This window comes from Dipodomys spectabilis, unplaced genomic scaffold (assembly GCF_019054845.1).
Source record: "Dipodomys spectabilis isolate Male_0828 unplaced genomic scaffold, ASM1905484v1 ptg000032l, whole genome shotgun sequence".
In the NCBI taxonomy this organism is placed as follows: Eukaryota; Metazoa; Chordata; class Mammalia; order Rodentia; family Heteromyidae; genus Dipodomys; species Dipodomys spectabilis.
This window is the reverse complement of record NW_024870709.1, coordinates 27,305,059-27,377,147: the sequence shown is the minus strand read 5'-3', so window position 1 is coordinate 27,377,147 and position 72,089 is coordinate 27,305,059. Positions and strand designations below refer to the sequence as shown.

Below are 72,089 nucleotides of genomic sequence, written 5' to 3'. Positions count from 1 at the left end.
ATGGGGCAAGCTTGACAATTCACTTCACACAAAACTGAAAGTAGACATTTTACAGACTTTAGAGGTAGACACCTGATTTGCAGTGCACAGTGTAATGAAAATCCCAAATCATTTTTTTTAATGGCTAGAATTTTCAAGACAGCGAAAGTAGAACTTTGGAACAGTGACAGGGTCACTCTGAACATGAAATGCTGCATGAATTCACAGATTTTACAGCATGAAGCTGGCCTCACAAGACACTTCCTTCATCTCTGCAGCCTCCCAGACATCAAACAGAACTGTCCAAAGAGTAGAATAATATGAGTGGCAGTGATTGACCCATAGATTCACTGTGCATTAGAATGAAGATGGAATCTGAGGTAGCTTGGACCTTGGATGGTGAGATGGTAATTGAGAAGCTGGTGTTCAGAACATCCCAGGCACTTACATATGTTTTGGTTGTCTAGTGCTTTTTTTTTGTTTTTTTGTTTTTTGTTTTTTTTGTCTCAGAGAAGGGGCTACACCATCATGTCTGCATGAAACTATTCTATAGTATGGCTGTGGATGCACCAACATTAGAATTTTTTCTGGCTTAAAAGTTACATATTTATTTAGGATTCTGTTGCAAGGAATCTTTTCCTACTTGATTCTCTTACTTGGGACCTATGAACACAGGTTAACAAGAGTATATAAAACCTGATATTGTGAATTCCTATTCAGAAGGCAGTGATGACAGTGACCCTTATTAAGGAAACAACCCCCCTTCGTTGCTTTTTTGGTTTCCTAAATATATAGCTATGTTTTTCTTCACATAACAATGCATAACGTTAGAAGTTCCTGGCATTAGATAATGCTACAATGTTTTATTTAAAGGAAAATTACCCAGATATTCTTTTTGAATATCTGTGTTCTTATGTGAGACCCCTCAGCAGGGGAAGTTGTGCTGGAAGGATATTAAGTACCTACAACAGACCTTTTCTGTAATGGAATCCTACCCATACCACCAACCAACACCATAACCATGGATAGTATCAGACTGACTATATTGATTTTGTTTTCTCCCATACATACACACTTACATATGTACATGCATACATATACATATATATACATACATATAAAGTACAATAAATACATTTGTCACTGTAAGATATTAGCAACATTAACTAAAACTAGACTAGATTACTAATTTATTGTATTAAAATTATGTGAAAAACATCTCTCCTCACAAATGTCTTTCCATACTTATACTCTTCAGTTAGAGAAGCATGTATAGCTTCTCTTTGGAATATCTGAAGTGCCAGCATTAGTAGTTTCTTTCTTTTTATATATTGATCAATGAAATAAGGTTTGCTTGAACACTGACACTGTTCCACCATGACAATCTTTATCTGACAATTGAGACAGTTACTTGGTATGACTTGGGACAATGGAGTAAATCCCAGGCAGTATGGAGAAGGATGGAGTGAGAGTTCACCATGCTACTCAGAGTAATATGTAATCTTTAAAAAGTAATAAATTGCTTATCTGGAATTTTCCATCTAATATTTTTAAGAGTAGCTGACCATGAGTAACTTACATGGGGGAAGTGCCCACCCCTACAGATAAGGAACATATGCTATATTTAATGTCCTGCTGATCACAGCACTAATGGTTATGTCTCAGGCAGTAAGTAGAACAGCAGTTAGATTTTAGAAAGGTAACAGGACTATTTTCTTGAGCTTTTTAACATGATCTGGAGGTTGTCTGATTGATTCCTGTGTTATTTCTCTTTTGTTAGAATTAATTGACTCTATTATATTTTCATAGTTTAGTGCTTTATCTTTTTTCCCAACTTTGTATTAGGCTTTTTGTTGTTGCTGTTTAGGGAATTGTTTCAAGAAGTAACCCAAGGAACTAGCTTCTGTCTAACTAGTAATGCTTGAATTTGACAGTCAAGAATTTTTTCCAACTTCTTGCCTGGTGTTTGGATACTCTCTCCTTCTCTTATGACACAAGAGTTTATACTGCAACAAATTCATGCCAACACTAGACTCACTGGTACACCAAGTGAAAATACATTGAGAAGAAAGCCAAAAGGGAACAGAAGGGCAGAAGTGTATCACATATATCAAGCTCACAGTCTGATTTTCATTTTGCTATCTGCCTGTTTTCAATCTGGCAAGTACACATTCCTTCTCATACCTAAGCAGACTTCAGAGATTTATTTTTATGGATAAGGGATGGCTTTGGAGAGTATGTAGAGACTTCCCCAGAAAGCGCTCAGATTTCTTGTTTGGGTTCTTGTGGCTCCAAGTCATTTATATCTCCCTCAGATTTCTAGATCAAATGTGTATTGAAAATTAGAATATATTGATTGTTTCAACAATTCTTACAGTAATATTGCAAGGCAAATTCCAGGAGGAATAGACACCTCATCTGTCATGGTTATCCAGGATGTAGTGCTGTGACATTCAAAGTGCTGGAGTGGCCAGTGTGTCTGTCAGTGTGGAGGCTTTTAATCTCCATTCCTGAACACTTACAGTGATGCTAGGCGAATCCCACAGCGCCACGCCTTGTCGGCTGCTGATGTGCCATCTGCTCTGCTTCACACTGAATGCGATCAGATGTGAACTTCAAAGACCTTTCTGAGGATAAGCCTGATTCGAATCCTGAATCATTAACTTTCACCCAGACTCATCATATTTTGCCTTCTGCCCACAGAAGTTTAAGAAGGAAGTCACTGACTTGAGGCAGATAGGAAACAAACATGAAGGGAAAGAAATTTGAAGTCAAGTGTACATTCCTGCAGGGTCATAGAATTGTGATAGAGATATCTAGCATTTCATTCCTTAGCATGTATCTAAAATTTATCTGCCTTTATTTTTGAAAGATGCTTGTGAGTTATTTGGATTTTAATTGTTTCTCCTGCTAGTAATAGAAATGGAGACTCTTTTGTGGTAGAATACTGAACAGTAAGGAGAGGCATAAATGGATGTCTTGCCAGAGCTGACCTCAAGAGAAAGCACAACAGGATCCTGTCGATGTTTCAGGAGCTGATGAAATTTCACTATTGTACTACAATGAGCTCTATCAACTTGTCATTTTTCTGTTGCAAATTCTCTGCTTTGATGTGATTTCTTTTTGTCTTCAAACATGCAACTATTGAATTGCAACGGAGTTTAAAAATATTGTGTGATATCTAATATCTGCTAACTCTCCAGGTAAAAGTTAATGCGGTATTGTAGCCTATAAATAGAGGGCATAATTTGAGTCTTAGGGTGGTGAGAGTTAAAAATACAGAAATCCAGAACTCAAGGGCTCTGTCATGATTTATTTAGATTAGATTTATGTGGTGGTGGTGGTGGTGGTGGTGGTGGTGTGTGTGTGTGTGTGTGTGTGTGTGTGTGCGTGTTGGTACTGGAATTCAAGTTAAGGGTCATGAACTCTCACTTCCCTTTTTTTCACACATCTACTTCCATCTTTTTGCTGATTAATTGCAAGTAAAATCCTCAAGGAATTTTCTGCCCCAGTTAGTTTGGGTCCTGCTTCTCAGGTCTCAGGGCTAGGATTATTAGGTGTGAGCCACCAGTGCATGACCTAAATTGTATTGTGAACTGTGGAGCTTCAGATCAGAACTGACCAACAACAGTTGGTCAGTTTAGCTACAAATGGGTGATTGCAGAATGTCTAATGCTACTCTTATTGAATCTTAAGTAAAATAAATACATTTTGAAAGTACTCGGACAGCTCACTCTGAAAGGGCAATGTACACAACCCTTTCACTATCACCATTTTTTAAAAAAAATTTCATTGTAACCTTGAATGGTATAGACATCTGTTACTATCATTATCATTTCTGGTGGAATCATTGGCATTGTACACAGCACTATACATGAGCATATGGCTCTGCCAATGATAATACGCTTTGTTCTCAAAAGAACTGAGTTACAGTGAGGCACACACCTTATCCAAAGTTGTACTAGAAATGCTCTGTGGATGGTGAATTTTTATTTGCTTAGCTTATATTGATTACAACATGTGAGTAATTTGTGGCATGTTCATCACCATGACTATATTTGGAGCATATATTTTAATTTTATTTCCCACATTTGAAGCAATCTGTTTGGATTCACTTTTCTATTCAATATATGTCAATAATGAGGCAGGAAATATGACAATGTAACTGTTTAAACATAGAAATAACTCATGTAATTTCTTTTTGGTGTTCTATTCTTCATGATTCTGCAGTTCAGAATATATTTCTAAACAGAAGAATAGTCGTAATCCTCCTTACGTTTTGAGAGTGTACTCTATGTGCTTTTCTTTTTAATTTTCTAAATGGTTTACTTAGACAAAAAGGAAATATTCAAGATTCAACATTATTGAGTCAGAAATGACATTGTGTAACCTGACATGAAACCTGTTATTATTATATCCATGGGGTGGAACCTGTTCTTTAGAGAAAGTATATCATCTATTCTGAAGAAAACATCTATTTCTATAATGAAACTACACCATATTTAATTTTATATTTAAGGAGTCTTATTTGCAAAGAGAAAAATAAAAATATTGGGTCTGTACAAGAATATTTAGGACAAACCACTGCCACTGATAATATTTGGAATTTTAGAAAGCTGGAAGAAGTTAAGATGAAAGAAATAAAAGTAACAATATGATGTTAATCTTTTCTATATTATTTTCTAAGCCAATGAAACATGTTTGAATGTAATCATACAGCACAGGCTCACAAGGTACTCAATAATAAACTTTTTAAAGATATTTTCATGGTTATGTAGATACAATTTATCTAAAGCTGTTGCTTTGATTATCATCCATTCATTACAGAATTTGGGCTATTAAAATCACAGATATTTCAATGTATATAACATAAAATTCTTAGAAATTTACTTCAAGAATTTTGCCTCAAAATTTTATGTTAAAGACTAAACAGGTTTCATTCTTACCTGCCTTTTGGCCTTACAAGGCCTCATGAAGGATTCCTTACATGAAGGAATTTTAAAATACGTTGCAGACAAGGATGAAAATCACCAATTAATTGGACTTAAATTTTCATGTGCTGGTGCTAATGCATTTGACTGTTCTTTTGAATAATTGAGAACTTAGAGAATGTAGAAGTAAGAAAAATGTACAAATTGCTTATTTTAGGTGGTTGTTAGTGCAAAAGAATATGTCTGTTTTCCATCAGAAAAGCATTTTAAGTTACTAGAGAAAAGTTGTAATATTTATGGTGTCAGTCACTGTACAAGGTATTACCATGTCTGGAAAATGTATCCAGAAAAACATAGTTTTCTAAGTATATACTTATTAGAGAGATTGATTAGACTGCTTCGAATTCCCTCTCTTCCTCCCTCCCTTTCTTTCTTTCTTTCTTTCTTTCTTTCTTTCTTTCTTTCTTTCTTTCTTTCTTTCTTTCTTTCTTTCTTTCTTTCTTTCTTCCTCCCTCCCTCCCTCCCTCCCTCCCTCCCTCCCTCCCTCCCTCCCTCCCTCCCTTCCTTCCTTCCTTCCTTCCTTCCTTCCTTCCTTCCTTTCTTTCTCTTTCTTTCTTTCTTTCTTCCTTTCTTTCTTCTTCTTTCTCTCTCTCTCTCTCTCTTTCTTTCTTTCTTTCCTCCCACCCACACTTCCTCCCTCTCATTTCTTTCACCGCTTTCCCACTCTTTATTTATTCCTCCCTCTCTTTTTCTCCTTCCCTCTCTTAAGACAAAATGGTAGAATATGAAATATTTGTATAGGAATGTTAATGGGTTTAAGAGTCTCTGGTACTTAGATGATGAGGGTTGAATTCTATTCTTCATTTTACAAATGTGTTTCTAGCAATAGATAATGTCTCTAACATTATTTTTCCTAAAATTTGTCCTTTTGTTACTCAGACAAAATCCATATTTAAGTTCAAGAACATACAGGAATTCTGATCCCTCACGACTGAGAACCTGTCTCAGTTATCTGTTGCTGCCTAATAGCAATACCACCCAAATTAGGTGGGTTGGCTGGTTTTCTACTGCTTGATCATTTTGTTTCAAAGTTCTTAAGCCTAAAGTTGGAAGTCTTACAATGTCCTTTTGGCACATTTTCTTGGGCAAAGCTGGTCACAAGTCAGCCTGCCCCATTGAAAGGGAGAAAAGCCATCAGTCTCAAGACTTGATGAAAGGATTGGCAGTGTCTCTTTGTAGACAGTGAGACTGAAGATATTTCCTTGGTTTTCCAAATAAATCTACCAGAACAGGGAGACTATTATAGACAGAATACAAGAGGTACAAGATGGTGCAGAGGTTCAGAGTTAGGAAAGGGTCACCGTTCCAGCCATAACACTGATGAAACTCAGTAGTCCTAGTTTAACTACATAAAGTTCATGCCCAAGCAGATATTAAACAATGTCTTTGAATAAGAACATGGACCCTGGACACAAAGCGTCTGTAATGTTTAAATCTAACTTACTATTTCATAATTTTTTTTTGTCTGTCGTGGGGCTTGAACTAGTTCCTAATTGATGAAGCTATAAAATGAGTAATAATTTGATCTTATAACATAAAATAGGTTATCATTGATGGTGTCAGGAGCAAAAGCTGAGGTTCGTCTGAAAGTCTGAGTCAGATGGGACAGCTTAGATGGCAACAGTGTGGAAACACAGACTTTGGACTTAAACAATCCTGAAAGAAGAGACTGAGAATATGTTGGGAGGAGATAATCAGATCCTTGAACATGTAGGCGGGTGGAAATATGACAGCAAATCCCATGATGAGGCTCCGAATCCCTCTGCTTTGGAGTGAACAGTCTTTCTGATGTGGATGGATGAAGGCTCACAGGTGTGTGCTGAGCCCCAGAATAAATTTTGCAGGTGCCGGTGATTGCAAGTAAAGGTCTAAGTCCCTTTAGAGTCATCACCGTCTGAACAAATGAAATGATTTTGAATGCTTCTGCTTGCTACAGGGAAATTTATAAAAAGATAGCATGATTTCATGCTCCTTTGGACAGCTTTTTAAAAGAGATCTGGGCCAAGAAAATTATTCTCCAAAAGCCGGCTAAATTTTTATAATGGGAATGCATTTATCCCTTAATATAAGTAACATTCATTTTATTTTAAATTTATGACATGGGAACATTGTGGCTCTGAGTCTCTTTGTTTTATGCTTTAACATTGGAACTTTTTGTAGACAGTATCTTGTAAAGATGTCATCGGTGTACTTTTTTTAAATGACACTTTGTTCATTTTATTCTTTTCCATTACACTGAGTATTAGAAAGGAATGTGCTGCCTAATTATTATCTTCTTCTCTAATAAAATAGGCATTTATTTAAGGAGATCGATGTTATGTAAAAAAAGTGAGACCACTATAAATTGAAACTCTATTCAAAAGAATTATCTTTTTTCCCTCTTTTCAATTCCCCATTGATTTTTCAAAATTATTTATTTATATGTGTATTTATTTCTGTGTGTGTACAAAAGAGTGGTAATTCAACATTTCAGTTTGTGAGTACTGTACAGTGCACCTGGATGAATGGAACTCCAGGTCTCTGTAAGTATCAAGAGGATATATCATTCCTTGCACCAGAACCTCTTTATATTCTAGATACAAGTTGAAGTAAAAAGTTAATCAGTTATTTGATCTTTTTTTTCTAAAAATGCACTATTAATTCAGACAAAAGTTCCTATTGTGGAGTTTTTCCATATGTTCAGAATCATGTTTATGAGTTCAATTTCTATGATAAAATCATTCCAAAAATAAATTTGTTTTTTTTTTTTTTTTGGTCACTCCCAAATTTCATGCTCTGACTTCAGAGGAATCAGATGTTTAACTTCTGATTTGATACGGGAAAGAAAATAAAATGCAAACACCGCAGGCTGGTTATAAAGAAGCAGAAATGGCAGAGGAGTGACAAAAGCGGAATGAATAAGAATCAAGGGCATACTGAAAAGAGCACTTGAAGTTTAATAACGATGGAAAGGCATCTTGACAGAAGCAGAAGTTCACACATTTTTTTTAAAGTTATATCAGAGATATCTTGTGACTCCCTCGTTTCTCCAGTAAAACCTCTGGCACGTTTCCATTGAGTAAAGCATTGTATTCTGACCATCAGATGGTTATGGACTATAAAGCAAAAGCATTTTTCACCATTGTTAAATTGGACTATGTTTAAATGATGACAACATAATTTTTCAGTTTTATATGACTCCTATTGAAAATTATAAACCTCCTGAATTCTAAATTTTAAATCATAGTTGCCTTAAGATGTGTGTCTCCTGCAAACTACATTTCAATCAAAAGAAAGGAAAATAATAAAGGTAAAACTTGTGTCTTATTTCTTTGTAAGCAACTAGTTCAAGAGCATTACCAGCTTTTAACAAATATTAAAGTGAAATAAAATAAATGTTCTGCCCTTATTGCATATAATTAAGATAAAATAAAGTTTATGATTTAAGTCTCTATTCCCAGTCAAAATAATCATATTAAAAATAAGTAGTTACTCTTTTGGAACCTTGTTCATATTATTTAGTAGACACAATACCCACATTATGTGTCAGATAATATTTGCAAACTCATTACAATCTCATATTACCTTTATCACACACGTTTCAATATTATCTCCCTTTTATGGATTAAGAAACTGAAGGACCATAGTAATAACTTTAAATCTTATAGTCTAAAAGTAGCAGAGAAAGAACAGAAATTCTTGTACTTTAGGTTCCAAGATTATGCTCTTACTCAAATATGTTTCTTAAGTATACTCTATGATACAGGAGGATTCATTGGCCATTTAGTATCAATGGTCAATACTTAACAGTCATCCTACAGTTCTACTGATGCCTATAATTAGTTACTAAACTTCATTCATTTAAACTTGTTTCTCTACTCCATTCCAATGGTACATTGATCACCATTGGGCAGTTGGTAATCCTCTAGCATGTTGATATCAAATAATCTCTTTGTTTTAAATTTCTCTTATTGTAGAAAGCCTCTACATTATTGAAAAAGTGATCTTGAGAAAAATGTTTAACCAATCATGGTCCTCTCTCCTTTAAGGTACTCAATCGTTCCCATTGCTTATATTAGGAAATCCAATCTTATGAGGCCCACTTTTAAAAATCTGATCTGTTCCTATCTCCTGCTGTTCCCTTTATTCAATTTGATAAGGTTCTAAATTCTTAGCATTAATTTGATTGTTGTATATACTATTCCCTCTGTTCAGAATAACCTATTCACATCTTGTCATCCAGGCAAACTCATTTAATTGTGTAGTAATCACCCATCTGGATATGCTCAGCAAGCCTGATGTAGTCCAGAATCATTAGTTATACACTGTTATCACAACCTTCCATAGTACAGATTTCTGTTGTTGCATTTACCATAATTTATTGCAATTATTTGTTACATTCTGTGCTAGACTCTTAGCTCCTTAAAGAGAGAGCAATTCATGGGAGGTCAGTTAATGTTAGTGAATTAAATTAGTTTCAAATTTCTGTGCTAGCTCATGGTATTGTGGAAGATTTTTCCATGGTCAGAAGATGGAAGAATTTTAGAAAAACAATATTCTCATATACATTAGGTATAGCTAAAAAGCAAAGCAATGCTTTATTTCTGGTCTTCCTTGAACTATATCATCATTCATTCTAAATTTGCAAATCTTATTGATAGTATGCTAATTTGAATTCACTATAGTTCTACCAAGTTTCTACAATCTCAAACCTTTTAGGATTGCCATTGCTCTTCAAGTTGAATAAGGTCCATTCTGCCTCATGCTATATAACACCTCCGAGAGGTCCCATCCCCTCTCTGCTTCCTGTTTGTTATGAGGCAAACAGCTTCTCCCTCCACATTCTCTTTCTGCCAAGGTAATTCTGACTCACTTTGGTCCCTAAATCATCCAAAGACCATGGACTATGGACTGAAAACTGAATCTAATTTTGTACATGCCTTCCTTGTAAAAGTAAAGATGTACAGGCATTGTCTTAGAAACTTCTGGTCTCACTTAAAATGTATTTGTCTTATTGATAGATCACTGTCATTTTTTTCCATTCTTTTATTGGTGGTGGGGCTTGAAATCAGGACCTGGGCCCTGTCACTGGGCTTTTCAAACAGAGCTAGTGCTCTACCACTTTGAGCCACAGCTCCATTTTTAGTTCTCTGTTTGCTAATTAAAGATAAGAGTCTCTTGGACTTTCTTGGACAGTCTGGTTTCCAACAGGGATCCTCAGATCTCAGTCTCTTAAGTAGCTAAGATTATAGATGTGAGCCTCGAGTGCCTGGCTACACTGTTATTTTTTTAACCAAATTCTGCAGTTTAGGACCAGAACATGGATTTTAAATTAATGTACAAAATAATATTATACAGATAAAGGAAGTTTGCTGGTTAAGTGACTTTACCTTTTAAATAGGCATATTTCATGGACTCCAAGGCTAGATTTGATATATTTATGAGTTTTGTGTTAGACATTATAATATACTTAATAGGTTCAGAATTGTCTGTTCTTGCTTTAAGAAGGTTGGATCAAGAAAATGTGGTTTATATACACAATGGAATTTTATGCCTCCATCAGAAAGAATGGCATTGCCCCATTTGTTCAGAAGTGGAAAGACTTGGAAAAAGTTATATTAAGTGAAGTAAGCCAGGTCCAAAGAAACATAGGTCCCATGGTTTCCCTTATTTGTAATAACTAGTATATATCTGCAACAAGCAGAAAAGGTCAGATAAGTTGATGGTAGGCAAAATGAACACCAAGATAAGAATTCAAATGTTTTTTTTTTCTTTCTTGCAATTATTTCTAACATATTTATAAGATGATTTCTTTGTTGCTTTGTATGTCCTCTCCCTCGGTATAACCACTGTTTTCACTGTATTTGATGTCGGTATAATTTGTGGAGGGGAAGGAAAAAAAACAAATTGTTTAAATAGGGATACAGGTGGATCCATTGCAACAATGAGATGTACAAGTCGTTATGTCAAAAATGAACTTTACAACTTTGGTTGGAGAGGAGGTTGGGGGGGGGGGGGGATGGGAAGGGATGGGAAGGGGAAACAAAGGAGGAGGCTACAATGCTTGATAAGAAATGTACTCATTACCTTGCCCACGTAATTGTAACCCCTTTGTATGGTATTTGCATAATAAAAAAAGAAGGTGCTATGGTTTGAATATGAAACATTCTTCACAGGATCATGTGTTAAGTTTGATTCCCAGCCGGTGATGCTCTTTTGTAAGGTGGTAGAAACTTTGGGATTTCAGTGAAGCCTAGCTGGAAGAAATGTATCACTGAGGTCATGGCTTTGAAGAATGTATCTTTCCTATTTCTCTCTGTTATGTCAAACTGTCTGTCATAGCTATAAGGTAAAGAAGATTCTTTATCATACACAACATTTGTTATGATGCTCTGCCCCTGTATGGATGAAGGAGGAAGGGTGGGCAACAATAGACCAAATCATCTCAAATTGCCATCTATGGTATTTCATCATAGAAATATAAAAACAAGTAACACAGAGAACTGATGCCAGAGAATCAAGATTATTGCTATGCTAAAATCCTACCTTTTTGTTCTTAAACTTTTGGAACTGGTTTGAGAGAAGAATTAGGTAACCTAGCAGAGAAATGGACTGGAGAAAGCCCTAGAATGCCATAAGCAGAGCTAAATATGCAATTCTGGTGTAAGCTTGAGCAACCAAAGTGCCAATTAGAATGAAGTAAATAAAAATTAATCATGGGGGATCATGTAGAAGGGCTCCAGGTGGCCCTATATTTAAAAATGTTTCAAAACAGAAGGTAAAACCTAATGGTCACTGCTTCTGAAGATATCTCTACTTGCAGGTCCCATCCCCTTTCTGCTTCCTGTTTTCCATGAGACGAACAGCTTCTGTCTCCTCATTCTCTTTCTGCCTTTGGTCCCTAAATCATCCAACCAAAGAGTATTAACTGAAGACTGAATCAAGCAATATAAGTCCTTTCTGGCTTATGTTATCTCCATCATGTACTTAGTTACAGCTACACAAAAGTCTGCTCATAGAAAAGGCTTTATCTCATAATGTCAAACCATGAGATTTAAACAAAAAATAACAAAAATGTGAGATTCTTCTTTTATCATTTGCCACTATTAATAGATATTTCAAGAGAATTTAAAAAAAATAGGACAAGTATGGCTAAAGGAAACACTTATTTATTTATTTATTACAATTTTTCTCTTTTCTTTTTTTGGTTTCTGAAGTATTAAAATTTATTCTGATTGCCTACGCACATTTACCGACCATTATTTTCTTTTCTATTTTCAGTGCCATTTGTGTACAATTGCCTAACAAATAGTTCTTACATTCATTTGCTTAAACCATCCACCATTTATTTTTCTCACAAATGTGCAATTTATTCAGAGTGCAGCAGGACAAACAGTCTCTAATCCACAATTCCCAGGATAACTGGAGTGCTTATAGATAGAAACAAATGGGGCTGAGCTTTTTTCACTCTGATTATCTAAGGATTTTTCTAAACTCTTTCTTTGTATGATCTTCAAGGCATTAATACTTTTTACATCTTCCATTGTAGTTCAATTTTTAAAAATCACTTTTATCAGAAAGTCAAGTCTTTAAGGACCTCGCCTTAGAAATCATGCAACAATAGCACATGTTCAAGTTATAATTCATTGAGTAGCCTATACATGAATATCAAAGTATGAGGTTTACATGTACAGGGAATAATGTTTAGAAATGGACAGAATAGTTTTATAGCTCCAGACTGCCACGTTTTTCTTTTCTTTTTCCTCTTTCTCTTTATCATTGTCTTTTTGTTGCCTTTGATGTGGTTTTCATAAGGGAAAATTTAGAAAATGTATTAAAGGAGAAAATCATCAATTTGTGAAATTTGTTCTATCCCAAAGACATTTCTGAATGTGTCTTTTTAGCAAATATAGACTTATCACATGTTATATCAATAAGTCTATTTTTCAATTTCTCTGACTGTTCTCTTACAAAATGTCTTATGAAGAAATCATAGGGTATGAAATAATTCATCGTTCTGAGACTGGATTATTTTACTTAACTTGATACATTCAAGATCAAATCATTGCTTCATTTTCATCTATAATTTTAAAAAAAATACTGAGTTTTAAATTTCATAATGAATTTAAAGTATAGAATGGCTACCACATAAGGTTACACGTGATTTTTGTTTTGATTATTAAGACCTTTGTATGTCATTTTGGCTTTCTTTCTTCTTTTTAATTTTTATTTGCTTTTTAAATGTCTTGTAATCTTTGACTAAATGCTAGACGTTATGTCAGAACCGGCAAAGGAGATCTATATATTCTATGCCTTCAAGTGGTTAGTAAAGCTTTAGGTTGGATTGGATGTGGATTTTTATTATCACTATGATTATTTTCAGGACACGACTCATTTCATGAATCTTGGCTTCACCTCAGAGTCTGGGTTTCTTTTATTTCTTTTTTAATCTGCTTTATTATTATCATAAAGGTGATGTACAGAGGGATAACAATTCCATGAGTGAGGTAATGAGTACATTTCCTTTTGTTCATTGTGTTCCAGTCCCTCACACTCTCCCAGTCCTTCCATTCCATCTCCATCCATGAGTTCATTTTCATCTGTGCTCAGTGAGGTCCACTGTTGCACCTTTGCACTTTTCTCCCTTGAGTTTCTCCCCCGCCCCCGAAGATATATTTCCTGGGTGAATAATCTGTGGTTTTGTTTTTTGTATTTGTTTTTGTTTTCTTTTTTGGTCATGGGTCCTGAACTCTGGGCCTGGGCACCGTCCCTCAGCACTTCAGCTGAAGGTTAGTGCTCTACCACTTGAGCCACAGCACTACTTCCGGCTTCTACTTATGTAGTGTTGAGGAATTGAACTCAGGGCTTCATATATGCAAAGCAAGCACTCTACCACTGAGCCACCCTCCCAGCCCCTCTTAATGAATTTTCTTAGCATAAATCCTCTATCCTGTTTCTGATATGTCTGCCTTGTCTAGAGCTCTGTCTTGTAGACTTTGTTTCTCTTCCAAATTGCTGTTTCTTGCTACAGTGTATGTGGGTTGACTTCAGGTCAAGGTTTTCTTTTCCAATTTTCTGATCCTAACTCACAGGTATGAAGCACTTTCATACTATGGATTTGGGAATGTGTTTGTTCTCAGCATTCAGAAACTCATACCCAGGAAAGTCTTACATTGGTTTACCTCTGTGGTTCATTTTGATGGAGATATCGCTTTCCCTTTACTAACAATGAGAGACCATTCATCCGCTCATGTTAATACCATCCGTCAGTCCCAAGATAATCATTTGTCTTCTTTCAAAATAAAGAATATGTCCTCTACTCCTTCAGCCGGTTTCTTTGTACGTTTTTTAGATATTTGACTTTGCTGCTAATTCCACACAATTGAAATATTTTGAGTCATAGAAGAGAAAGATTCCCAGATGTTTATAATGATTAATCACTATTTATTTTCAATTCCTACTTTGCTTCTCTATACCTGCATCCTTTTCCTAGGTTCATGTTCAGTTCCAGAGATTTCTTGTTTTAACCTGGACAAAGCCTATGAAGATGCTCCTGTAGATGGGTGAATAATTTCTTTGTGGTTTGGTAAAGCTGTTTCGTGCAGACATGCTACATTTTCACTTTGATAGTTAAATAAAAAATAACTTCTATTTTGTTGTATCTATTTGTACAGCTAGTAGTCCTTCATCCTGTGTTTTGCCACAGCAACAATAGTTTCATCACCTTCCCTTCCCTAAGGGAAGCCTTTCTTTGGAAGTTATTATATATAGCCAGTTAAAACATTAAGACTATATATGTTTTTTTCCTAACTTGTTCTCATTGATGAAGCATTCTTTAAAGCTCAACATCTAAGCAGAATAGCTAGTTTTATAGCTTTTTTATTTTTAAGAAAAAATGTTTAAATATTTTACAAGAGTACAATATAAGCATCAAAGTTTGTTGATGTAAATTGACATGAGCTAAACTCCTATCCACTGGGTGTGAATTATGCTCACATCATTAACATCATTTACATCTCTGTCTCAGAATAGTCAGATGTTCATTGTCTGACAATAACCATTTTATTTGGTCCCTTGCTTGCAGTGTAGTACAGAGATTCTGAGAACTCCAACAGCCTCTTATATACCTTTTCTACTTTTTCCCTTTGAAGCATATTTATGAAGGACATGTTTTGTTGCTACAAACCTGAGAGCTGGAAAGAAAGTGAGTGGAAACCTTCCACTTTCCATAAAGAGAAACTCTGTAAGCAAGGGAATTTGGACATGTCCACATTGGTGTATTTATGCCTCTGCAATGTGTTTGTACTGTCCTTAGATTGCTAGAGAAACCTCCTTCAAATTGAACTTCTTGCTATGAACCAACCTTTCTTTAGATGCTGGTGGGCTGAGAGCTGTTATTCTGTATGTGTACTTCCATAATAACTCATTTCATATTATATTTTTCATCCTTGCCATTAACAAGCACAATTAAAGTTTGAATTATGTGATCAGCAGTCAGGAAAAGTTGGCTGAATGAAGGTTTAGCAGTGGTAGCTCTTTATAAATATAGCCTTCAGAAGTAACAAAGACAGTGGCAAATTCTAGGAAATCAGATATCGAAAATCAAGCCAGATCGGGTTTCTTACTGTCATTAAAGACATTGCTATTTTTTAAAAAGTTTTTTTCATTCATAGCAAATGAATGCAGATTCACTGGTCAAAACTTAAGTTTCAATGTTGAATTATAGTATTATTGAAGGTAAGGAATTTATTCTATTTTCTAAAATAATATAACAAATATTTTCATTACAGGTTATAAATTTGAGAATATAAAAGTTTTATTTAAGGACAAGATATAAAATAACATTGATTTTATGAACACAGATTAGATAAGTCTTATAAGCCCTGAATAGAAAAAATGTATTATGAAAATGAAAATTAGTAATTTCATAATTCTACTGAAGAAGTACAATGGAAGAATTTACAATGGTAGTGATACTTAACCTAAAATTTAGAGGTCTAATGAGTTTTTTTATTTTTATTTTGAAGGTGATGTTTATTGGCATTAAAGTTATAAGACAGGCAAAGAGTATATTTCTTAGCTGTGCTATAATCTAGATATTCAGGAGGCTGAGATGTGAGGGTATGATTCAAAACCAGCCAGGGCAGGAAACTCCGTGAAACTCTAATTGCCAATTGACCACCAGCTAATCAGAATTGGCACTGTGTTGAAATTGGTAGAGTGCTATCTTTGAGCAAATAGCTCAGGGACAGTACCCAGGCCCTGAGTCCAATTCATGACTGAAAAAAAGAGTATTTCTTTTCTTTTTTGGATAATGTCACCCTTTCCCTTGCTCTCTCCATATTTTTCTCTTCCATCTCTACCCACAAGTTGTATAGTTCATAGTACATAGTGAGTACTATTGCTACATTTGTTTATCTTTTATAACTAATGAGTTTTTTGAGGAACAAAATGTACTGACATGCTTTTATGCCTAAGCATATATATGGAAAATGGTTGCTATATCCAAGGAAAAGCAGAGTTAAATGAGACACTTTTCAGAAAAAAAAATATGTATAATCATTTGATGGAGAAAAATGATATAAATGTAAGAATCTTTGATCAAACTAAAAGTTGAAGTGGAAAATATTGAAATATTTTCAGCAAGAGATTAAAAATTAAAATTAAAAATATATTAATGGTTTATAGGTATAGTGAATAGTCAAATACATTTACAAGGGGCATAGGAAATTATTCTTTTTTCCTTATGGTCCTAAACTGAGAGAGAGGGGGTGGAGGAAGGGGAGGAAGGAAGGAAGGAAGGCAGACAGAGACAGACAGGGGGACAGGGGACAGAGGGATAGAGAGAGTATTGGCAGTTTTGCAAGTGTTCCTTGGGTAAAGTTTTATATATTTATTTTGGGATAATAACCTGAAATGAAGAGGTAGATGCAAATTTGCATTCATTTCTAACTTAGTCTCAAGATGTCATTGTAGTATTGAGTTAGCCTATTTAAACTTCTATGCCATCACAGTGAAGAAAATGTGTAGATGTCGTAGTTTGTTAATCAAAAACAATAGGGAATATATTGTTCTGAACATGTTCATGAATATGTTAAAATATATATTTATTGATCACCTGCTTAATGAACAGAAGCAATGGAAGATAATTTCAAAGACATACAAGCCAGTATCTTCTCCATAATTTTAACCTCCAAGTTTACAATTGAATTGGGGATATAAGAGGGAAAAAAGTGTGATTAAAGACAAGAAAATAAAAAACAATAGGAAAGATTTTCCAAGGCAGTGCATGATTAATTGCTTAATGATTTACAAGATTTAAGAGGAAGGAGGTTAATTAGAGGTTGCTAGAAAAGAAAGTAATGGAAGTTTGAGAAAGATTACAGTATGTAAGATTTCCTCAGGGAATAGGCAAAGATTCACAAACTATTGAATTTTTGGAATTATAGGTGTAAGACAGTATGTGCATAATGAACATTTAGTTAAAATACAAAACATTTAAACTACCATTTTGAAGTTTACCTGGTGTTCCTGTGGTTGGGAATGAAACTTGAACTTTGTATTTATTTGCCATAGCTGGGAATCTTGGTGTTGGGTTTGCCTTTTCTCTTTATCTCAGGCATATATAGTTTACCATTAAAATTCTCTTTTTTATAGAATAACCCTGAAGAAGAAATAGAATTAAAATAAAGCTGCTCCAATTAAGATATATCCTTTTTAATGATAGACGTTCAATATGTCCTATGTAAACCCAGGTCCCAGATGAGTTACAGGAAATTTTCTTCTTGAATCTGGATTAATACTATTCCATGACTGAAAACTATTATTTTTTTATTAGAAGATGTCATTCTTTATAGTCAGTTACTCACATTTCCTAGAAGAACAGACCATTCTAAGACAGAAATGCTAGATCAGCCATGAGTACATCCCATAATAGGAGAAAGAATTTCAGCCTGGATTGAAACTGTCACAAAGCAATTTGTGCTTTTTCTATTGATGTGGCACATGTAATGCTATCTGATGTTTTAAAAACAGATACAGTAAACAAGAACTACAGCTTTCTTGACTACAAGATTCTATTTTCTAAGTGAGAATGGGATTCTCTTAGAAAATAATTTAAAACTTCCTCTCTTGAGAAAGATTAAATTCTATGATAAGAAGGGATGAAGGTTTGGATCAGAACAGAGATAATTTCTTTTTGTGTCTGGCATGGAATCAGAGTTGTGATATGACACTTAACTGGGAGGGACTAGCAAAGGCTAGGTTCATTCTCTTGTTTCAACATATTGCAAGTTGTGCAGAGCCATAAACCAATCCCTTCATCTTACTCCTCTAATTTCTTCAGTAAAATATTTCAAAGATATCATTGTTTGATATTAAGCCTGCATAGAGAAATGTAGAGGAACATTTATCAATAATTGTAATATGTAAATGACAAGAGTTTCAAAATGCCAGTACTAGTAGTAAGAGGTTGGCCTATAGGCTTAAGAAATATTGTGATCCTCCCCTTCCCTCCCCCATAAGGCCTTCTGCTAAAGGTCTCAAGCAGGAGAAATTCCAGGTATGTAATTGCATGCTGTTAAGGATTGCAGAAATTACACGGAGTGGAGCATGTACAGGGAAAATCGATTTCCTAAAGAACATATCAAATGATACTATTTGGACATTGAACAAAAATAAAAATAAAAGTCTACCTCTAAGATATAGTTATGGGAAAATGTAAATTGTATAAAATGAAATTTCTATCAAGAAAGTTATTTTATTAAAAGGATATTCATACATAAATTCAAATTAATGTTAGTTTTCCTTTCATGGAAGTATCTCTTAAAATGAAGTGTGCTTTATAAACCACGTGAGAATTTTTGTAATTATTAGGGCTCATGCAAGCGAGCAATTAATTTCAACTCACTCTCATTTCTGAAAATGAAAACGCAGCCCACAAAAGCAAATTATGGAAATGAAACAAAATACTTGAATAAATTGAAATGCTGGAACCCAATATTTTTCAAAACCTAAAGTATGTATTATTCAGGGACTCAGGGGAGTTTGAAGATGAACCTGATATTAGTATGAGTCTTGATGAGAGTACTTCACATGTTTGTTTTACACTTGTTGAAACTATATCTCTATGTAACTGACGTAATTGATATTCCCCTCAAAGTAAATAACATTAGAAAAGGAAGATTAGTGGTGGGTGTGGTGAATCATTGAATTGCTCAATCCTTCTAAATGACACAAGCATATGATAGGATTATTAATGGTGCCTGAAAAATGTTCATCAACCCACCTTGTTTAGTGACACTTGAGTTTCAGAAGCTTTGGTATGTATTATTCAAATCCTACTGGTCTCATCCGAACTGTACCCTGGTATCTGTGAGTTTCAGATTCAAAGACCTTGTTGACTAAGCAAGCGCTTTGTATCTCAGTTTGCCTTAATTCAAAACCAAGTGAACTCCTCTGGATTTAAGAAATAGTCAAATTAAATACCACCTCAGTGTCAGGGAGATTCATTCATTCATCTCTCTTAGATAAGTTAATCAAATTGTATTAGAATAACAATGAAACTCAAAGGAATTCTAAGAATAATGTTTTAATTCATTAACATTAGAAGATGTGTAGAAAGGTATTTTGTTTAAATTAAATGAATAAGATTAGCAGCATGATGCAATCTTAATTAAGTTGGAATATAAAGAATTTTAGGTCAACAATTTCTCAAGCAATGTATTGAGTCTGGGACGTGTAGTGGTAAATGATGTTGATGGATGTTAGAGTATGGTAAAGATAAATAATTAGAAATTAAAATTTCCTTGGGTTTAGAAGTTGAAGTATAAAATGGTTGGGATACAAAAAAATATAATTAGGCTAACCTAAAAGAATAATTATTTCAAGGTCTTCTTTAGCAAAATGAAAGGCAAAAACGGGGTTCAGAAATGCAGAACCATTTGTAAGAGGATAGAATTTGGACCTTTATCTTATTTATTCAGTAGAACCATTTAAATATTATCTGGCTGTAATTGATCTAGTCCAATTCATTTATATTTCAAAAATATCATTTGGAAATAAAATAGCTGAAAAAGATGAAGAGAAGTATAGACTTATTAGGAGAAATGATGTAGGGAATGGTAAAGGTCAGAAATACAAGTGTTTTTTTTTTCTTCCTTGCTATTGTTTCTAATGTATTTATAAGGTACCATGTGATTTTTTTTGTTGCTTTGTATGTCCCTCCCCCATGATATAACTCCTGTTTTCACTGTATTTGATGTTGGTATAATTTGGGGAGGGGAAGGGAAAAAAAATGTTTAAATAGGGATACAGGTTGACTCATTGCAACAATGAGATGTACAAGATGCTATGTCTAAAAATGAACTTTACAATTTAGGCAGGGGTGGGGGGTGGAGGGTGTAGTTAAGGAGGAGGTAGGGAAGGGATGGTAGGGGAAAAACAAAGGAGAGCCAACAATGCTGGGTAAAAAATGTACTCATTACCTTGATCATGTAACTGAAACCCCTTTGTACAGTATTTTCACAATAAAACATTTATTTAAAAAGAAATATAAAAGTGTGAGAAATAATTATTAAGTGAAACTGATAGCTGATCATTAGATGTCAAGTATAAGAAAAAGGCAGTTGTGAAACTTAAAAAGATAGCTTTACTTTTTGATAAGGTAGTCGGTTTCATTATAAACATGTTGAGTTAGAAAAGCATCAAAGATATACAGGCAGAGAAGGTATTTTGAGTATATGTGTGTGTATATATATTTCTGGAGTAGACACATATGGATTTCAGATACACGTTCATAAGTTATTAGCACATTGAGTTCATTGGAGATTGTATAGTGTTGTTAGGTAAGAGTGTGTAGGAGAATTCCTCTGTGTACATTAGCTTTAAGTCAAATTGAAGAGAAAATACATGAGCTTAGGAATAGAGACTTGGAGGAATATCAGAAAAAATGGAACTGAAGGCAGTTCATATTGTAGAGCACTCTACCAATAATGCCCATAGGAATGTATCCACATACACATAGTAAACATCTACTGTTTGGACTAATAATTTGATGTTAACCTTGAAGAATAGCCAATTACTGTTTGCTTTCCATACTTGTCAAGTTTTTAAATGATTTGGAGAGCTTTGGACCAATCCCCAGCATTCTCTCTGAAGTGCTGTAGTTAGCCACTGGATTCTTAGTTGCTTCATTGTTTCTGTATGAACGACATATAAGAATTTGTGCCCATTTTAATCATATCTCATCACCTTCTGTTGTTGCACAGGCTATACAGAAATAGTCTTTCTAATTTGTAACTGATTTCATCACTGTTTATATACAAATTAAGATTATTTTCTACTAGATTTATGATAAATTTCTCTGTGAAGTGAAAAGGCTATTACATGAGTTCTTTTTTAAAAGTATTGAAAAAGTGATGAGCAGGGGTTACAGTTATGTAAGTTAGGCAATTAGTACATTTGTTTTTAATCATTGAATCCCATCCCTCTTTATCTCCATTTACCCCTCTCTATTCCCCCTCCTCCAAGTTGCAATGTTCATATCCAACATAGTGTTAAGAGAGTATACATATTGCTGTGGTGCATCAGTTCTGCTGTTTCCGTGATTCCCTTTTCCTTCCACATACTTCATTGTCTATTATGCAAAACACGAGGTACAAAAAAAACGAACAGAAACAAAGATTTTTTTTTTTGGCTGGTGGTCAGATGCTGTATTTTCCTTCTAATTCCTGGCTAATAGGCAGAGGAAAATAGGAACAGAAAATACAGAATAAGAGAAGATGAGGCTGAGAGAGTCCCTCTGTATGCTTTCTTTAGAGAGGTTGATTTGAGGAATGTTAGAAATGAAGGAGTAGCTACTTGAGGGGTACTATGGTATATAGATAAGAGAGTAAAAGTTTTTGTTCAGAACCACTTTAATATTATTCAAGAGAATCCACTAAATATCCACACTGTCTTGTTGGTTATACAAGTATATATACATCAATAACTATGGTTAACATCTCTTTTTGCTTTCTTAAATCCCACTTGTTTTCCTAGAGCCATAGTTGATAGTCATTATGAAATTTCTGCTCATCGGCTATACCCAACATTTTCCATACCTGACTCATTGTTCTGTATTTTCACTTTCTCCTAATAGTCCTCTGGAATTCCTATTGATATTAAGTGACATCTTTTCCATAAAAAAGTACAAAACTAAAACTAGGTCTTATATTTATTGTTATAGCTCAAGAACTTGAATTTTATTTTTCCTGTGGGCTCCTCTTACCTTAGATTGCATTATCACAGTATATATATATATTTTTTTTCAATATATATATAGTGAAAATACCATAGAGAGGGGTTTCAATTACAGGGGCAAGGTAATGAGTGCATTTCTTATCAAGCATTGTTTATACACATAGCCCTAATTCTCTTTAATGTATTAAGATTAAAGACTACTTTCTTGTCTTCTCTATGGTTTAATGTCCCATATAAGAAAATGATCTGAATAAAAAATCTATGATCTTGCCGGGCGCTGGTGGCTCACGCCTGTAATCCTAGCTACTCAGGAGGCTGAGATCTGAGGATCGCGGTTCAAAGCCAGCCCGGGCAGGAGACACAGTGAGACGCCTATCACCAATAAACCGCCAGAAAACCGGAAGTGGCGCTGTAGCTCAGGTGGTAGAGCGCTCGCCTTGAGCTGAAGAGCTGAGGGACAGCGCCCAGGCCCAGAGTTCAAGCCCCACGACTGACAAAAAAAAAAAAACTATGATCTTAAGTAAATGCATGAAATATACCATGTTAAAAGTTCATATATTTAAGTTAATTTAAGTTAATCACATTTATTAAATATATACTAATGGGATTCTTCTCAGAACATATTATAGACAATCTACTTCCATTACAAAGTAAAATGTATTTAATAGAACAGAAATTACACACACCTGTTCAATTGTATACTTCATACTGTTAAGCCACTATCTGTATTCAGTTTGTAACGGAAATATAAAATCCCTAAAGAACATAGTATCTATCAGTTAAAGCTTAAAAATAGCCAGAATTGTATCTTATACTAGTTCTTAGAGCCTTTAATACCTACAGACAACAAGGAGACAATCAGATGTATTTGGATGTGCAGTAGTTTTCTCCACAGGAGTGGAGCCCAAAATTAAGAAATTAGGTCTCATGAAGGTCAGCTAGTTTGTCTATCTGCATAACCTTGGGAAAATACCAGAGTGAAAACTACATCCCAGAAAGTATTGACATTTTCCCTGAGGAAAAGAGAAGATCTCCACCCTGGAACACAACCAAATACCTGTGGAGAGAGATATGGGATCTCTAACTTCTGAGGTGTGAATGATGTGGCTTTAGCTAGGCAATTTTCTCAGAAATTCTGAATCGCACTGAAATGTCAAAATATTATTTGTCTCTCATTACATGTTTAACCATGAAGATGTTGAACGGCATAGAAAATAATGGTGCTAATTTAGAGGCTGAAATTGAGATATGTATTTATGTGTGATAAAAATTGCTTCTTACCTCCAATTAACCAACAAAAAGTCACAGGCAGTGCTGTGTTTCAAGTGGTATGGTATCAGTCTTGAGTGGAAAAAAAGAAAAGAGAGCTTGAGTCCCTGAATCCAAGGCCAGTACCAGCATGCACGCACGCACACACACACACACACACACACACACACACAAACACACACACACACACACTATAGTCTCTAGTTGTTCTTATATCTTGGTTTCTAAGAAATGCTTTGTTTTCCTTAATTTTTGAAGATTGTTTCTCATGAAGCCTTCCAAGTCTTTATATCAACTCTTAGCTCATTAAAATGAAATTTATTTTGGGATAATGTTTAAGCAGAATGTTTTAATATTTTCCTATGTGGTGTAACCTGATAGCATTTACTCTATATTTCACACACAACCTCCAGTGCCCTCTCCATGTTATCTAAGACTTCATCTATGGTTAGGATCAACTTTTAGGTTTTGTTTCTTTTCTTAGGTTCTTTACCATTGGTATATTTGCTATGCTTGACCTTCAACTTTTGTTATACAATCTGATTCAAAAGATAGTTGGTGTGTGTGTGTGTGTGTGTGTGTGTGTGTGTGTGTGTGTGTGTGTGTGAGTGTGTGTGTGTGTGTGTTGGTCCTAGGGCCTGGGCTCTGTCCCAGAGCTTTGTTTTTTAGAGCTAGTGGATGTACCACTCGAGCCACAGCTGTACTTTTAGCTTTTTGGTGGTTTATTGGGGATAAGAGTCTCAAAGACTTTACTTCCTGGGCTAGCTCTGAATGGCAATGTTCAGATGAACAGCCTCCTGAGTAGCTGGGATTACAGGCGTAAACTACCTATGCCTAGAGATCTTGGGCATTTTGTTACCCTGTTCCTTCATTCAAATTCATAGTTAACCACAAACCCACACACATTCACGGGCTCAGTAAACTCATATTTTAATTGGAATCTGATTGAGTATACTGATTAACTGATTAATTAGTTCATTAACTAATTCACAAAATTGTAATTTTTACATTTACAATTATGGTATTGTCAATTGACTCCAATATTTTAAAATTCTTTCAAAATTATGTTATTTACTTCATAGAGTTGTCCACTTACATTATTTGTTGCCTATTTCTCTTATTTGCTTTCCTTTGTAAATAGGATTTTCTTCTATTACATTTTCACATGGTCATTAGCAATGTGTGAGAACACTTTCAGGGTTAAAATTATATCTAACAAGATTAATGAGTTCTACCATGGGGGAGGAGCATATGAAGAAACAAAAAAATCACATGGTACATTATAAATACATTAGAAACAATAGCAAGGAAGAAAAAAAAATATTGTGTCCTTATCTTGGGGTTCATTTCACTTAACATCATCTTATCTGGTCGGTGTCCTGCATCTTATATATACACTTCTCTAATTTGGGGAGGGGAAGTGAAAAAATAAAATACAGTTTGACCCATTGTAGCAATGAGGTGTACAAGACAGTATATTAAAAAACAAACTTTACAATTTAGGTGGGGGTTAGGGTGTAGTTGTAGAGGTGGGGAGGAAGTGATGGTAGGGGAAAAACAAAGGAGGAGGTAACAATGCTTGATAGGAAATGTACTCATTACCTTGTTCATGTAACTGTAACCCCTCTGTACAGTATTTTTACAATAAAAACATATTAAAAATAAAAAGCAATAAAACATTAATGAGTTCTTTTGTTAGAAATATTGAAGTTTGATTTTCCTATGTAATTATTGAACTTATAGAAGAATATCGGTTCATTTTCAAACAATGCACCTTTTTGTATGTTTTCTTATCTTAAAGTTTTGTCTACTGTTTTGTGTTTGAGTTAATTTTCACATTTGTCATCCTTGATCAAAGGTAAATCTCAATCAATGGAAATGAGAATTTGGAACATTAACTATCAAGCCTAACGTTATTTTCTGAATTTAGGTATATTCGGAACAAAATACTGAAAAAAATTCCTATCCCTATGAGTCAAATAATAAATTGTAATCATTAAAAAATAAGAATATCATTACATATGAAAAAAGATAAAGTTCTCTTTTTTTAAGACAGCAGTTAGGAAAGAATGGATTGTATTAAATGCTACACATGATATTGGGTTGAAACACTCACTACAGGACAGTGAATTGAAGAAGTCATTGGCAACTTTGCCAAAATCACTTTCTTTCAAGTGTTTGGAGTGAAGAGACGCTTAATACAAATTTAAAAGATAATTATAGGAGATATCTAAGGGACATTTGTCATAGCAAATCTTTCTATCAGTGCTACAAAGCAAGTAGAAAATAAAATAAGAACTACCGGGGGTAGTGGGGTCAGTGTGTCCATATGCTGTTGGGGTGGAAGGTAGCAGGAAACAAGAGGTTGATGAGAAGGTAGCAAGGGGCTGATTCTTTAAGTAGATGAGAAGGAATGATGTCTAACATTTACAAGCTTTCCGGTTCTATTTCTCTTCACTCAATTAATAAACTATTACTTATTCTTGTCTGTCAGTCTCTATCTATCTATCTATCTATCTATCTATCTATCTATCTATCTATCTATCTATCTATCTATCTATCTATCTATCTATCTATCTATCCATCCATCCATCCATCCATCCATCCATCCATCCATCTATCTATCTATCTATCTATCTATCTATCTATCTATCTCTACCCTGGGTCACAGTCAGCTAGTGATGGACCCAAGCAAGGTTTCCATCAGTTTAACTGCTAAGCCCAGCATCTGATTCCTAGTCTGTCTGCAGGAATTAATCATTTATTTCCTAGCAGAGGTGGAATCCCATCTGCCCTTGCTTGTCAGTCTGAGACCAGCACGTCCTTGCATAGCTCTTCTGCCTACAGACTGCAGAACTCGGTCTCATTTCTTGTTACAGAAATATTTATCATAGTTTTCAGCCATGATTTCTTTTGGGGCTTTCGCTTTTATGTTTAATTTATCATTGCTATTTTCTTGGAGTATAAAGGTACAAATATACTGACTCAGCGTTCAATACATTTAAGAAGAATTTTACTGTTATTTTCAAAGTAGATATTTTAGGAAATATTGTTAATCCTAAACTTTACCTTTCTCTCTCTCTCCATCTCTCTCTTTCCACCCATCCATCTGTCATCTAGAAAGGATTTTTCTCATACTAGTGTGAGAAACTTTCTTATGCTTTTATATATGTTGTCATTTGTTATTCATTCCCAATATTTTCTCTGGTCTGAAATAATTGACTTAAGGTTTTGTATGTTTAGAGCCAGCTTTTAAATCTGTGGAGAATGCCTTCCCTTTTCTGAACTGACAATCCATATTCCAACCCTTTATTCAATATTGTCAAAATCCCCATTTTTCTAGGAATCCTCCACAGATTCACTCCCTATACCTCTCTTGGCTTTCATTTTTACAATGGATTTTTCTCTACTGACAAACTGATTTGAAAGTTGTTCTCTAGGTACACTTTACATTTTTATATTCTATAACTATGTCTTAGTCTTTTGGATGGCAGAAAACTTGTATATTGATTCTTTTAAATCACATTCTTTCTTGACAAGTATTTGGAGACATTAATTGCTAATCAAAAATAGTCTAACTAATCATTATGTCATATGTATTAGGAATAAAAGTGAGAGTCATAAAATGAGAAGAAAATATTTTTATATGAAAGTAATAGCAAATATCTATTCAAGGTATCACCTCAATTATATTCACAAATTCATTCATTCATTTATTTAATGAAGATTTTCCCAGTTGTTCTGTATTTTGTACATTATCCTATTAATAACTTAGTTTTTTTAAAATAAACTATCCTACAATCCAAGCTGTCATGAAGCAATATTTGGAGCCTGTGAGAAAAGTGGATGATAAAATGTAAATACACATCTTAAGAAAGATCTTGCAATAAATAAAACTTATTACTATAACACAAGAAATCTGTTTTTCTATTCGATAAGATTTAATTTTGACATTTTGCAAGGGATTAAATAAGGGATCTACTGGAAAAAGATATGTGTGGAGGTGGTTATTCAAGATAAATATCTACATTGGGAAAACCAGGAACTTGAGAATTGCTTCTTGAGTAGCTGGAATTACAGATGTGAAGTACCATGTCTGACTTGTTTTGGATATAGAGTTTCACTAACTTTTGGACCTGGCTGGCCTTAAACTTTGAGTGATGTTCCTCCTATTGATGCCTCCTAAGCAGCTGTGATTACAATCATGTACCACCTCACCTCCCAGCCACTGAATCATTTTTATCATTTATGTCCATTAACTTATAAGCTGTAACACTTTAGACAGTCAATCTATCTTTCTATCCATTCAACTCTCTGCATATATATAAATTGATCTAGGTCAGTGTTTCTCAACCTGTGGGTATTATTTCATTACCTCACCTCTAGAGAACTTTTGCCAATCACAAGAGAGATCTACTTTAGAGGAATATCTACCTTATAGAGTTAGTAGTGCTTTAGAGAATTCTTGAGAATTTAGTTTCCTCTCTCTTCAGTTATGCAAAGGGTCCCCAGAAGTATGATTTTTATAAGCTATTTATCTCTTCCTCATTGTTACAGTTATAGAAGTTTAATCTATACTATTAAGATAGCAATTGAATTACAAATGCAATCAGGAAGGGTTTGGGTTGTCCAAACTACTGGGCCAATTACCATAACCTGTGGCAAGGCAGGTGCATATTGCCAGCAGCTGTGGGTTTACTGCTCAGGGAAAAAATTATAAAAACATCACCCCATACATAAAATAATATGTATATCAAAAATTAACCACTGCAACACTTGCCCTTTCTTTATGTGATAAACTTCGAGTGTTTTGTCTTTTACCATTAGCCTATTTTGTTGTTAAGTTTTCTGTCTCATACATTGGCTTTTCCACTCAGTTCATAAACATTGATCAACATTACCTTGGGACATTGCTTGAAGTAAAATTGTTTGAAAACATTCATGTTTGTAACAGCTCTCCCTTGAGAAACAATTGATAAGTGTGGTGCTAAATTTATTAAAAGAGGTAAATAAAACTTTCCATAAGGATGACTCAAAATGGATTCATCCAACTACCTGAAGTTATGATAGGAAGGATGGGGAGGGAGGAATAAGTACAGAGGGAATATGAGCCAAGATATAATGTGGAATATAAGCAAATATTTTCTGATTTTAAAATAAAATAGTGCAGATAGAATTAAAAAGAAGCGGGGTGCCAGTGACTCACACTTATAATCTTAGCTACTCAGGAGGCTGACATCTTAGGATCATGGTTCAAAGCCAGCTCTAGCAGGAAAGTCCATGAGACTCTTTTTTTATTTTATTTATTTTTTTAAATTTTTTGTTGTGAAAATACCACACAGAGGGGATACAATTACTTGGGCAAGATAATGAGTACATTTTTGTTGCAATGGGTCCACCTGTATCCCTATTTAAACAATTTGTTTATTCCCTTCTCCTCCACAAATTTTACCAATATCAAATACAGTGACAACAGAGGTTATACCATGGGGGAGGGACATACAAAGCAACAAAGAAATCATCTTATAAATATGTCAGAAACAATCACATGAAAGCAAAAACATGTGAATACTTATCTTGGTGGTCATTTAGCCTAACATCAACTTATCTGACCGTTTCTGCTTGTCTCAAACATATACTAGTAATTGCAAATAAGGGAAACCATGGGACCTATGTTTCTTTGGGCCTGGCTTATTCACTTAATATAATTTTTTCCAAGTCTTTCCATTTCCTAACAAATGGGGCAATGTCATTCTTTCTGATGGAGGCATAGAATTCCATTGTGTATATATACCACATTTTCTTGATCCATTCATCTACTGAGGGGCATTTGGGTTAGTTCCATATCTTAGCTATGGTAAATAATGCTGCAATAAACATAAAGCTGATAGCTTTAGTATGGTCTTGTTTGTGATCATTTGGAAAATGCCCAAAAGTGGGATTGCTGGGTCATAGGAAATCTCTAAATGGAGTCTTTTGAGAAACCTCCATACTACTTTCCAAAGTGGTTGAACAAATTTACACTTCCACCAACAATGCAATAAGTTCCCTTCTGTCCACATCCCTCCAGTGTGAGCAGGCTGAAAACAATCAAAGGGAACTACAGGAATTTCGTGAACTTGAGGAAGTCAATCAAAGAGTAATACAGGAATTTCGAGAGCAGGATGAGAATAGACAAAGATCAATAGAGGCATTCATGGAATCCATAAACAGACAGCTGAAAGAAATCAGGGAGACCACAAAGGGAATGCTGAAAGGAACCCGACAGAAGGAATGGGATTCCAAGGAAAACTTAACCAATCAACTAAGTGATTTGAGAATAAACACTGAACACCAAATTAAGGAAGTAAAGAAGTTCATACAAGATCTAAAACAACGCTCCAACAAAGAATTTGAAGCCATCAAAGCCGAACAATTAGAAGGAAAAGAAATAAAAAACAAAGTAGAAAGTCTTAACAGTAGGTTAGACCATGCAGAAGATTGAATCTCAGGGATTGAAGACAGCCTAGATATTATGGAAAGAACTTACAACTATTCAAGACAAATCCAAGAAATATGATAGATCTATTCAACATTTGGAAGACACCATCAGAAGGCCTAATCTGAGGATAATGGGTGTAGAGGAGCACCTAGAGACAGAAGTTAATGCTCTAGGAAATTTGTTTAACGGGATCCTAGCAGAAAACTTCCCAAACATGCAAAAAGATAGGCCTGTTCAGATAATACAAAAGCTTTTAGAACTCCAAATAGACCAGACCAGAACAGAACATCCCACCATCACATTATAATCCACACAGGATAAACATGAGACTCTTATCTCCAGTAAAACTGGAAGTGATGCTGTAGAGTGCTAGCCTTAAGCTGAAGAGCTGAGGGACAGCTCTCAGGTCCAGAGCTCAAGCCCCAAGACCACCACCAACAACAAAAAAAATAGACATGTGAAATGCAATTAATTAACAAATTTATCCCTTTCCTGTCCTCTTTCCCTGTCCACTCATTCACTGAACTAAATGTTTTTGATTGTTTGCTTCTTGTATACCCTTCATCAAATGTGAAATTTTTGCTCAAGGAAAGGAAAAGATGTTTATTCTAGATACCAAGTACCTTTTTTATTCCACAGTGGTTTAGCACATCTTTGTTTCTTCAGTAAAACCATTTTAAAGATATTAAATTCATACATTAAATTTGTACTTAATATGGATTTTTGATAAATCATGTAGCAATGTTCTCTTTGTGAGTTATTTTCAATTTGGTACCATCCTGTACAATTTTATAATCAATAATTTATTTTCATATTTGATAATAGATTAAAATTTTTATTTCAGTCTTTCTAAAATATAAATACATAATAATAATGACTTATTAAATATAAAAGTATGTGTGTTAACTTTAATATCATGTTTATTTTCTTAAAACCTGTTCTATTATTTGCCCTTTGAGTGTTTATTTGAATGCTTGTTTTGTTTAGATCTTTGTTGTACTCCTGCATTGCATTATTCTTGCTTCACAGGAATCAAACATCTCTGGGTTTCCATTATTCATTTTATTAACTTCTATTTGGTAATATTCTGTTTGTTTGTATGTATATGTGTGTGTGTAAGTGTGTAGGTATGTGATTTTCCCACTAATATTTCATTGGATATTGAGTTACAAGATTTTTTTTCTAACCCCTACTTTCACTGTATTTGATGTTGGTATATTTTGTGGTGGGGAAGGGAAAAAACAAATCGTTTAACTAGGGATACAGGTGGACCCATTGCAACAATGAGATGTACAAGTCGTTATGTCGAAAAACAAACTTTACAACTTTGGCAGGGGAGTTTGGTTGGGGGGGATGGGAAGGGATGGGAAAGGGAAACAAAGGAGGAGGCAATAATGCTTGATAAGAAATGTACTCATTACCTTTGTCATGTAATTGTAACCCCTCTCTACGGTATTTTCATAATAAAAAATAAAAGTTTTTTTCTGTTCTCAATGTTACTCATTTTTTTTTTGGCAGGTGAAAACTTTGAGCAAAGTTTATACATTTTCTTCTATTTTATATGACATATTTTGGTATGCGTTACAACTTAATTAATTACTCAAAATCTCTCCAGTGTTCTTGGCTCATACCTGTAGTCCCAGCTACTCAGAAGTCTGAGATATGAAGATCATAGTTCAAAGCCCGTCGGGCAGAAAAGTCTTTGAAATTCTTATCTCTAATTAATGAACAAAAAGCTAGAAGTAGAGACATAGTTCAAGTAGTAGAGCTTCAGCCTTGAGTGAAAAGCCAAACAAAACAAAACAACAACTACAAAAATCTGTGGTCAGACCAATTTATTAATATGTTTGATAATTATGGAAGTCAGGCATGACAAAATAGTTTTTTTCTTTTGGCTTTTGTAGAGGCTATCAGTGTTTAGGGGTCAATTTAAACATGTGAAAATAAGGGATTTTTGGCATTTATAAGACTAAAATTATGTTAAAAGTTAACAGATAAGGAAAATTCATGAGTAAGTGAATTCGATTGCACAAATTGGTGATTGAATTGATATTTTAAAATGATATACCCATAAGTGATTGTTTTAACACTAAGAACAATAAGTAATTAGGTCTGCTCTTATTAACAACTTGGTTTGCTTAAGATTCCTTTAAAACAGCCTGATAACAATATCAATAAATGAACATAATGTTTCTTTTGCTTCCTGCCTTAAGTGCCCAAATATAATTCTGCCTGTTTAGTTATTACATATCACCAAATATCTTTACTCTGAAGCACTTTGTGGGCTGCTCACACTCAATCAAATGTAGGCTAGGAGATACAGTCTGTAGAGTAAGCGAATTTTGGAATTTCTCTCTGGAGCACAAACTTAAAGGACAAACCTGAAACAACAGTTTGCATTTAATTCATCAGCAGAAAATTAGTTAGCCAAAGTGATGTTAAGTTGAAAGTGCCTAAATTCACATAGCTACTATATATTCTTAGCGACCCACTTGTGTTTTTCACATAAACGGATGAAGACTTAATGCTGCCAAATCTATGAAGCTTAGTTGTGAGCAAGCACTCTATATTTGTGGTCCCTGGGAGGACAAAAAAGAAAAAGGAAATCTCTATATAGGTACAACTCAGGCATGGCTTCTCTCTGACCAATGAATTTTGAAATGCAAATAAAACTTTTCAGTATTTGCAGGAGGAAATTAATCAATGCCCAATCAGAGACATGAATACTTGCTAAGTGTCAGCTGTCAGTTTCATTGTGAGCCCATCTCCATGATTTCTGTTCTCATCATTTTTACAGCATGTTAGCAGCTCTGAAGACACCTGAAGAAAGTTGCAGGGACTTTTGCTTTCTAAGGTTCAGCACTGGATTTAGTTTTGCAAAGGAAGCTGTTTTAACATTTAGTGAGAATGATCATCAACACCGTTTGGCAATGTCTTTCTGTTTATTTTTCCTCTCCTGTGCTATTTATAAACTTCCATACCTTGCAATCAAATTGTTAATTTAGTTACCGCCTTAGCAGTAGGAAATGCACATACAAAAAAGACAGGCTGTGTTCTAAATTTCAATAAATAGATATTTAATCCTTTCAGGTGTTACTTATTTTATCAGTACCTGGGGATAGAAAGAGTCCTACTGTTCAATGGATGACTTACTTTTTTCCTCTGCCTTTGTACTTGGTTAGAGATAAGTGGTCATACCTTACATGATTCTTCAGCCTTCATCCTTCACAGTCTGCCAAAAGTTTAAGTTACAAAAATAGAACATGACGAAAACTTGAAAGAGAGGATTACCCTTGCTTACACAGAGGTATGATTTACATATTTATATGTATTTATGAGAGATGGAGAGGACTAAAGTAGGATGACAGAATTTCACAATGTGTTCTAAAGTTCTACTCAGTGTAAAAGGACTAATCCAAGTTTATGCAATTATTTGAAGATGAGATTGACTGATCATCATCATACTCTTTGATACCTCATAGCTGTTTATTACTTTCCTAGTTCAATTGTTAGGATAGATTAGAGAGTTCTACACATTCAGTTTTGTTTTGTTTTTGATCAGTTGTGGGGCTTGAACTCAGGGCCTAGGCCCTGATCCTGAACCTGTTTGTACTCAAGGCTAGAGCTCTACCACTTTAGCCACAGCACCATTTCCTGTTTGGGCATGGATTTGAGTCTCTCAGGGAGTTTTCCGCCCAGGCTTCTTTTGAATCATGTTGTTCAGATCTCAGCCTTTTGAGTAGCTAGGATTATAGGCTTGAATTGAGGTGCCTGGTTTACACAATCCTTTTTAAACCTTAACTGTTAAAGACAGATATTTGGAAATAAATTAAAAATATTTACCATCGATGAATTTTATGTTAACATTGCCTTCTGTTTGTTGCTCCAAAGTGGAAATAGTTTTCTTTTTTCTTGTCTTTAATAAATTCTTCTCCACCAGGTAATTAAATTTTATTATCATTATCAACTCACATCTAAGGTTTATATAGCAAACTGTTCCATTCTAGATGATTATTCATTATGCCTGCAATTTTAATTCTGTTCAGCACTACTTTCCTCTGTTTCCATTTCTCTCTGTTGGCTGAGAATAAGAAAAACATGCTATGCCACACAATTTTGAAATTTAATAATTAGAACATGTAGAAACACAGGTTTTTTTGGTTCAAGGGAATCTAAAATCCCATTAGGAAAGTTTCTTTTGTCTGACTAATGATGTATAAGAACAGTGAGAGTCACGGGTGATGGCTCCTCGTGGAAGAAATCAATTACTGTCTCATCCACTCTCTCCCTGTGGGAATAGAATGAATGGAAATACAATTCCGGTTGGCACCACACCTTGCAATATTCCTGCCTTTGCTGGCATGCATTTGAAAATGTTTCAAGGCAAAAAAAAAACGGTGTAATTCTGTTTATATAATTCATCTCCCATTTCTTTCATTTTATCACAGAAATAAATGCCAATTACACTGAATTGATAAGATTCAGTTATGTGCTCTGCAGTAATTTATATATATATATTCAGTATAGTAATTTTGGAAATATTTAATTCAAGAATCCCTTTTCCAGTTGGTTTATAATCCAATAGGGCAAATCTAATGTAAACATGAAGTGTTTAATCTTTGTGAAAAATTTAAAATTAGCTAATAGGCAATGGTGAGAAAAGGAAGACAACAGATTGATGTCTCCTACTTCTTAATTATTTCATTAGACAAACGTTATGTCCCCCAGCCTTTGCTGTTGTCTGAAGATATACTCTCTCCAATGTGAAAGTTGTACGTAATCTGGAGCTCATGCAATTTGTCACAAGAAATCTCCAAAGAGATTGTCTTACCTTGCATACACATTCAGTGAACGTCTACTTCAAGCAACTATCACCTACTAGGCCTATTACTCTAGACAAAAGTATCTATCCATCATAAACAAATTATATGCCTCTGAGACTGTGAACTCTATACTGAAGTGCGTGTAGAGGTAAAACCTATGCAGGTGTAGGTACAACTTTAAAATAACTACATATAGTAGATGGATAGAAGGGAATTTGTAAGGCACAAATAAATTCTGAAGATAAAGTAAACGGGAGACTATTCAGTAGAGTAGAAGTTAGAAAAAATGTAAGTAAAAATTATATGTGTCTTAAATCCTTTTGAATTTTCTTATCTTGTGTAGTTCATAATATGCATAACATCAATGTAAGCTCAATTATGTGATTTTATATAACTATTTCTAGTTCTATTTGAGATATATACTCAAAATCATTACAGATGAAGTATACGAAAAGAAAAACTCTTTGACTTCTTCATTAAAGATCTTAGAATTTTTCCAGTAAAGCAACATTACTTTGAACCAATTTTAGCATAGATGATTTTGTGTGTATGTATCATCAATTATGATGTAATAAAACACTTTGTGAAATACCATTTTAGAAGCCAGATGCTTATTTTCCAGACAATGGGCCTCATTTACTGGATCTGTTAAGAGGGGGATGGTAATGACCTAAATTTTGTAAGGTGATTTGCATATTCAGTTATTCCTGGAATCTCTTGATCAGAGAGTAAAGAACTAAAACAAAAGAACCAAGAAGGAATGATTACCTATTACAAGAGATTTTGGGGTCAGAGATTAACAGTAGAAAGCATTTTTCCCAGTATTTTTGTCAGTTTCCTCAGCCTTACTTCCTAAAAGCAGAGAATGAAATAGCTAGATGACAGCTGCAGACAGACTGCTGCTTTAAGGAGGGGAAATCTATACTCAGAAGGCCTGATCTTTGTACATGGTCATGAGGCATACTTCTCCCTTGATTCAGAGGAAAGCATTATCTCTACTTTCCAAGGCAGTTCAGTAGCCCAGTGTCTCTGAAAGAATAGTGTGTAGCTAAGGGAAGGAGCTCTGCCTGTAAGATCAAGTATATTTTATACATGTATGGACAAGTGACAAAGAAACCTATTCTGTTATAAAATTAACATAGGTGAAAAATCAAACAATAATCCTGACTCAATAAAATTCCAAAATTAAAAAAAATCAACAGAAACTTCAAAGCAAACAAAAAACCAAAACATTTACTAATAATTCCTATAGCGAAGAGTAAGTCCATGTACCCAGTATCCATAAGAATGAAGTCATTCAAACTCTTACATACAGGATCATTGCCAGGTACACATAGGTAACATCAAAATTCATTGTGGAACTCTGTAATAGTTCTTCAGACAAGCTAAAGCAGACACCGGATAACATAAAGATGAATGATTCAATTCATGCCAATCATTTTGGACGTTAAATTTTTTTGCCTAGAGAAATATCAATAGCAAATACAACAAATAATGGGATGTTGATAAATGTCAGAAAGAAAAACCCAAAAAGGTGCTAATTTGCACTATTGATACTTTTTTTTCTTTGCCTGTCCTGGGGCATGAGCTCAGGTCCTGAGCACTATCCCTGAGCTTCTTTTGCTCAAGTCTAGCACTGTCCCACGAGTCACAGTGCCACTTCCAGCTTTTTTCTGTTTATGTGGTACTGAAGTATCGAACCCAAGGTTTCATATATGCTAGGCAAGCACTCTACCACTGAGTCACATTCCCAGTGCTATACTTTTTTTTCCCACTACACTTAAAACAAGAAGATTTCCGTTTTCATTTTGCCTGGGGCTTCTGCCAATGTTTTTACTATACCTGTTGGTGCAAAATGTCTCTCTTCTACTCATTTCATGCCTTACAATTCATATTATTTTTTTTAAATTAGGAGAATATTATAAAAAGATAGCCATGGCCTACACCTATACTTTCTACAATAAAAAAGGAAATCCTACTCCTCTAACCTAGGTAAACTAGTCACTTTTTTTTGTCGGCCGTGGGGCTTGAACTCTGGGCCTCGGCACTGTCCCTCAGCTTTTCAGCTCAAGGCGAGCGCTCTACCACTTGAGCTACAGCACCACTTCCGGTTTTCTGGTGGTTTATTGGAGATAGGAGTCTCATGGTCTCTCCTGCCCGGGCTGGCTTTGAACCGCGATCCTCAGATCTCAGCCTCCTGAGTAGCTAGGATTACAGGCGTGAGCCACCAGCGCCTGGCAAACTAGTCACTTTTTATTCTGTACTCTTGTTGCTTTTCTTCTTAGAAAACTTACACTAATTTTTTTCACTCACTGACCAGAATGACCAGAATCATCAAATCATTAGTTTCACCTTTCTTGTGAGATTTCCACTGATATACAGATACACATTTGTTACATTTACTTTTGAAATGAATGCATGCAAGCAAAGATCATGTGCAGAATGAGGAAACCTCTTGATCACTTAACCCTGCTTTATCTGTCTTTTCTTTTCCCTGCTGTCTCTCATAGCAAAACCCTTTTTGAGCTGTGTATCATTAAAACCACCTTGTCTGTGCTTCCAAGTTGCTCATTTTCCCTCTCTTCTTGCAGATATTGTCCACCCATGCTTACTGAAATTGTTTAATTGCCAAACAATGCCTTTAGCAACAAGTTCAGTGCTCATTTAATGCCCAATCATTCTCATTTCAGTAACATTTATCATAGTTGACAACTTGTTCTTTCTTGATTTTTTTTTCTTTCACAGTTTTGAGGATTGAACTCAGGGCATGGAGTCATGCTCCCAGTGCCTTGTGTTGTTTTCAAGGAGGTTTTGGTGCCTGTGTCTCTCGCCATTTGTATACCTTGTTGTCTCCTTATCAGTTGTTCATTAATGACTCTTCCTCTATCAAACCCTGAACTTGTGGATGTTGGTATGCCTCCAAATCTTCCCACTGGTCCCTGCACCCTCACTTTCTTGTTCCTCATCCATGTTGTATCTCCAGATTATTTGTTTGCCTCATTCAGATGTCTAAGAACAAAATTTTAATGCCTGTAATGCAACTCTTAGTTGTTCCCAAGTATGTTGAGCTTTCTCTTTTTAAACTCAGTAACCAATAATTTCATCAAATTATTTACCCATACCCCCCTTTTTTCAGTCTCTTTTGCTTTTGTTTATTTGTCATTTAGGGTCTTACACTTAATGCACTGGGCTTGCCTCATATGATATTTTGGCTCTGCCTCTTGAACCACTGGGATTACCACCATGCCTGGATTGGTTTTCTTGAATAGGATCTCCATATCATTTAAAACCAGACTAGCCCAAACTTCAATCCTCTCATTTCTTCTTCCAATGTAGCTTGGATTACAGATATGAACCAACATGGCTGGTTCTCATTCAGTCATTTTAGAGATGTGTAAAATAACATCTATCAAAGCAAAGAGAATAGTCCAAGCTAATTAGTTTCAGAAGCCAGGTTTAGAACAATTACATCTTGACATCTTTTTACTAGTTTTACCTTAGACTTTGTGGATAACCAAGGTTAAATACTAACTGTTATTAATCCATTGTCCTTTGTTCAATTAAAATAAATCCTTTAGATTCTTCCCTAATAATATAAACTCCTGCTTAGTTATTAAGAATAGTAGAAAACCCTTATTTGTAGAAGCATGATATATGGAATATTAAAGTAATGGGAATTTAATGTGTTTTTGACCAGATAAAAATGTAAAACTATATAGAGATGTGTAATAAAAAGAATTTTCATAATTTGGAAAGCACTTTAATGTTATCATAAACTTGTATCAACAACTGGAGAAACACATAGAAACTTGTCTAAATAGGAATAATTATTAAATGCATGATCTTTAATGAATAATGAAAGATAATAATTAAAGCAAGGAACAAGTAAGTACAGTCATGTATCATTGTGTTAACAATGGAGATGCATTCTGAGGAATGCAATGTTAAGGTGGTTTTGCCAATGTGCACATCACAGAAAACTATTGGGTATAGCCTAATATATACCTGGGCCATATGGTGTAGGTATGCTCATATATGCACTTCACCATTAAGCAGTGCGGTCTTCCCACAACTTGAACTCAAGGTCTTGTGTTCAGTCAACTTTCATGCCCGTAGCTGGTGCTTCTTTAATATCGCTACATCAACTTGACAGTAAGATAAAAAAAAAAGTCTTCTCATGGAGACATAACAATGAAATCTCTCTCCTCAATGAAAGCTAACAGAAAAAGAAAATACAAAAAAATATATTTTTAAATAGCATGAAATGCCTTATAGTCTCCTTTCTTCTCATGCCTTCTATAGAATCTTGGAAAGAGAAAAGCTAAGAGACAAAGAAGAAACTAAAAGAAAGGATCTGCCTAACAGACAGACCAGACAGGTAGAAGAGTTTTAAACCTCATTGGTCCCCCCACCACATGCTTTACCCCAGGTGCCTTGATCTAATTCATATTCCTGACCTATGGGTCACAACACAATTCTTTCTCTGTGTTTGAGGGTTTGAAATTCCGCTAGAGGTCGATAGATTTATCTATTTGGGGGATGAGATGTTTCTTGATACCTTTTCTGGAGTTTGTCCAGATTGTTTCTTTCCATTCTCTGTCTTAGTCTGGCTGGATTCGGTGCAGGAATACCGGCGCTCTTTGGTCCATCTCCTTGTTTTATCTTCTACTTTTCCCTTGCTGTATATCAGGTAGCACTATATGTTTATCTTTAATGCTGGCTATCAACTAGTATTATCTAGTTGCAGCTGCTTTCTATTCCATCTTCACAAACACTTTGTCAGTGTAAGCTACCAAATATTTCTTCACTGGCTTTTTTCCACACTGGTTCCTCTACAAACTAACAAGGATTTGGGTAAATTTATAAAAATACATTTTTACTTTTTGTTGTTGGTCATGGGGCTTGAACTCTGGGCCTGAGCACTGTTCTTCAGATCTTCAGCTCAAGGCTAGCGATCTGCCACTTGAGCCACAGCGCCACTTCTGGCCTTCAGAGTCGTTTATTGGAGCTAAGAGTCTCATGGACTTTTCTGCCTGGGCTGGCTATGAATGGTGATCCTCAGATCTCAGCCTCCTGAGTAGCAAGGATTACAGGAGTGAGCCACCAGTGACTGGCAAATTCTGTTAGTTTGAACATACAAAATACTTATTAAATGTTTAAGATCTCATCTTGGAACACACTCATATTTCCAACCTCATTATGACCCAGATATATTGGCTTCCTTCTTTTCACAGGACCGAATTGATTATGGCCTTCGGAATAGATGCCTTAGAGGGTAGGCTGGGATTAAAAATTGTACTTGAGATGGAGTAATATTCCATAGAAGTTAAGCTAATATAGCTATCCATTTTGTGTCTTATTTTCAACATTATCATATTGACACCATACTATCTTATTTGAGAAAAAGTGAGGGAGTGGGTAAGCGATCAAGAAGAAATGTTCTCACTACCTTACTTATGTAACTGTAATGCCCCTGTTCAGCACCTTTAACACAAATAATAAAATATTACTGTAGTCAGCTTTGGAAAGTACCATAAAAATTTATGAAATCCATACATCCTTGTCTAATATTCTCTGTTTTTAAAGTTGTTCATTCTATTCCCTTAAACAAATATATTTATTATTTTAATGTTTTGCTTACAATATTCATGTACTTCACTAGAGAATCATGGTTGTGGGAATCCAAATAGATTAATGGAAGTGTTGTGAATCAAGAATCAAAATCAATCTTGGCTGTATTCTTCTATTATATTTGATCGCGTACACTTCCTTATCTAGGGATGGGTGCAGGTGCATTGCCCATGTTAGGGTATGAAGTGGGTATAATGTAGTTCCAATATCTCTTTAGTCACATGGCGATGGATAGTGAATATGAACGTGCTGGAGTAGCCAAAACACTTCATTTGCATCTCATGTTTTACATTTTAAAGATTCGATTTCTGAAATATTTTCTTTGTGTACATCTGAGCTTTACAGAGGAACATCCAATCATTCAGATGATCAGGAATCAGTTCTTCTAATATCTACTTGATTATGTACACCGAAAGAATAGGAACAGCAGTACATTTAAGAGCATGAGTTGTTTCAGCATCTGTCTGAACAAGGCTATACCTGACAGTGACACACAATACACAGAACTCTCTTTTTTGTTTCTGTCAAGTATATAAACTAAATCTATACAGCTTTAATTTCCACTTATGTCTGGGAAGGCTTCCCAGATTGCTCAGTTCTCAAATTCCACTAGCATAATAGTTATTTATTGTGCGGACTGGCTCTTTATTTGCTCACATCTACATTAGAGAGCAAATATGGTGATGGCCAAAAAAAAAAAACTATAGATGACTTGATTGTAGCTTCTTTCATTTTGAATTTAATGAATGAAGGATAGTTGGATGGAATTTTATGGTAAGGAAACAATTTTGTAAATAATAATTGGTTATCACATAGAATGATAATGTGAAAGAAATTAGGCATGGTGACTCAAGCTTATAATCCTAGCTACTTGGGAGACAGAGATGCAGCAATACTAGTGTAAGGCCAGCTGGGGCCAAAAAATTCCCATAACTATCTTAAACAATAGCTAAAAAAAAATATTGTGTGCCATTATCCCAGCTACAGAGGAAATGCCAGTGGAAGGATCAAAGCCCAGTCTGACCTGGCCCTAAATCAATATTCTTTCTGAAAAATAATCAATTCAGAAAAGAGGTGTAGAGGTGTGTCTCAGGGAAAAGAATGTCTGCCTACCAAGTAGGAGGCCATGAGTTCAATCCTTGAAGTGCCAAAGAAAGAGAAAGCAACATAGTGTCTTGTACATCTCTTGTTACAATGGATCAACCTGTATCCTAATTCAGCATTTTGCTATTTCTCTTATTCTCCCCAAATTCAAAAAGTATACATACAAGATAAAGGGCACAGGAATCAAATACAATGAAAACAGTGGTTATAACATGGGGGAAGAACATACAAAAGAAACAAAAACATCACATAGTACATTAAAAACAATAACAACAAAGATAAAACCTATTGTGTCCCTATCTTGGGGTTCATCTAGCTTAGCATCTTATTATATGGTCATATATACATAGTATTACAACTGGTGGGGGAGAGAGGGTTTGGGAAGTGGGGCAGGAAGGGATGGTAGGAGAAAAACAAAGGAGGGGGTAACAATGCTTGGTAGGAAATGTACTCATTACCTTACTCATGTAAAGGTAACCCTTCTTGCATCTTTACAATAAAATATATTTTTAAGAAAAAGAAAGAATATCAAGATGCTATTATCTCACCCTAATTATGGCAAAATAAACAAGAGAAAACCAGGAAATACTTGTGGTGCATTGTCTCTTGATTGAGGCAGTTTGTTATAGTAAAACAAATGGGAGATTAGACTGTATGGATAAAAATGAGAAGAAATGCTTCAAGATGAAAATTTTAACATTATTCTTTACATATGTTTATAGTTATGACTTATAAAATTAGAACCATATCTGAAATATAGGTATGGGTCAGTTATGTTAGCAAAGTAATTAATATACATTTCATTAAGAATATATTATTCCTTTTGTTTATATTCTTTGGATGGCAATTTGAAACATTTTACTGCACAGAGATTGAGACCTTTTCATCTTTATACAATAACTTAAAAATGCATGCTCATGATAAAGCAATAATTTTAAGAAATGTTCCAATTAATTGTTAATGATTAAGCATTTATATATCCAAGTAGGTTTTCGTAGTACAGTAGTGTTTTTTTTAAATTATTTCAGACTCCTAAGTTTTAAACATTTCATATTAGAGTTCACAGGTACAAAGGTACTCTACCTTTCAATATTCACAGTTTTAATTAGCTGAATTTGAAAATAGAATTATTTTCCATTTCTTCTTTTAAAAATCAAAAGTACTAGTAGGGTGTCTGTGTTTTAAGCCTGAAATTCTCCCTACTAAGGAGTTCTCAGGATCTAGCTTTGAAACCAGCCCAGGCAAGAAAGTCTATGAAAATCTTATCTCTAATTAATAATCAGAAAAAAAAGTTAAGTGGTAGAGTGCTAGTCTTGAGCAAAGAAGCTCAGAGACAATGCCCAGGCCCTGAGTTCAAGCCACCACACGCACGCACACACACACACACACACACACACACACACACACACATACACACACAGAGGAGAAAATTACAGTGGTTTACTGAGTGTTTACTAAACATCTGAATGGCCTTGGGTTCATGTCCCAACACTGCAAACAGTAAGTAAAATAAAATATATGTTAAATAATAATAATAAAATGACAATAAAAACCACCAAAGTGTCAATATCACAAACTATTTTTTAAAATGTCTTGTGTCTCCTCACTCAACTACATATTGTAGCTAATAGGATCTGCTGTATTTTATGTTTTTCTAATCTCACCTTTGTTATCTCCTCAGTTTTTAATTGGAGATTACAGTGTATGAGGTAAGTTGTTTTGAAAGTAAATCAGAAGTTGCTGGACCCCACTAATAGGAGCAGGAAATCCTCACACCTTGAATTAGATCTTTAATACTTAGTTGAAATGATAAGTGTAAACTGAAGATTTCAGAAGAGATTAAGCTCATGTTTTATGAACGGTGAATGATTAATCTGACCATGAAAGGGTGTTTAAGAAATGAGTCACTTCCTCAAATTTAAGACAAGTTGGATATGAACAGAAGTTACTACTCTCTGACTGGCAAGATGTAATTTTGATCTAATTCTTGGTTTTCCCATGTGTGAAGGCTCAACTTCAACATTTCATTTATCAGCTCTGTTGAGATCATCTCCTGGAAAGAGACACTGAAATGGGTACACTACTATGAATGCATTCAACCAAACTCAAGAATAAAGTGGAGTTGAAAACTTCCTGCTACCCAAAAAGTAATTTCTCAATAGATGACCTTCCAAATTCAGGTCAGCTAGATAAAGTCTCGTGAGATTAGTTATAAAATACATAGAGATTTGTAAACTTTCAAAGTATGTTGGCATATTAGTTTATGTGAAGATTTTGTTGTATAATTTTTGGATGAAATCACCTTCCATTCACAATGGTGTATGTGTGTGTGTTTGTGTGTGTGTGTATGTGTGTGTTTCCATGTTTATCTCACTTCTCTCTGTAGCTTATGTTATAGAAAAATTTAATCAGGCAGCCTTGATCTTACTAGGACATTGATCTGATTAAGATAGTTCTTAAAAATCAGTCAAGGTCAAGTACATTTTTGACAAACCATAATTAGTTGTATTTGTCAAATGTGAGCAGACATTGTGAAGACTAGAAATCAAACTATTTCAAATGTTAACACATTCATTTAAGAATGGACATCATTAGTGGTAAACATTCTCTGTGAGAGATACATACTTTTTGCCTGAAAACCCTCTTATTCCCTCCTAGCTAAACAATTACATAGCTGGTGATCCCATCAGGTTTGTGTTCAAGCTTTTCCATGCTTCAGTTTGCTTCCATAATTCATGGTTCTTTCTGTCTCATTTGGGTGTATGTCACACATGTGTGCATACACATCTTTCAGTCTTTGCTAATTCTACTGGTTTAGTTGATAATGCTTTCTTCTGATGTTTTCCTGAAGGTTACCAGTATGTTGAAATTCCTTAGTCAAATGCAAATTATCCATAAATACCCTTGCTTACTGGTTTCTTTTTCTCATGCAGCTTGTTTTGTGTCTCATGCTCACTTATTTTTTTTATTCATTTTTTTAAATCCACATTACTGTTAAAGCCTTAATTTACTATTTTTTTTCTTTTCTACTCTCAATCAGTAGGGATGATTTATTCACAATTAGGAAAAACCATCAATAACATTGCTTCATATTGGTTTGATTAAAAAGTGCTACTACCATAAGACATAAATTGTTCCATTTTTATACTTCAATATATATATGCACATATATATTTATGTATATACATTTATGTGTATATATACAAATGTATAAAATGTTTAGAAATTTATTATTTTAAGTTACTGTATAACCTTGTTAACAACTTTCAAATTGAAGATATTTTAAATATTTTGTTACAATTTAATATATCATTTTAAATACCTGAACAATTGTTCAATCCTTCACTTTTAAACTTTTCTTTCAAATGCCAAGCCACTCATAATTAATTTTTCATTAACCAGTGGATATACCATCTTGCAAATCTCAATCTTCTGCCATGCACTGCAAATTTTAAAAGGTCCATATGAAATAAAAGAAAAAAATCTATATTTCCCAGCCTTATATATCCAAGGTTCAACATTTTATTGTAAAATTTTATTGTTATTATTTGTATTGTGACACATATGCAGCATAAAGGTATTAAATGAATTGTAGATTAACTTTTGGGATTTGAGTCAATGTTTTGATTTTGTAAGTAAAACTCCTATTCACAGTTTGGGAGATAGTATACATACAGCCCTTGACTTGCAATCATTTGATGTATTTGCCTACGATGTTCTAAAGCAACAAATGTTCAATAGAAACTGTACCAGAACTTTTGAATGGTTATCTTTCATAAGCCTAGAAGCTAACAATATATGTTATGATACTGTCACAATGGTGGATATCTGCTCCCTGCCAGCCAGTGAACATGAGGGGGAAAATGATTAAATGTTGATACATTTTTGAATATGAACATCAACAAGTTACAAGAGATATTCAACAGTTTATTACAATGACTTTTGTGTTAGATAAGTTTTTTTTTCTAACCCATAAACTATATGTTTTGAGTACATTTAAATCAGACTATACTAAGGTGTGATATTTTATATATCAGATATATTAAATGCATTTTGAGTCCTTATTTGCAATAATTAGTATATGTCTGAGTTAAGCAGAAAAGGTCAGATAAGTTGATGTTAGGGGAATGAACCCCAAGATAAGTATTAGTATTCAATTTTTTTTCTTTCATGCGATTGTTTCTAACACATTTATTAGATGATTTCTTTGTTGCTTTGTATGTCCCTCCCCGACGGTGTAACCCATGCTTTCACTGCATTTGATGTTGGTATAATTTGTGGAAGGGAAGGGAAAAAACAAATCGTTTAACTAGGGATATAGGTGGACCCATTGCAACATTGAGATGTACAAGTCGTTATGTCGAAAAACGAACTTTACAACTTTGGTGGGGGGGGGGGTACGGGGAGGATCAGGTGGGGGATAGGGGGGAGTATGGGAAGGGATGGGAAGGGGAAACAAAGAGGAGGCAACAATGCTTGATAAGAAATGTACTCGTTATCTTGCCCATGTAATTTTAACACCTCTGTATGGTATTCTCACAATTTAAAAAAAAAAGATATTTTCAATTTATAATGAATTTATCCAGTGGTAATCCCATTGAAAGTGGGACCATTTACATACTTAGTATCAAAGTTGATTGACAAATTATAACTAAATATGATTTAGACTATGTTTGGAGGGAAAGGAGCTAGTAAAAAGATAAAATTGCTTTCTTGATCATTGGTTTTAAATGTTTCAAATGAAATTAGCATCTTACTGCAATAACGCAATTGTAGAAAGGAACAATTTTTAGGGGTAGAATTAGGACAAAGAAGGAAGTAATGATGAGGAGTAAGAGCAGAAAACAAGAAATGCTGTCATAAACTAGCAATATAATGAATATGTTTTACCTGTATGATTAACTCTTGCAAGGAAATGATATTTCTAGGTTTTATTAACATTTGAGTCAAGTATTTTGTGTGCTCTCAATAAGAACAAAGATCAAAAATTTATAAAAAATTTATAATTGCAACACTGGATAAAAAAGTGAATATTTACTGAAAAGGAGAAACTTTAAGAACTTATAAACTGTAAAATTATAAACTTTATGGCAATTATTGAAAAATCCAGAACAATAACATTATACATTTATTAATTAAAGGTCTAACAGACATATGTACTCATTTTTTCTTGTATTTTTGTAGCATGATTTTTGATTGCTTTCTCCCATGATAAACAGTTTTGTAATATCTTCTATGGAGACTATAAAGGTAATTAATAATCATGCAAATGAGCTAAATAAAGACTCCTCAAAAAGGTAAAAATGGGCAATTGATATACGAAGAATGCTCAGTATCTCTGGCTATAAAGGAAATGCAAATTAAAACAACACTGAGATTCCATCTCACCCTGGTTAGAATGGTCATCAAGAATGCCCACAACAGATGCTGCTGTGGACATGGAGGAAAAGAACTCTAATTCACTACTCGTGGAAATGTGAAATTGTTCAATCAGTCTGGAAAGCAGTGTGGAGGTTACTCAAAAAAAGCAAGCAAGCAAGCAAGAATAAAAAAAGAAAGAAAGAAAGAAGAAAGAAAGAAAGAGAGAAAGAGGAACAGACTATCGTAAACATAGAACTATCCTATAATCCAGCAACACCTCTCCAGCAGTTAATTAAAAGATTCCAAATAGGATTCAGTAAAGCCACTCCCCACAACCATGTTCATTGCTTCACTGTTCACCATAGCCAAGGTATGAAATCAGCCCTGATGTCCCTTAATAGCTGCTAACAGCTACTAATATTGAACAGTTATATGCAAGGCATTGCCATTCCATTTACATAGATTAGTTATTTCATCTCTAGAGTGACCTAATTAAAATGTGTTGTATTTATTTCCATTACAAGGTGATGGAACTAAGTCTTAAGAGGACGGAATGAAAGGGACTTACTGAGGACATAAAATGAATACAAATCCTGGGATGGATTCATATAGTTTCCTCTCCCTCCTGTTTTTTATCAGGATTGTTACGCATAGCATGACCATCAGGTTTTTTGTTCATTATTGTTCTTTATTGTTTGGATGTTACACTAAGATGTCCATATGAGTGCACAGTAAAAATAAGATTTTTGCATTTTTAGTCATTTAAATAGTCAATAATATGTCTATTATAACTCTATGAAGGCAGAGACTTTGCCTGGTTCTGCTGCCCGAATACGATATCAAAGGGCAAATGACTATGTATGTTTAAAACACTGTGGACACATACAAAACATCTTTTCCAAGTTGTTGAATTTTGTAGACTAACAAGAACAAGTAAGGAAGTGTACACCGTCTGTTCTGTGATCTTCGTCAAAGTGGAAAGATTGACATGGGTTTGTAAGCATAAACAAATTGTCTTAATAACATAACAAAATCCTATTAAAATACTCCATAGGGAGTATGTGTTCTTCAATGACTGGTAGATACTACTGTCACTCCTTTCAAGTACAATTAAATCTGTACTTTAATATTTATTCTGTCTCCAAAGTCTGAAGGCTATGTTTACTTAAATGAGTGGTTTCATTAAAAAAATTAAACAATAAAGCTTAAAAATCACCATTTCTTACACAACTGAAACTCATGTATATTCTTTTTTATTTTTAATTTTTGTAGTCCTTTGCATTGGTCAGTTTTCTTGCTGAGCTGACAATCTACTCTTTGAGTCATCCCTCCAGCTCTGCATTTTGCCAGTTATTTTTGAGGCAGATTTTCACACATTTTCCTACTAGGGTTGACTTTGAACTGCTTTCCTCTATTTTTTAACTTTCAGAGTAACCAGGATTACAGGTATGAAACACGAGTGCCTATCTCTTTGGTTTCATGGAATTATTAGTTTTGAAAGCTGGCTTTGGTTTATTCTTCTACAAGTTGCCTCCAAAATGTGTACTTCCAAATGATCTGTTTTATATATTACAGCTAGATGTTACGTTCTAGTGATGTTTAATCCCATACAATGAGGAATTCTTTCTTTTCTCATGTGTTAATGGAAAAGGTAAACCCTGTATGTTATTCCCAGACTTGCCAGGTCAGGGTTGAAGTGGCTTACTACATATTCCTTAATGACTTGTATTAATATAAATTAGCAGGTAGAGAACATACTAAAGTACAAAGTACACATTTTTATTCAAATAATTCTATTAGCATGATTATCCTTTCTGAGGAAATTAAATGCACATTACTATATTTGATGTGGCACAAATTATGAAAGGAAAAATTTCACTTGTAAGATTCTGTGGTTCTCCAACAATTAACCACATTAAGCCCTGGAAATTTAAATTAAGTACATAAATTAAACCAGGGGAAGGGAGATATTATCTTTGTAAGAAGGGTCCAAATTCAGTCCACTGTGTTATACCTGAGGCTCGGCATTAGAAGAGCCACCACACAGGCTTGATCACATAGCTATCAAACCAGCTTTCCCACAGCTATAAGCTTGAGAGTGAAACAATCTCTTACCACTGCACTAAGGGAAATTCTAGCCCTGATCAAATAGTTTTTATGCAAATAGTTCTCTTTTGCCTAGCGTCTGAATATGTTTAGTATCTTAATGTCTGTGATGCTCAGGATATGAAATCAGCAGCAAGGTGGTCTATAAATTCAGAGTTACAGTTAATATCCTTTTCCATTTATACAAATGAAACTTCCAGCTCTTCCTTCTCTGTAGATGCACATAGAGACTTAACAAGGACATTCACTATTCCTCTTACTGGAAATGCTTTCAGTTGAACTTATAATATCTGTATCCGCTACATTTAGTGATAATTGGTCCCTCGTTGACAAGCCTAGGGATCACTGTTGTACTAGCTAATGCTACTTAGTTGGAAGGAAAGATCATTATGATACTAAGCTTAAAGCCAAAAGAATAAAAAGAAGCTTGAAGTCCCCGTAACGTTTTATTCCCCTTTATAGAGTGGCTCTTTCTGATATGATGAGAATTAGGTGACAAAATAGCATTATCTATTATGTTCTTCCTGTTTGAGTCCCAGGCAAACAGTTAAACCCCACATAAACACTCTGATTCCAGGAGACAAAATGAGCAAAGACTTGAGTCTTTCTTCCTAGTAATGTTAGTACCTCAGCATTGTCCGCTATTCCCCACAAATCAATAGATGATCCAAGCATAGATGATTGTTGCAAACACAGGTTCTTCTAATATAAAATCTCCATCTCTGTAGTAAAGAGATTTTAAGCAATTGTTTGATTGGCGTGGAATGTATTATCTGTGAGAATCTGTAACAAATTCGATTGCATCTTAATGCCCACTAATGTGCATCGTTTATTCAGGAGGTAAACAACTACTCCTAGGATGATGACTGCTGGTGGCAGGTAAGGAAATCACAGTATATGCAGATCCAATAGCACAGGGTCAAACTCATCACATGTGATCTACATATACTGCTGACTGCCTAGTATTCATCCTTCTAGTATCAGAGAGCACATCATGCAAGTTATAGAACCAGCAAAGCTACTTATCCCTAAGAACAAAGGGACATAATGATGTATTTCTCAATGCCAGGACCATGGAGGGAAGGGTTAGTCAGAAGCCCCAAAGTGTAAAGTCCTACACCATCAGATTTCAAAACCTGTTCCCACAATCCCTTGTGATACAGACAACATATTATTTTTCCTTAAAATTCCTAATTTAAGTATGAAAAGTAGTCTTCCATAAAACACAAGGATAGACCACAAGCCAGATTGGGGTGCTAGAGAAATATTTATTAAACGTTTGATTGCTTCAATGTGGGAAGAGCCGTGAAAGAGATCTGGGTATCTAGGATAAAGGAAGAATGAAGCAGAAGTCAATTGCTACCTGTTATGCATGGAAGAATCTCAATATTCTAGCCACTTCTGTGATTATATTAAGGTATAGACACCCTGGGCAGGTGTCTACTTGTTAACTCTGTTGCTTCCATTGAATGAATATATACTGGAAATCATATATATTCCAGATTCTTTTTAAGAAGTTATAAAATCTCTGCTGTTTGCAAAATAAATGATGGGAACCTTTCTTACTGCTGTGACAGCAAGTTAGTCCAAGTGCCCAGCTAAAGTCCTCTCTGGCTTTTCAGAAGATAATTTTGTGGTAAAAACACATTCATGGGCTTCCCTTGGGAGGTCATCTGATTTTCCAATGGTTCAGAGTAGTACAAAAGCCTTCATGTCCCCTCCACCCAAATAGTTAATGTCCCTACTATTTAGTTGTAGACCATTGATTTTATTTTGTCCACATAGGCAGAGAGATAGTGAATAAGTCCCTTTCTCCATGCACATTTTTCAGTTGAACTCATAAAGACTGTGATCAAATGGCTACTTTTTTTTCTTTTTTCTTCTTTTTCTTCTTCTTTAGCCTCCTACAGAGATTTGCTGCCCTCTTTGATTTTCTCTGCATTTTATAATTCAACCCTTTTGTCGGTTCTGATACCTTTTCCTCTCCAGATTTTCCTGTCCCTGCAGGAGCTTACTCTGTACCACAATATCCCCTTTGATTGTCGCGTTAGGACTAGGTGGCCCTTGCTGTTCATATGACACGAAACTCCTTTCTCATCTATTCCTTGTGCTAGGACTCAGCTAGCTGTGTGTTTTTCTTCCTCTGTAATGCTAGTGATGCTCTGGAGATGGTTTCGGTGCCTCAAATCACATTCCAAAGCTATTCAGAATTATGTCTTTTCCTCGGGCTGAAATTCTTTTGGTCTTAAAAAAACCCCACAAGATATGGGATTTCATAATGTTAAACTTGTCCCTAAGGTCTTATCAAGAGTCTTTTAAAAGGCAGACTACTTCATTAAAAGTTAATAGAAGAAAGGGATTCTTTGAAGAGTAAAAATTCCTTCTGGTTTTATATTATTATGTATTTTGAAACTTAAAAATTGTAGAACAACTTATGAGTATGGACCATGAATAGGGTAGGTATTGAGTCAAATGTTGCAAGAGTTATCAATATTAGTAGTAATGATGTTCCTTTCTTGCATATAGTTTTTGGGTTGTATTTCTGGGGTTAGAGATTTATTCTGACTACTGAATGCACATTCCTTCCCACTGTAAACTATGCAGCCAATGCGAATGTTGTCCCGAAGATGATATACTGAGTAGATTTTCCCATTCATAATTATACCTCATCAAACCCTGTTATCACCATTTACTATACAGGTGTGAATCATCTGACTTCCATTTTGCTTCTGCTCAATTAAAACAAATATGATAACAATACCTATCTTACAATGCTTATGTATGATCATTTTATCTATGTAAAACTCCTAGCATTTATGCCCAGAAGGCATTTAGCAGCATTTGCTGTATCCATTTGAGATCATTGGAGAACTATTTTGGCTGCCAAGCGTTCATAGATTCTTCCAGTGTGGGAATATAGTAGGATAAGTTACAATATCTGGTCAAGTACACAAAATATTTAGAATTCATTTTATATATTTTTATTGTAAAAATATTGTACAGAGGGGTTACAGTTACATGAACAAGGTAATGAGTACATTTCCTAACAAGCATTGTTACCTCCTCCTTTGTTTTTCCCCTACTATCCCTTCCCTCCCACTTCCACAACTACTCTTCACCCCCGCCCCACATCCCCTGCCTAAATTCAAATGTTCATTTTTCAACATAGTATCTTGTGCATCTCACTGTTACAATGGGTCAACCTGCATCCATATTTAAGCATTTTTCCCCTTCCCCTCCCCAAATTAGAGAAGTATACCTTCAAGATGTAGGGCACTGACATCAAATACAGTGAAAACTGGGGTTATACCATGGGGGAGGAACATACAAAGCAACAACAACAAAAAATCACATGGTACCTTATAAATACGTTAGAAACAATAGCAAGAAAGAAAAAACCACTTGTGTCTCTATCTTGGGATTCATTTCGCTTAAACATCTTATCTGGTCATATGTACATAGCTTTCATTTTTTAAAAAAGTTTTCAATACACAGAATAGTAGAGGACACATGTGTAGGCAAGCAAAAACTATTACCAATTGATTTGTTGAAAGCTTACTATGTTTCTGCAACTGTTCCTTGTATCTAGAATATGGTGATAAATAAGACTGACAAAGTCCTCAGTGTTGAATAAAATAGACAATTGTTGACTTTTTAAAAGATATTTTATTAGTATATATTAGTTACTTATATTGTGACATTTCATACATAAATAGAATATGTCCCATTAACCTTCCCCCCTCCATCTCTACCCATCCCAACCCCAATTATTAAAACAATTTCAACAGATTTCATGGTTCTGTTTTCACATATACACATAACTTGTTTCAAATATATTCATCCTTATATACTTTCTTCATTGGATCTGCCCCCCTCCTGCTACTACTTTAGATAGATATTAATGTATATAGGAAGGTGAAATTGGTTCTCATGGAAGTGAGTTGCATACATTTCAATACAAATGTCTGGTCAATGCACTATGTGAGTATATATATATATACACACAAAAACTATATAATTAAGTCCTACTATAGGTGTATATGTCACCATCTTCTGTATGTATTTTGCATATGTATGATTTCAACATAATTAGCTTTTGAGAAGAAGAAACTTAACATGCAACACAAAGTTATATGTGTATTTTAAATCACTCGACATTTGAATATTTAATATGATGGATGATTTAATAAATATCCATTGAAAGATTTTTCTAAGTCCCCAGAATTAACCTGGAAGCTCCTAAAAGGAGTCATTACTGGCCCAAGGCCATGGTACTCCTACACCTTATGACTGATGAGGTCAAAGGTAATTCCACCATTTTAACCTAAGACTAAACCATTCCAATGGTATAGTTTGTAATCTCAGAGCTTATAATACACTGAATGGAGTATCATGGCCAGTCTGTATTTGTAACATAATCTTATTTCTACTCCACTCTATAATAGTTGTTCTCTAAAGCATTCTAAACACTGTAAATTTGAGATTTGTTTCTGGAAAATACAACCTGTAAAAGAGTGGGTCAATTAGCATGTGGACTACCTAAGTCATTTCTTTACTGCTATTGTTTTTAGAAAAATTGCTTCAATGCTAAACTGTCAAACTAATATGTATCCTTTTGGCTCAACTATTTGGATGTGATACAGCACATACTAAATTTTTTTTATTTATAGCTAAAAACTAATGGTCTTTAATATATAATAGATACCTTATTTAAAAGATTATTTTATAAACTTAGTTATATCTACCAGATTTTAGAGTGACTGGTGGACTTTTAAATAGTGATTTCAAAAGCTGATGCTAGTTGGTCCATTCTAGTAGCTAAGCTACAAAGATAGGACAACTCATTTACTTCTATTTTTCTCTCGAAAAATAGCATGTTATACCTCATCTTGAGGCTCATTGCAATTCCCTAGTTATTTTATTTTTTGTTGGCCTTAAGAACTTTTTAGTATGAAAGCTTTCTCATTCCCTTCGGTCTCGCCATGAAGTAGTTAATGAACTGTAAACAATTACTTAAACTCGATGGTAGTCTTAAAGGAATCCTGCAGTGAATCATTTGCAGCTTAAATAATTACCTTCTAATTTATGTGTTTTGTAAACTCAGATTTATCTATTGGAATGTGCTACTTATACTAGGAGAAATGGACCTCTTTCAGTGGGGTAAAAGCACCTTCTAAGCACTAGTACTTCTGGAAATGTTATTTCTAGGTGATATATGGCACTGCGTTGTGACACATAGACATGGAACATTCCAGACCTATAAAAATTCTTTTTTCAGAAGTTTAATAGTCTTTCTAAGTAAGAACAATAATTCTTCGTAGACTATAATCTTTAGAGAGTGTGGGTTGTATTAAAAATGGTCACATATGTCCTTAAAAATAGCTTATCCACCTTTAGTAACCCTTTGGAACACAAATGGACACAGAGATTTTACCATTATTGCTTTTGGAATAATGTACCATGTCTCACTACTCCAAATGGAATGAAGCGAAAGTATTTGTTTTTCTAAGGTATATTGGAAAGAATGTTTATTCTGTGCTGTATCCTGAGCTTATGCTAAGTATCAAAACTAAAGACGAAACACGAGACGTGGAGCTCTGAGGTCTGAACTCAGGGCCTGGACGTTGTCCTTGAGCCTTCTTATCTGTTCAGGGCTAGCACTCTACCACTTGAGCCGCAGCTCCACTTCTAGAACTTCTATGGTTAATTGAAGATGTGTCTTACAGATTTTCTTGCCCCATTGTCTTATAACCACAGTCCTCAGATCTCAGACTCCCAAGTAGCCCGGATTACAGGTATGAACCACTGGCACCCAGATACAAAGAACAAGCAGTTGTTACAGGCAGCATATCCCTGAAAGAAATGTACTTTACATTAGAACCAATGTGTGAGCTTAAAATTGAGGTTATAATTTTCAAGATGCATTTAATCACGATGGCAGAAAGTAAAACTTACTTTGTGTGTTAATTGGTAGACCACCTATCTAGACAACCTAAAAAGATAAATCTTACCAGACTGTGAACATACCAGCTCTTCATTTCAGAGTAGAAATGTTACCCTCAATAAAAATTAATTACTTCCTCTTCTCTCTCACAAAACTTTGTTTTCATACTGACTGCATCCAATTTTCTTGCTTTTTATTACATGTATTTTTATCTTTGCTTGTTTTATTAGATATAGACTTTTGAGAGTAAAGATTTAAAGACCTCAGAAATCATTAAAACGTAAGTTCACAATGACTCTCTGCAAGTAAGTGCAAAATAAATTGTTAATGGAAAAATAGTTACAATTTGCAGTAAAAATATTTGCATATTCTATATTTTTCCAGTATATTAATCATTTATCAGCTACTAATTAGAAAGAATTTTCCACATGATTTTGTTGACACAATATCTGTACTTCTGACTCAAGTTCTGAGCCTAAGAAACATTTAAGATGTGTGAAATTTAGAATCTGAGTATGACAATCTTAGACAAAAAGTAATATATAAATCTCTTTTGTGTAAATTTTTGCAAATTTATAGATGATATGGAAATTTTGTGACTTATAACTGTGTTTTCCATAGAACTAAAAACAAGGAAAAAGTATTCAAAATCACCATAGAGATCTTTGCAAGTTGGTACATTGCTTCTAGAGTTCATCTGAATCAAGGAGAATAAAAAAGAACACAATTGTTTGTTAAACAAACTGAAATTATGAGCATGGAATTAGGAACTCTCTCAAAATTTATAGGAGCTTCTGTTGAATCTTGTTTTTCTATTTTCATCATCAAATGCCTTCTAGTTCTTAGCTGTGTACTTCTCTTAAACATAACAAAAGTTGTGGCACTAGATTAGTGACTTTTTTTATCTCTCTCTCCTATTCAATTAATTTCCCTTTATTCCTTTACTCAGAAGCACAGAAAGGGTATTGCCCAACTGTTTCTAACTCTTCCAGGAATGAGAAGAGGCAAGGGTTGTAGGAAATATGTACTCCCGCTGGTACTGAGATATTGTGGCTGCCAGTCTTTGCATGGTAAGACCATATGATATTTCTTCTGAGTTATTTTTGTTGACTCTTCTGAGATCTTGCTCATTTGGAACTTCCATAGTAGCTTGTAAGAGTGAAAGAGTTTTTGACTAACTTCCTATGAGGTTCTTCTGTGACTGCATTAGGATGGTTTACTTCAAAGACACTTTTCCTTGAGGGTCCCTCTTCCATCTGCAAAGTGCCCCAATATACAGACTGAAAGATTATGAGCTGCTAATATGGATACTACCTACATCTGACTTAAGGAAACAACACATTCTTCTATTAAAATAAAAGTATTGAGAATAATGTAAATTGTTGTATAAGAAATGTGTACAGTACAGCTTCAAACTTTTAGTAATCAGATGTTTGAATGAGCCAGGAAAAACATTTATGTGAATGTAATGAGGATCCTTCACTCTAAGAAGTTTGATTATTGAAGTTTAAAACAAAATTCTTCTCCTTTGTAATTTTCCATATTTTCTAAAAATTTCTTCTGCAAGTATATTTACTTGTTTTTTAAAAGAATACCATTAACACAGTCAGTTTAAAAATTTGTCTGTTAGAGATGTTATAAAGGCAGCAACAGTACCAGCAAGGAAAAGAAGTGATGCTAAAACTTTAAGTAAATAAAGTTTTACTTTAAGAGTAAAATTGCTAAGAAGATTGCATACAGTTGAAAACCGAACTGTGTTCATTTGGAAACACAGAATGGGCCATTATTTAGAACAAGGATCTTTGTAGATGTAAAGATAATAGATCACCATAGATAATGTTAAGTATACCTTAAATTCAGTGTTGTCCTTATGAAAAGGAGAAATCCAAAGCACATAAACATCTTGTGAAGGTGAGGTAGAACTTGGATTTTTTTTCCTGGAAAAGGCCATGACATTTATTAAAACTAAATGCAGTATATCTAGATCAATGTCACCTCTTTCAACATTGTCATACATCCTCCCCATCCCCACTCTTTCCCTCAATCTTTTTAATTTTGGAGGCTGCTGGATTCTTGACTGCATTCCCTCCCTCTCCTCTTCATTTGTCCACTTCTTCCCCCTTGACGCCATTCTACTCTTTTTGATTACCTGCTTCATGGTATTTTATTTTGGTGAACTTTGATTTTGCCTTTTTAAGGAATTACACTATTCACAATTTTTCCCTTGAATCTACTGTATTTCAGTTAATACATTGGTATACGCTTACATACAACTCTACACATTTACTTATAAGGTTGTAAACTAAATCTAACTTCCCTAGAAAAAGGAAAACATGCTCCCTTTTTCTCTCTGGGACTGACTTACTTAATGTAATTTTTTCCAGTTTTTTCCATTTCTTTACATATGGTACAATACCATTTTTTTAACGGATGAGTAAAGTTTTATTTTGTATTTATATCACATTTCCTTGATCCATTCATCCCCAGAGGGGCACCTGAGCTGATGCCATACAATGGCTATTATGAATAGTGCTGCAGTGAACATGGTTGTGTTAGTGGCTTTACTGTCAAGGAACATTAAGAGTAACCTTCCAAAAGCCAGGAGAGAAACCAGGAACAGATTCCTTCTTGCAACATCCAGATGGAAACTCACCCTGCTGACACCCTGAATATTGGGCTCTGCCTCTTGCCCTCCATTAGAGTTTGTGTGTTTGGTGTGTTTGTTTGTTTGTGTGTGTGTGTGTGTGTGTGTATCATTGAGAAGCAGGCACATTATAAGTATGTAATCAACCACTTAGCTACACTCCTAGAACCATCTCTATTGTTTTAAGTCTCTGGGTTTGAGACACTTTGTTACCATAATAAACAAATGTAAGGGTTGAGAATATGGCTTACTGGTAGAGTGCTTGCCTAGCATGCATGAAGTCCTGGGTTTGTTTCCTCAGTACCACATAAACAGAAAAAGCTGGAAGTGGTGCTGTATGTAGAGTGGTGGAGTGCTAACCTTGAGCAAAAGAAGTTCAGGGTTCAGGGACAGTGCCCAGGTCCTGAGTTCAAACCCCAGGACTGGCAAAAAAAAGAAAACAACAACAACAATAACAAAATGTAAACACCAAGCGCTTCTCCATTGTAAGACTGGTCTGTGCTTTTAATTTCCTTATCAACTCTTCACACATATTCAGGAATATGAACAATATGTATAAAACATGGTGCTAGAATAGTAGATAATAGAAGATTGTCTTTGTCCTGATTATAAAGAGAGAAACAAGGGAGAAATCTAACCTGTGATGAGGTTGGCTGGAAAGTGATCTATGTTCTGAAGTGCCCTCCTCACATGCTGTATTGCATGTGACACTAAGGGTTGACTAGGGGGGTCTCTTTTTATTTTCATGCAGAAATAATATATTTTCTTCTTTCCTTCAATCTCAGATAACAAATTATCTTTAAGTCATATGTTTTTTAAACATATGACATAAGGGGGCATTGGATGCTACAGGAAATATTTAAGTCAAGGAGCTGCTTTGTAAGCAGTCATTACCAGAGTGATAATTGAGCTGCAGAGTGGCAACAGATACCTGTGACTTTGGAGAGCATTTTAGTGTAGCAAGCAGCAAGGAAGCACAATAAGCACACACATCTGATTTTGTTTATAAGTGAGCATTGGTTTTCTAAATCTTGGATCTGGGCATTGATTCAAAATAATTCTTAGGATTCCATCCATATCAAGGTGTAGAATGAACAATTGAAGAGTCCAAGGCCTGTTGTGTGTTGAAGTATCCACAGCTTGCAAGAGAATGACAGTGAAGAGAGTGTGGAGAAATTGCCTAATTTTTTGTTTAAAAAAATCATTTTCCGTTTACTTTCTTGGTCTACAGTTTTTAAGTCTTTTTTCTTTCTCTTTCTTTTGATCTTTTACTTTCTTTTTTCTTCTTTTTGTTTGTGTGTCTATATATACATGTATCTGTGTGTGTGTGTGTGTGTGTGTGTGCACATGCACACACATGCTGCTATTTGAATTGATATTAAGGCCTTACAGTCTTGTGCAGCAAATTTGTTTATGACTAGTGCTGTACCAGATAAGTCACATACCTACTTTTAGCGTTTTGCTGGTTATTTTTAGATAAAAGTCTCATGAATTGACTGCCTATGCTGGCTTTATTATTTATTTATTATTATTAACAAGGTTTATTCAATTAAAATAAAAGGTCAATTTTTAGGGCTGTTTTTTATTCTGTTCACTTTGTTTTAATCAAGTATACCTTTCCCTAATGTCATATGTGTGTGTGTCTATGAAATATACTTTTCATGTAGTTCTGTCTTAGTATGTAAATGTTTTTAAACATTCCAATTTTACATCAAATATTTGTCATAAGCAGGATATTAAAATTTAAAGAGTAACTTAAAAGACAAAATTCTGTCTTTTAAATTTGGGGTAGTCCATATTTATCACTTAGAATCCTGATTGGCTGAAATTTAAAACCTATGTTACCAGCCTTTATGTTAATAGCCCTGATTCCACAAATAGTAAATTTCTCCATTAAAAATATTAAAAACTTTTGAGAAATACTATTGCCCATACATTTTCTGGCATTACATCTGGTACTTTTATCATAATTATAAAGATGGTCAAGAGCAAAAAGGTGATTAAAAATCAGTTGACTTACTATAAGCCAAATATGTATACTTAATCCTACTCTTTCCCAAAGTTTTTGTGTTGATTTTGGTCTGACAATATAAAACATAAGACACTTTTGTATGTACTTAATGCTAAAACTATGCTGGCTTTAAACTCTGATGCTCATATCTCAGGCTCCTGACTAGCTAAGATTATTTGTGACAGCAACCATAGCTCGGTTCTCTTCTCTTCAAAGAAGGGATAGAATAATATCATAAAAGCAGCTTACATGTCTTTATGTTTTAGGATGATTGTTGGTATTATTGTATTGTCATTCTTATTTATTTCATTAGCATTAAAATTACTAACTTAAAATGTATATCTCATTTCTGCTGAAGTCCTAAACAACCCTGAAATATTACACAAAATTTCAGCAAAATAAAGATAAATTAAAATTACTTTCAAAGTAGAATTTTTAATCTAATGCTTATAGTATTATTAAAGACATTGAATGATGACATTTACTTCATGTGTGTAGTAACTAATCTCTGCTTCAAAATTTTGATCATGTTCTTAAAGGAATCAGAAGCAAAGAGATAGTTAAAAAAAACTAAACACTTCATATTTTTTACAAAAGAGAAAGACCATTGTTCCATTGCTCGCATGATTAATTGTATTTATGGAATATGAGCTTATCCTTCAAATTCCTGGGAGCCAAAGTTAAACAAACAATCACAAACACAGCTCTGTGTGTGTATATATATATATACTTTTTATCATATAAAGAAACATAATTTCATTTGCAGAAGAAGGCTTTCCAAGTACTAAGTTACAAGAAAAATCAATCATTTGGCTGGTTCTAAAAGAAATACAACATAATTTAATATACAAATATCTTTGACAGCAGGATTGCAAAAGTTATGAACCTTTTAAAGTGATATTTCCAGTGGAAGACGGTGGATGTAAAGCTAGACCCAGCTTTACATCTTAACTGTGAAGGCGTAACTGTGGTGAGATAATAGAGCCCAGATGTTATAGTACAGGAATCTGGTCAAGGCTTAGGGAAATAGAAATTTTACATATCTTGTAGATGGGCTCTCTCAAATATCAGAGAAAGCATGGGGTGAATGTCAATCAATGCATTGTTGAATTCTTTGGCATTGACCTAGAGTGAAATTGGTTTAAAAAAGGATCATTTATTCTTAGAGCAGGTATTAAAATGACAACATTGTTTTCTGTCATGATTAAGAAACTTTCCAAAATTTGCAGAGTTGTGGGCAATAAATATGCTCAGAAGAGACAAAACTTTTTTTCCTCTCAAAAATGAATGGTATTTTGTCTTAAACAGACATTCCTGCAGATTCAGGGCTTACTAGGCTTCCTAAAATCACTAGTTGTAAACTACAGGATATTTAATTTTCAAAGACTATAGATGAGCTTGTCAGTAGATATTTTTTGTGCTTTTATTTATATTATCCATTTTGAAAACAGAAGATATTTAAGAAAGCTGCTATAGATTTAGTTTTTTTTTCTGTAACAGCAATTCGTTCTTGAGCTTGCATGTAGTTTTCAGTTACAGTAAACATTTTTTCAGCATGTGTTTCTTTCCTTTGTGTTTTTTTCTCTTGAAATCAAATGTGTGCCCAATTAATCTAATAGCCATACCCTATTATATTCCAACTTATTACCTGCTTTATACCAAAATGATTTGAGACAGCTTGCAGAAGGCTCTTCAGATGTCATTTTGAAAGGTATAACCACTAATGAATATGATTAATGTGAATCACTAATGTGCTAATTCTCTTCCCCATGAATAGAATACTTTTGAAAGCCATAAACATTAAAAATAACCCCCTCTCTCTGTCTCCCTTTTACTCTCTCTCTCTCCCTCTTTTTCCCTCTCTCTCCCTCTCTCTCTCTTTCTCTTTTTGGTTTATTGTCAGGCTTCATAGTTTGCTTATTAGGATGCTAAACTGATTTCCTGGGTATGAATAAATTCACTTGAAATAACAGTTTCAATGAGTATATACAGGTATGTGTATAAAACTTCATATCCAGTCTCTGCTTGCATGGTCACATTAAAAATTCACTATGTGATAAGCCATTCCAGGCTGTGTCTCATGGAGCATGTAAGAGATAGAATAGTGTGGAAAACGATCAACTTTTTTAAAAGGTTCTTTTACATTGGAAAATCTTGTAATAAAGTAACTCCAATGGGATTAGGTCACATTTAGTCATGTTTTTCTCTCTTGTATATCAATTTTAAAAGCCATAGATTTAAATGTTTATTTATTAAATGGACTAGAATTAATGTGAACTTACATGAGCCTCAAAAATTAATAGTTCTATATGTACATATGAGTTCTTATGTTACAAATGAATATACAAATTGTTGGGAAATTAGAAGAATATCTCATCACTTACAAAGTTTAATATTACCTGTGAATGTTTGAATGTCCTGGAAAAGACAGGTAAAAAAAAATCAGAATACATGATGACTGATTATTTCTGTCAATGTTTATAAAATTACAAACTGAAATATCGTTTCCATCTCCATCTGAAGTAGTGCATCCTGGTAAATTACTGCGTCCTGATGACTTTTAATAGCTGTAAGTAGTGTTTGGAAAACAGTATTTGCATCTCTCAGCTGGTAGCCATGAAAATGTGTAGAAGTTCCAACAACTACTTGGTGCTCTTAATGATTTCTTCACCCACTGGTTACCATGGCATCAGAGCCCTGGTGTGCATATGTGCTTAGTCTCAAAGATCATCATAGTGGGATGGAGGGATCCTGCAAGGACCCTGGCAGGGCGGAGGTTAAAATCCCATCTCAATCATCCATATGCCCCAGCTGATCCACTAACAAGAGCGGGTGCATCAGCAGGGACTCCACGGTAGAGCGCTGATGAGCCTAATTGGCAACAGATGCTCTATTCCTTGGAAGCAAAGGATGGAAACAAGGAGAGGAAATCGAGACTTCAAACTACATCACATTCCTCTTGAACCTTCATATAAAAGAAAACGTTAGCGATTGCTATTAAGGGGCCAGATTGACACTTAAAAGACATTGTTATCCCATTGTTCATATTATTTGATGTTTTCAAATGACTCATGGACCCTCTTAGTCAGAAAAAGTATATATATATATATATATGTGTGTGTGTGTGTGTATACATACACATATATACACATATATACACACAAAGACATATACATATACTGTACTTACATATATAAACAGAATATATACATATAATATATATAAAATATAAAAAGCATACATGTTTACATATCTATCTTCCTCTCCCTCTCCCTCTCCCTCTCCCTCCCTCTCTCTCTCTCTATTTCTCTCTCTCTCTCTCCCTCTCTCTCAACATTCCAGACACCTTTGACATTTTATGTCTTTGCTATATCAATTCTATGGTTGTTCTTTAAGTTGCCTAAACCTAAAATTTTCTATCTGAAATTGTACTTTTGTTTGCTTGTTTCTTTACAAAAGGAAAGATTATGATGGAAAAAGACTGGTCTGGGCATACAAAAAGATAAAGACTTGAAACCAAGCACTATGATCCTTGTTACTCAGGAAGTTGGGATTTGAGGACTGGAGTTCATAGCCAGTCTAGGTAGAAAAGTTGTTGTTTTTTTTTAATCATCAATTAATCACTGAAATGCTGGAAATGGCATTGTAGCTTAGATGGTAGAGTGCTATACTTGTGTGAGAAGCTAAGGGACCATTCCACGCCCTGATTTCAAGCTCCAGTAGAGACACAACACTAATTAATAAGGACTTAACTAATATTATTATCTTGAGCAAGATTCCACAATTTCTTCATTTGTAAAGTTGACAACAAACATGGAAGGAATGTGAAAATTCTGTGTTCACTACTGAATTATATACAGTATAACATTCTATACAGTAGTGTTCCCTTGAGCCTACTTATAAAAACAATGGAAATTTAAATGTAAGTCAGAAAATATATTTACATGTTATATAAAGGACGTTCTTTACTGAGAAGACTAATAATGTTATAATTTCCTTAATTATGCCTTACATCTTAGGATCTTTGATGATATATCCAAGCTTATATACCCAGGATTTAATTTAGTTCTTTTAATCTACATTTAAAACCCATTTTTGACCAGCTTAAGACTTACGGCTGTCTGGAGCTTTTTCACACCTAATGATTTTCACATTCATGGCTGGTGATTGCAATCATTATCTCAATTACATTAGATTTAAGAGATATAATTTTTATAATCACTAGAACAACACATTCTTTTCTGTTGTGGTTTCTTTAGACTTAAACGAAATAGTATAGCACAACACAAAGATGGCAAACCTGAAATATTTGTTTATATAAAATTCCGAATTCTGTCTTCAGAATAGTATGGAAGGTTTGACATAAAATTTAAACATAGTCCTGATGCTATGTGAATCTTTTTTGGTAAAATTGTGTACTTTTGATTATATTATATTTTTAAGTGAATTTAAAACATATTTTATAATATTTTATGTAAATTTCATGAAAAAATTAGAAACATGCTTTATAAAAATTTATAATTTTTCTTTATATCATTACTGACTGGTTATGCAAATGCATGTTTTGTACATTTTCCACATATATGATTTATAAAGTTTTATTTCTTGATAATTGTGGGGATTTTTTGTTTTTTAGTTATGTCTTTCTGCTTCATATTGTCTCCATCAGAGCCACAGAGCATTTGTGCACTCAATCTTCAGAAGTTTTCCAGTAGAAATAGCTGTTTGTTTTTTTTTTTATATTGATTTGATCTTTGGGTATGGAGAAAATAAGTTAGACACCTCATTTAGTCAAACCTCTTGCTGACTGATATTCCTCCTCCATGTAGAATATTGTTTGTTGGATGTATTTTAAAAAAGTGAAGCATGAAATTTGATGATTTCAAGTTCGTATTTCTCTATTAAAATATTACAGAATCTTCAGAGAAGTACATGTTGTCTATTCATTAGAAATATTTCTCTTGTGATTTTTTTATAGTATTAGACTGAGAAAAAAGTTCCTGATTATCACTTCTGTGTAAAGAAGAGAATACATTACAAATATTTTTCTGTGATGCTTTTAAATGTCATACTCACATACCTTTCTTCTTCACTGTCCACAGTATATCTCTATATGTATCAGTAAACTAGTTTCTTAATTAAATTAAACTGAAGGTGCAGCTTGAAGTAATTTAAAAAACATCTCTAATCTTTATTTGAACCATTAGAAAAATTTTGCAAATCATATATGTTCTTCTCCTTGGAGATGATTCAGATTAAGTGACTAGAATGTTACCCTTTTTCTGACATTATGACTTCTGGCTTTTTTTTTGTAATTACCTTTGTGTTTACCCAATAATTTGAATTCTAATCTAATGTAATTTTCCTCTGAGACCAATTCTACCGTTGTCAAACTTCAACTTGTTCCCAACTCCATTGTCACAGGGTTACATTTTCGACACATGGGAGTCAGGAAAAGGGAAATAGATAAATAAGCTCTGTGTTGCTAGTTGTAATAAAGATTATAGTTAAGTGATTAAAATTCATGCCAGATTATAATCAAGATACAGTACCTTTGTTAGGCAACCTTGTGTTTGCTATACTGAACTTTTTATTGGCATAGTTGCTAAGAATTGTCGCATAATTTTCAGTAGAGAAATAAGCCTAAAGTGAAATAATGATAGTATTGTGTTCCTCCTATTTCAGCCTGACAAATATGATGAGAATTACATTATTAGGCAGGACACAACTGCCAACTGTAAGACTTCTAATAGTCAATTGATAGGATACGTTATAGCAGAGATTTCTGTAATATTTTAAGTGTCATAGTCATTCATTTCCATTCAGAGAGGAAGACTAAGCAAGTTTTTGCCTGGAAGTCAAATTGTCCAAACAAAAACTTACTAGTATTTTGAAGATATCTTAATACCACAACATGCAAGATTTTGTGGCCATTCTTAAAAAAAATAAATACACTAACATTTTTCTAATATAAAAATAGATGATTATGCTTCTTCATCATTTTCATTGTTTTTGTTTACATTTTAGCATTGGGATCAACCAAGTTATAAGAATTCATAAACCTTCTATGCTTAAAGACTAAAATACAAGCATAAAAGCATAGATACCTAGGATCTATTATTGTTTATATAAGTTGTACTTGAAATGTCTCTATCTTCAGCAGTTGATGACTACATTTTTTACCTCTGTACATAAAAAAGAGTTCTTTGCCTTATTCTCTACAATTAAAGAAATAGTGATTTTTTTTCTAGAAAAGCAAAGTACCAACCATCCCCAAGTTATAAGAGACAGCCAAGTGTCTACATTTCTGTTTGATTGTTGTTCATTGCTGTTGAGTGTAAATATCCATGTCAAGAGCCTCTAAAATTTCCACAGAGGAAGCCTGCTCAGCTAGTGCTGCTCTTATAAAATCGCTACTATAAATATTGTCACCTCTACTGCCACCTTGTACATATGGATGCATCTTGAAATCAAACATCCTCAGTGCCAGGGGAGCAGATGCTGGCTCTTGTGCTTCAATCATATATATTTGTATGGTCACTGTTGAGTAATGGGAATCAAAATTATTTTGAGGAGCCCAGCATACCTCAATTACTTGAACTTCAAAGTGCCAATGGTCAATGATGTATTTTTCTCAGTCACTTTCACAGTCAGTGAGGTGTGTACACTCTAATCTTAACTTTACACAAATATAGCTACAAGTCATAATGTTCCTGTCTTTATGAACCTAAACCCAAACAATGATAGAGTATAAATCTGTTTCATGCCTTTCCTGTTGGTGCTGGTAGAGATTAAATTCAGCCACCTGTCACTGACAGTAGATTCTACCTGTCACATAATCCCTAGCTTTGCACTACAGAGAGATGATGGAAATTTAAGTGGCAGAACCTCCTGACAGGGCCACTTGACATTAAGTTTTGCTGTTGTAGGGGATTGTAGGATTTCAGCCTTTTCTCTTTCACTTCCCGGCAGCCATGAGGTGTACAGCTTTGCTCTACTGCATGTTCCCTGCCTTGCCACAGTCCCAAATCAATGTGCCAATGGGAAACTTTTGCAATCAAGAAAAACCAAATAAGCCTTTTCTCTTTCTAAGATTATCTCAAGTATCGTGTTATGGTATAGAAAATCTGAACTGTTTCCATGATGAAAATTTTCCTTCTGTTCTCAAAACAGACATCTATAAATTCACAACTGTTAAAGATCTAGAAGAATGGATACCTCCTTCAATATGTGCTGCTAGGCTTCAGTGTGTCACGCCTGTAATCCTAGCTACTCAGGAGGCTGAGATCAGAGAATCGTGGTTCAAAGCCAGTCCAGGCAAGAAAGTCCATTAGAATCTTATCTCCAATTAACCAACAGAAAACCAAAAGCAGTAGTGTGCTAGCCTTGAGCTGAAGAGCTGAGGGACTGTACCCAGGCCAACCAAGTGTTCAAGCCCCATGACCCAGACATATATATATATATATGATATTTCTTTTACCCAATTGAGTAGGACAGTCTATGATTTTAGTCCTAGTCAATATGTATTTGCTTTCAGTGAGATTTCTCTCAGAAGACCTCTAGATGTGTCCTCCGTCAAAAGATATCAGTCCATGCAACGTGAATATGTATGTGAATACTATTGTGATGTTTTAGTTCCCATTTTTTTGGTTCATTGCTTCAACAAGCTTCTCAGACTTTAATTGAAGAAGTTTGCTTATCCATTCAACAGGCACATTCTCCTTGTTTGCTATGGGCTAAGCAAAGATTTTGGCACAGAATTTTAAAAAAGACATGATAATTTGTGATCTTATGTTGTTTTGATAGCATAAACAAATGACTAAGAATAGCAACTAAAATTGCAGTAAGTGCTAACGAGGAAAATAATAAAGATGAAGGAAGACCAGGTTATGCAATGGCTGGTTATTTATAATTTTACAGAGCAATCAGGGATTATCTATATATAAAGTCCACATTAAGTCAGTGTTTAAAGAAACTAAAGGAGTGATTTACATGAGAATCTGTCAGTGCCAGCTAATCGAGGTTAAGTATTATAGTTTTTAAGAAGTAGCTATTTGGGGTCTTTTATTGTTCCATATGAATTTTTTGATTGATTCTTCTATTTCATTGAAGAATGAGGTTGGATTATTGATAAGTATTGCATTGAATTTGTAGACAGCCTTTGGAATTATTGTCATTTTCACAATGTTGATCCTTCCATTCCAGGAGCATGGGAGGCTTTTCCACTTCCTAAGTTCTGCTTTGATTTCCTTTTATAGGTTTTTAACCTTTTCAGTTTAAACTTTTAAACTTTTCAGTTCTTTAGTTTAAAGTTAACTCTTAGGTATTTTATTTTTTGTGGGGCTATTCCAAAAGTAGTTGCTTTCCTGATTTCAGCCGTGCTCTTCTCATACAGAAAAGTGATTGATTTTTGAGGGTTAATTTTATAACCTGCTACTTTGTCAAAGATTCTAATAAGCTTGAGTAATTTCGGAGTGGAGTCTGGGATTCTTTAAATACAAGATCATGTCATCTGCAAAGAGGGAGAGTTTTACTTCATCTTTCCCTATTTGGATCCCATTTATGTTTACATCTTGTCTTATTGCTGTAGCTAGGCATCCTAATGCTAAATCGAAGAGAAGTGAAGAGAGTAGACATCATTGTCTCCTTCCTGAGTTTAGAAGAAATGACCATGATGTTAAGCCAAATGAACCCCAAGATAGGAACACAAATAACTTTTTTCTTTCTTGCTATTGTTTCTAATGTATTTATAAAGTACCATGTGATATTTTTGTTTCTTTGTATTCCTCCCCCATGGTATAACACCTGTTTTCACTGTATTTGATGTTAATGCCCTGTATCTTATATATACCTACTCTAATTAAGGGAGGAAAGGAAAAAAATGTTTAAATAAGAATACAGGTTAACCCATTGTAACAATGAGATGTACAAAACACTATGTTGAAAACAAACTTTACAACTTCTGTGGGGAGGTGGGGGTAGTTGTGGAGGTGTGAGGGAAAGGATGATAGGGGAAAAACAAAGGAGGAGGCAACAATGCTAGTTAGGAAATGTACTCATTACCTTGCTCATGTAACTGTAACCTCTCTGCACAGCATTTTTACAATAAAAACTTAAAAAAAAAAAGAAGTAACATCCAGGGAGACTATGGCAGAAATGGTATAGTACTGAATTTTTTTTTTTTTTTTGGTTGGTCATGGGGCTTGAACTCTGGGTTTGGGCGGTGTCCCTGAGCTCTTTAGCTCTAGGTGAGCACTCTACCGCTTGAGTCACAGCACTACTTCTGGTTTTCTAGTGGTTTATTGGAGATAAGAGCCTCACGGACTTTCCTGCCCCGGCTTTGAACTGTGATCCTCAGATTTCAGCCTCCTGAGTGGCTAGAATTACAGGTGTGAGCCACCGGTGCCTGGCTTTGAATTCTTTTTTTAAAATATATTTTATTGTGAATATATTGTACAGAGGGGTCACAGCTACATAAGCAAGTTAATGAATGAATTTCCTATTGAGAATTGTTATCCCCTCATTTGTTTTTCTCCTACCATCCCTTTCCTACCAACCTCCACAACTCCTCCTGCCTCCCTCTGCCCACCCCCACAAGTTATAAAGTTCGTTTTCAACATAGTGTCTTGTACATCTCATTGTTACAATAGGTCATCCTGTATGCTTATTTCAGCATTTTGTTATTTCCCTTCCCTCCCCAAATTAGAAAAATTGTATGTATAGGATGCAGGAAACCAAAATCAAATAGGGATTATACCATGGGGGAAGAACACACAAAAAACAACAAAAAAGTCACATACTATATTATAAGTACATTAACAAGGACAGCAAGAATGATAAAATCCCTTGTGCCCCAATCTCAGAGTTCATTTGCTTAGCATCATGTTATATGGTCATATCAACATAGCTTTTGACCTCTTCTGCTTATCCTAGACATATACTAGTTATTGCAGATAAAGGAAATCATGGGACCTATGTTTCTTTAGGTCTGACTTACTTCACTTAATATAATTTTTTCCCAAGTCTTTCCCTTTCCTAACAAATGAGGTATGTCATTCTTTCTTATGGAGGCATAAATTATGAAGGCATAAATTATGGAGGCATAATTTTCTTGATCCATTCATCAACTGAGGGGCATCTGGGTTGGTTCCATATCTTAACTATAGTAAATAATGCTGCAATAAACATAGTTGTGCAGCTAGCTTTAGTATTGCCTTGTTTGTGATCATTTGGGTAAATGCCCAAAAGTGGTATTGCTGGGTCATAGGGGAGCTCTATGTGGAGTCTTTTGAGGAACCTTCATACTGTTCCAAAATGGTTGAACAAGTTTACATTCCCACCAACAATGCAGCTAGGTTCCCTTTTGGCCACATTCCCCCCAGAATCTGTTGTTATTAGATTTCTTGATTATAGCCATTCTAAGTGGGGTGAAGTGGAATCTCAAAGTTGTTTTACTTTGCATTTCTTTTATGGCTAGAGAAGTTGAGCATTTCTTCATGTTTTCTTATTTCGTCTTCAGGAAAGTTTCTTCAGTTTCATGCAATCCCATTTGTCCAACTTTTCTTTGATTTGTTGTGTGTCTAGGTCTTTATTAAAAAATTTCGGCCTGTGCCAAGGAGCCCTAGAGTTTCTCCTATTCCTTCCTGTAATATTTTTTGGGTGCCTGCTTTGACGTTGAGGTCTTTGATCCACTTGGAGTTGATTCTGGTCCAGAGTGATATTAGGTATCTAGATTTAGTTTTCTACAGGTGTTTAACCAATTTTGCCAGCACCATTTATTGAAGAGGCTGTCTTCCATTCTATTTTTTTTTAATGACCATATCGAAGATTAGATGACTATAAGTCTGTGGGTTATTTCTGGGTCTTCAGTTCTATTCCATTGGTCCTCAGGTCGGTTTTGTGCCAGTACTATCTGTTTTCACTGCTATGCCTTTGTAGGAGAGTTTGAAGTTTGGTAGTGCTATTCCTCCAACACTGTTCTTTCTGCTAAGGATTATTTTTGTTATTCGGGTCTTTTGTTTTTCCATATGTATTTTTGGACTGCTTCTTCTATTTCCCTGAAAAATGAGGTTGGGAAGTTGCTAGGTTTCACATTGAATTTGTAAATAGCCTTTGGCAGTATTGCCATTTTAATGATGTTAAACCTCCCAATCCATAGCATGGGAGGTTTTTCCACTTCCTCAGTTCTGTTTTAATTTCCTTTTTCAAGTTTTTAAGGTTTTTATCATAGAGGTCTTGGTTTCTTTAGTTAACTCCTATGCTTTTTATTTTTTGTGGGGCTATTACAAAAGAAGTTGCTTTCCTGATTTCAGCCATGCTTTTCTCATTTTTGGCATACAGAAAAGCCATTGCTTTTGGAGGGTTAATTTTGTATCCTCCTAGTTTGCCAAAGTTTTAGATCAGCTCAAGTAATTTGGGAGTGGAGTCCATGGGGTTCTTTGAATACAAGATCATGTTATTTGCAAAGCAGGAGAGTTTTACTTCATCTTTCCCTATTTTGATCCCCTTTATACTTGCATCTTGTCTTATTGCTTTTGCTAGGCATTCTAATACTAAATTGAAGAGAAGTGGAGAGAGTGGACATCCTTGTCTCATTCCTGAATTTAGATGAAATGACTTTAGCTTTTCACCATTAAGAATAATTCTGGCTGTAGGTTTGTCATACACAGCCTTTATTATATTGAGGAATGCTCCATGGAGTCTTAGTTTTTCCAGAGATTTTATCATAAAGGGTTGTTGGATTTTGTCAAATGCTTTTTCTGCATTTATTGAGATAACTATGTGGTTCTTATCATTGCTCTTGTTGATGTGATGAATTATATTAATTGATTTGTATATATCAAACCAGATTTGCATCCCTGAAATGAATCCTGTTTGATCAAGGTGTATGTTTTTTTGATGAGTTGTTGGAGTCAATTGGCCAAAATTTTGTTGAGAAGTTTTGCATAGGTGTTCATCAAAGAAATGGGTCTATAGTTCTCTTTTTTTGATGAGTCCCTGCCTGGTTTTGGATGAGGGTTATGATGGTTTCATAGAAAGAGTTTGGTAGTGAACTTTCACTTTAAATTTCATTGAAGAGTTGGAGGAGTATTGGTGTGAGTTCTGCTTTGAAGGCCTTGTAGAATACAGATGTAAATCCATCCTGTCTTGGACTTTTCTTTGGTGGGAGGTCTCTTATTGCAGTTTCTATTTCAATTCTTGTTATGGGTCTCTTATGTTGGTTTAACTCATCTTGGTTTAATTTGGGCATGTCAATATTTGCTAAAATTCATCCATTTCTTCCAGATTCTCAAGCTTATTGGCATAAAGGTTTGAGAAATATTACCTTATATTGTTTTGAATTGTTTATATGGGTGTGTTCTCTTCTTTTTCTAATAAGATTTGCTAAGAGTCTGTCAATTTTGTTATTTTTTTTGAAGAACTAACTCTGTTTTGTTGATTGTTTCTATGGTTTTTGGACGCTAATTCATTTAATTTGGATTTAATTTTAATTACTTATTTCCATCTACTGGATTGGGATTTAGC

General features: G+C 34.5%; 1 long non-coding RNA gene across 1 annotated transcript; it reads left to right on the top strand.

Annotated features, from left to right (window-relative positions):
• Positions 1–41,554: 41,554 nt before the first annotated feature.
• LOC122105632 lies at positions 41,555–59,548 on the top strand. Its single transcript, XR_006147057.1, has 4 exons — positions 41,555–41,564; positions 56,520–56,530; positions 58,716–58,718; positions 59,283–59,548. It is a non-coding gene; the product is annotated as an uncharacterized LOC122105632 (long non-coding RNA).
• The last annotated feature ends 12,541 nt before the right edge of the window (positions 59,549–72,089 follow it).